The sequence below is a fragment of the Pongo abelii genome, chromosome 21, assembly GCF_028885655.2.
Source record: "Pongo abelii isolate AG06213 chromosome 21, NHGRI_mPonAbe1-v2.0_pri, whole genome shotgun sequence".
In the NCBI taxonomy this organism is placed as follows: Eukaryota; Metazoa; Chordata; class Mammalia; order Primates; family Hominidae; genus Pongo; species Pongo abelii.
Genome location: NC_072006.2, coordinates 49557464 through 49622104, shown reverse-complemented (window position 1 = coordinate 49622104; position 64641 = coordinate 49557464). Strand labels below are relative to the sequence as shown.

Here is a 64641-nt window from a genome sequence, read left to right as displayed (position 1 = left end):
TTAACTCTTTGGGGGTCAGGATCACCCAAAAGGAGGATCCCCCAAACATCCTCTTTTTGTGGATATAAAGAAAGAATCTGAAGTTTCTTGCCCCAAAATAATGTATGCAGAGACACATAACCTAGAGGAGTACTGACCATTCATGTGTCCTCTGCCCCCAGTCATGGAGCCCAGGTTAAAGACCCATACATCCACAAATAATTATATTCAAACATGTTGCATCCCTTTAGAGATTCTCAGAACTTGGGGAAGGGGAAATTATTTCCTTAATTCCAGGAGGTTAAGATAGTTTTATAGAAGAACTTCCATTAACTCTCTAAAGGAGTTGTTTTCAGTTTTTGTTTTTGTTTTTGTTTTTTTGCTAGTGTACTCTCTAAATAATTATTTTAAGACTATGTACTCCTTGACACAATTTTTAGTTGATAGCTTAACATTTTTCATCAAAAGTTTAAATAGTTGCAAAGGTTGTAATTTCTGGCATATTGTAAATTTATGCAGTTAAAAGTAAAACAATTACACCACTCTTTTAAATGTATCCAGTTAAATTAAATGCCCTAGCAATTCGATACCTACAATCATCCATTTAAAAAATACATGAATAAGCTCTTTTCTAAGAGTCAGACATTTTGCATCATTTTTCTATTTGAACTCAAATTTCTACTCCATGTTCCACCACAAAATTTTATCATAATGTGTTTTTTTTTAAATGCATCAGAGGCTTACTGATGACTCTTTTAAAAAGTCCTACAATAATTTAAACAGCTTCATTAAGGTACAACTGGCATAAAATAAGCTATACATATTTAAAGTATACAATTTGACATAAATATATGCTTGCTGTGTTAGGCTGTTTGCGTTACTATAAATGCATGAGATCGGGTAATTTATAAAGAAAAGAGGTTTAATTGGCTCACAGTTCTGCAGGCTATACAAGCATGGCTCCAGCATTTGCTTCTGGCGAGGGGCTCAGGAAACTTCCAATCATGGCGGAAGGTAACAGGGTAGCAGGCATCTCACACGGCATCAGCAGGACCAAGAGACAGGGAAGGTGGAGGTCCCAGACTCTTAAACAACCAGATCCAGTGTAAACTGAGAGTGAGAATTCATTTATCACCAAGTGGATAATGCTAAACTATTCATGAGGGATCTGCCCCAGGATCCAATCACCTCCAGGCCACACCTCCAACATTAGGAATCACATTTCAACATGAGATTTGGAGGGGACAAACATCCAAATCACACCACTCTCTAAACCAGTCCTACAAACTTTGATAAATAATTATTAAGTAGAAAAAGTAAAATTGTTTTAGAAATACCTGTCTTAATTAGGTGGCTGGGGCAATTTTTTCTCTCCAATTAGCTCACTAAAACCTCCATGAGGTCAGGTATAGTGGCTCATGCCTGTAAACCAGCACTTTGGAAGGCTGAGGCAGGCGGGTCACTTGAAGTCAGGAGTTTGAGACAAGCCTGGCCAATGTGGCGAAACCCCATCTCTACTAAAAATACTAAAATTAGCTGGGCATGGTGATGTGCACCTGTAATTCCAGCTACTTGGGAGGCTGAGGCACAAGAATCACTTGAACTCAGGAGGCTGAGGTTGCAGTGAGCAGAGATTGTGCCACTGCACTCCAGCCTGGGTGATGGAGTGAGACTTTGTCACAAACAAACAAACAAATACCTCAATGAATATTGCTAGAATGAAATAGGTTTTAGCAATAATTTTATTCCTATTTTTCATTTTTTGTAGCTGTCAAACTGTGGTATGCTAAAGCCATCTTGTAGTGGTTCATGAAAGTCAATTTTTAGAAATTTTGTGGCTTGGTGCCATGGCTCACACCTGTAATCCCAGCACTTTGGGAAGCTAAGTTAAGAGGACTGCTTGAGCCCAGGCATTCAAACCCAGCCTGGGCAACATAGTAAGACTCTGCCTCTACCAAAATAATAATAATAATAATAATAATAATAATAATAATAATAATTAGCTGTGTGCGGTGGCGTATGTCTAGTCCCAACTACTCAAGGGGCTGAGGTGGGAGGATCTCGTGAGCCTGGGAGGTCGAGGCTGCAATCAGCCATAATTTTGCCACTGTACTCCAGCCTAGTCTACAGAGAGAGATCCTGCTTTTTTTTAAATGTCATTAGCCAGTTGTTAAACATAACTATTACTAAAAATTAAATTATATGAACATACAATTATATTAAAAACAAAGGAGGCCGGGTGCAGTTGCTCACGCCTGTAATCCCAGTACTCTGGGAGGCCGAGGCGGGTGGATCACGAGGTCAGGATATGGAGACCATCCTGGCCAACATGGTGAAATCCTGTCTCTGCTAAAAATACAAAAATTAGCCAGGCATGGTGGTGTGTGCCTGTAGTCCCAGCTACTCAGGAGGCTGAGGAGAATCGCTTGAACTCGGGAGGCAGAGGTTGCAGTGAGCTGAGATTGCGTCACTGCACTCCAGCCTGGGTGACAAAGTGAGACTCCGTCTGAAAAAAACAAAAACAAAAACAAAACCATAAAGGAAATAAATACTCAAAACTCATCACTTACTAATTTTCTCACTACATTTTACTGTTATCTATGCTTTTGAGATTATTTGCACCTATTGTATCTGTGTGGTAGAAATATATCTTCCTAGCTCCATGTTCAGTGACATCTCATTGGTAGCTTGAAATCAGCCATGCTGTTAAGTATTTACACTACAGAAATTGGCAAATTAGCACTCGCCACTTCCCCTAGCCAATTGTCAAGCATTTACCAGCACACTACTGGCTGTAAGTGCTGAGAAACTTATAAAAGTTGGTAGGAACAGAAGAACTCTTGTTATAACAATGTGACAATAGATAACTAAAATCACATAGTTATCTATTCTATATTTAATGATCTATCTACTGACAACTAGATTAGGCCCCCCTGCAATTTTGCGAAAAGCAAAGATTGCAAACCATTTAACTTGCAAAAGGATTTCTTATTCTGGCATGAGATTTCTTCATTTTCTCAGTTTTGTTCCAAATCCTACGGTAGCATGTTAAAAACCACTGAAAGTCATTGCTTACCTTTAAATCTGTGGAAACCCCATGGTCAGCATTTGAAACTTGCTTTACTGCCAAGGTTCTCTGCCACAGAGACTTTTATTCTTTGATAATAATCAAGGAGTGGAAAAAGGGAAGTCACTACCAATTCTCCACTCCACAAAGTGTATGAATTCATAATATGCCAACAGAGGCCAAAATGTCCTACTTCTAAGGCTACGTTACACCCTTAGAAAGATTTATACGTAAGTCAGGGAGAGACAGGGTTAGGCTTCTTTTGTACTTCGATCATCATAGGATGCCCACCTTCACACCCTGCAATAATTCCAACAGTACCTGTGCTTGGGGCCCCAGAGAATTTTAGTCTCCATATAGCACCCCCCTCCACTTATTCCCCCAACTTGCTCCCACCAATGCACTGTTAGGAGGATGAGGGGTAAGGAAGACACACAACTTTCTCTTATAAAGGGTGGGAGCTGACCTAAGAATGGAAATAAACTTGCAGACCAGTTCTCAGAGAGATCAAACTTTTGAGAAAGTTCAAAATCTGGAAGATGAAGCCCTTAGAACAGACGTCAGCCACTCTGAGACCAGCGTCAGAGTGGTCTCAGAGTGGCTGAGGCTCACTGCCTATTTTTCTTCAGCCCCACTGCTAAGAATGGTTTTTGCATTTTTATTTTTTATTTTTTTTAAGACGGAATCTTGCTCTGTTGCCCAGGCTGGAGTGCAGTAGGGAGATCTCAGCTCACTGCAACCTCCGCCCCTCGGGTTCAAACGATTCTCCTGCCTCAGCCTCCAGAGCAGTTGGGATTACAGGCGCAGGCAACCATGCCTGGATAATTTTTGTATTTTGTAGAGACGGGGTTTCAGCATGTTGGCCAGGCTGGTCTCAAACTCCTGAGCTCAAGCGATCCGCCGCCTCAGCCTCCCAAAGTGCTGGGATTACAGGCATGACTCACTGCATCCGGCCTGCATTTTTATTTTAAAATGTCATTTATTTATTTATTTATTTTTAAGACAGGGTCTCACTTGGTCACCCAGGCTGGAGTGCAGTGAGCGATCATGGCTCACTGCAGCTTTCACCTCTCTGGCTCAAGCAGTCCTCCCACCTCAGCCTCCAGAGTAGCTGGGGTCACAGGGGTGCACCACAATGCCTGGTTAATTTCTTTAAAAACTTTTTGTAGAGATGGGGTCTCATTATGTTGCCCAGGCTGGTCTCCAATTCCTGGGCTCAAGGGATCCTCCTATTCCTCGGCCTCCCAAAGTGCTGGATTACAGGCGTGAGCCATAGAGCCCAGCCGATTTTTGCATGTTTAAATGGTTGGAAATAAAGTCAAAAGAATAATAATATTTCGTGACACATGAAAATTATATGAAATTCAAATGTCGGTGTCTATAAATAATGTTTCATTAGGACCTAGCCGCGCTCATTCCTTTAGTATTTATGGCTGCTTTTGAGCTACGACGCTGGAGTTTGAATAGTTGCCACAGGGATCGTATGGCCCGCAAAACCTAAAATATTTAGCCCTTTACAGAATAGTTTGCTGTCCCGTGTCTTAACACTGTTCACATCCCAGTTGGGAAGTTCTGTATCTTCAGAGGGGAGCACACCCGGTTTGAAGGCTGGTCTAAACTCAACAACCCTAGGCAAGTCCTTCCCGTCCCTGGGCCTTAGTTTCCCCAACTATAAAATGGGGTTAGCCGCAGTGATCTCTGGAGACTTGCCTGGCAGTGGGTCAAATAAATAAAGGGGGTTGGAGCTCCTGGAGGGTAGGACTAGGGGTTGACTAGGAGCTGGCGGGCTCGGGCAGGGCGGGTCCCTTGGGGTTTCCAACTCCGCGGGCGGGCGCAGTGCTCCCCAGGCCTCGCTTCCACTGGGGAATTCCGGGCGGGGTGCGGGCGGCGGGGCGGGGGCGGGGGCGGGCCGGGGCGGGGCCGGTAGACCGCCTATAAGATGGGTGGCGCGCCCGCCCCGGGCCACTCGCTGCAGCCTGCGCGCCCTCTCCAGTCCGCTGTGCCATGGCCCCCGCCCGTCTGTTCGCGCTGCTGCTGCTCTTCGTAGGCGGAGTCGCCGAGTCGGTGGGTGCTTGGAAGTCCCCGGGCGGGGGGCGAGGCGGGGGGCGCAGGCCGGTGCCTCCTTTGTTCGTCGGAGCGTGGGATGGGGGGGCAGATCAGGGGGTACGCCACCCCCAACCGGACACCGAGGGCCAGGAAACTTTGCTGGAAACTTTGCTCCGGGGTCACGGGCCAGCTCCGGGATGGCTTCACGCGCCGTGCGCCCCTCGGCCTGTTGCTCTTCCCGCCTCCCCTGGCCTCAGCCCCGCCGCGGGCTACGGGCTCGTTAGTGAGTAAGCCGGTGTCAACTCTTCAACTCCCACACCCTCGTCCCTTCCCTGGTGACCCTAGGGCAGGCTTGGAGCGCTAAATCCCCTCCTCGCTCTCTAGGCGCCCAGAGCGGACAGCTTTAGGATCCGAGATGGCCCTGGGGGTCGGGGGGCTGCGTGTACTCGGAAGCGGGAGGGGTTTAGGGTTGTGCGAGGCCCTCTTTCACACACCAGGGAGAACTGAGCCCTGACCTCAGTCTGGCCCCAGCTCTGTCACTGACTTGTGACTTAGGGCAAAGTCCTGCCCTTCTGAATCTCTTCCCAATACTGCACCAAGGGTCTGAGGGAATGGGGCAAGAGCGGACTGCTACTGCGTTAGGGTTTCTAGAAAGTTGGGGACTCTGCTCTTTTCGAGGACAGAGGAGAGGAATGGTTTAGACTCAACACTTAGCCAGGAGCTGAGCCTCTGCTTTCTGCAAGAAGTATGTTCATTTTTTCTCAATTGCAGATAAGAAAATTGAAGCATCCACGTTGAGTGAGGTGAAGGGGGTGGGGGGAGAGAAGGCCTCAATCAGCCCAGAGAAACCTTTCCTTCTCACTGTCCACTGGTCTCCGTCATAGCTGTCCCTGGGCCAGCAGAAGCTCTATCCATCCCTGCAGCCGGCTTAGGAGGAGGGGGGCAATCTCATCTGGGAAGTTGCGGGGCATGGGAATTACTGGTGAAGGCAATCTGTCCCCCACAGCCTGAGCTTTGTGCCCCCTTTGTGCCCTTTAGCCTCAGTTTTCAGAGCGAGTGAGTCCTTGCAGTGTAACCATTAATGTTAATTTCTTTGAAAGCCTTGGGGCTCCTATTCCTCTGAATTTACTTAGGGGAAGGTTGATTCTGCCTGCAGGCTCTTCTTGAGGAATGAATGAGACCCTAGGCAATACTTCCAGCACAATTCCAGGCATGCCATGATGATTGCAAACATTTAGCGCCTTTGTGGGGGGGCCAGACATTGCTCTAATAACTTTCTAATGGATATATCAAGGAGCTTAATTCCAACAACAATCTTACTGTGTACTGTTCTTAAACTGGTCCTGAGGCTAGAGAGGTTAAGTAACTTGCCCAGGGTCACACAGTTAATACACAATAAATGGGTGAGTCAGATTGAAATTTAGGCAGCCAGGCTTTCAAGTTTCTGCTTTAGCTTAACTTCTACTCTTTGTGCTACTCCAAGTGTCCCATCGTTGGTAACTCAAGACGGGTTTAGAATAGGTTGAGATTTTAGGCTGGAAGGCAAAGGAATTCTGAGGTGGAAGGAAACAAGGCCAGAGTGAGGTGATGACTTAACCTAAACCAAAGGCTACCTTGCCTAAAATGTTAGTGGCTGAGGACCCAAGCCTTCTGCCTCTAGCGCAGTGCTCTAAACTAGGCCCTGAAGGATGTGTCGGGGTCAAGAAACTGGGGAAGCATCCGAAGGGATACCACCTGGGCGCTACAGGGAAAAAGAGGAAAGGACCCAGGAGGTTGCTGAGGTCACCATGCGCCCAGTCATATGCCAGTTTCCTCCCAGGGGCTGCTAAGCCTGCAGGTGCTTCAGGGTGCTGAGCAGTCAGCTGTGTCCTGGGGGCATTCTGAAGGATGTGGTCTGGGGGAAGGGAACTGTGTCAGTCCTGCCTGGGTGACCCATCAGCTGCAGGAGACATCAGCCCTGGGCAGCTGCTTCCTGAGATAGGTGTCAAGTCTCATCCTGACCTCAGCTCTCCTCTTCCTGGCTAATGTCACAGACCTCCTGCCTGTAACTGGGGCACAGGGCTTCCCCTTTGGCCTATCCCCTCCCTCTTTTCTAGGTTGTGGTTGGAAAAATCAGACCTAGTCACAGTTGGCTCGGACCGAAGAGATGATCCATGGTGTCCTTTTCTTTTTGCAGGTAGAGAAAAGTGAGGCCCAGGGAGAAGGACTTTGCTAAAAGCAGTCAGGATTGATAGAGTACTTTTTATATGACAGATCTGGTGCATTTTATCCTCACAAAAAGACCTACCACATGGGGATTCTATTATGTCCACTTTCCAAACGTGAGAGGTAAAATGGTACTACTTTGGGTTAGCAGAGAGCATCCAGGACCCCAGGATCTCTGACTAGTAGTCCTCCCATTGTGGGTGGTGTTCCCCCAACTGTTCCATCATTCCCCTTACCACCCCCATGTTTTGGAAGGAAACCCAGGCTCAGTACCCAGCTGTCCTCTCCTCTGTTTGGCTGGGCTTGCTATACTAAACCAGTTCTTCCTGTCCAGCTGGGAGCATTCCCTGATCTGCCTTCCTGCCACTCCCTCTCAGGCCAATTAAAGGCAGCCTTGTTTTGGGAGTCCCCTCCACCCAGAGGTGTTCCTACCCAGGGGCACAGCCTACTGACTTGGCCCCAGGCCCAGGCAGTTCTGGGGAAGTGTCCCCCACCTATCAAGTGTACTTTAGCTTAAGGACATTGCTGGTCTTCTACAGCGTCCTCTTCTTGATTACATGGGAGTGGAGGTGGGGGCGGAAGCCTAGGGGCTTCTAGGACCCTTGAGTGAACAGTGAGAGCTCTTGGGACTTCTCGAGCCCAGGGAGTTATCAAACACCAAGGAAAATATTTGGGCCATGATTTGGAGGGTTCCATGAGGTTGTGGGGAGGCCTCTTTCCCCGCTGGGCTGACATCCCCCACCTTAAAATGAAAGGTTTGAACAGGGTGGCCTCCAGAGTCCTTTCCATCTCTGAATTTGATAACTTAAGTACCTACTATTCAAAAGAGGTCTCTCTCTTGAAGGAATTAACTTGAGGAAATTAACATACTCCACCAAATTCTGAATCCCTGCCTCTCTCCCCCCACACACCAAGGGCAGGAATTCTGCTCTATTTGTTTTTGTGAAATACCTGTCCCCTAGTTAGTACTCAGGAAATGCTTGTATGAATGAATAAATTCGTGCATGTAACTTTATTCTAAATGGTTAATTAATGTTACTTATTGCTAGTATGAATATCTCCCAGAACTGCGAGGTACCATTTTCTCTATTTTTACAGGAAATGGATGCTCGGAACAATGCAGTGGCTTGCTAAGGTCAGAACCAGGTCCGACTGATAGGGCAAGGTGTCTGCTTTGAGTGTCCTCAGAATATTCCAGATGAGGAAATTTGCTGGGTTTGAAGGTAGATACCTTAGGTCCTACTTCTGCGTTGCTGGGTGACCTTGAGCAAACATGCCCTGTCTCTGGGTCTCAGTGTCCCCAACTCTAAAATAAGGAGGCTGGACCATTGCCTTCTAAGGGTCCTTCCTGCCCGGAGGGCCCATTGATGAGGGGGGCGGCCCTTTCCTGGCCTCCTTAGTAAAGAGTCTAAACAAATCCCAGTCTCAGAAGAGAAGTGGGGGTGGGGGGACATTCAGCTCCTGCCATCCCCAGCCTCCTAGAAACAGAGGGCTTTTCCAAGGACTTGGAGTGCTGAGCCTGCCTGAATGAGGAGCTGGGGAAGCCAGGCTGGGCTCCCAGCCCCTGCTCCCTGTTGGGAGAAGTTGGCTCCTAGCTGTCCTTCAACCTCCCGGACTGGACAGGCGAGTGTGATTTCCAAATGAACGCTTAAAATTGGGGTAAGGGGCTGGACCGAGCGCTGTGAGTCACTGCATGCTAGCGTAGCCTGCCTGAGTCACTCATTTCCTTTCAAACTCTTGGCTAATAGGACAGCTCTGTGGTGGGGGTGTTGGAATGCGCTCAGAGTTTTACCTCGTCCTTTGGGAGTCATTGTTTCAGTGTCCGGGGCCTTGAGGGGACATACAGGAAATGTTTGTACTAGGTCCCACACTTTCACAGCCTCTTGCCTGCGTGTGGACTTGGACATTGTACATTGTGCAGCCAGTCCTCATAATTGGGCTTTAGACCTCTGCAGAGCAGGTAGTACTTTTTTCCTCTTTAAGGCAAAACTGAGGCTGCAACTGGCCTGCATTTTTTTCATAGAGCAAAAGCTGGTACCATTCAGGTTTGGTGTGACCCCAGGATTTTCTGATGTTTGTGAGGACCTCTCTTTGCTTCCTGGGGCTGGCCAGAGAGCATTGAAACATTGGCTTGGTGTTACGCAGACCTAACTCCAGACGTGCGAAGTCCACCTCTTACTGGCTACATGAACTCAAGTCATGCTACTCCACCTCTGAGCCCCAGCCTCCTGGTCTGTTAAGAAGATCATGATACCGGTGTGGCAAAGCTTAAAGGAGACGACAGGGCTGTAAATAAACGCACCTAGTACCATGCCTGGTAGGGAGGAGGTGTTACTTAGTGACAGTTCCCTTCCTTGCCCAGGCCACCTTCATGCCAGGCGGTCCTATCTCTGAAGATTCTGAGCCCAGGTCTCCTGGAAAGCTTTCTCCATCCCCCTTATCCCCCTTATCTGCCCCCACAGCTGGGAGGTGGGAAGGGAGAAGTCTAGGGTGGGGCTTTTGGAGTCCAAATCTCCTATTTGTTTATCTTAGAAGTGGGCTGTTTGCTAATTATCGAATGGGTTTATGTTTAAACAAGAACCAGTTCTGGGCAGCCCCACCTCTCCTGCTGGGATTTGCTGGAGCCTCGTGCTGAACAGTTTGCAGCCTGGAGGGAGAGGGGTCAGGGGGTTTGCTAAGGGTACCAGACCACTCTGGACACTGTCCAGGACTTGGAGTCACCCTCCTGTGCTGGAGGGGCAGAGTTTCTACCCTTAAGGAGGCTGAGTGATTTGCAAATAGCACTTTGAGGGGTGGGGTGTTGGTGGACAGAAAAGGTACAGTGTTCTGAAAAGCCAGTTTCTCGCATGTTTTCACTGCATGGTGCCCTAGAGAGGGAGGAGAGGGAACACATATGTCAACAGTTGGGGTCTCATTTAACCTTAGAAGAACAAGCCTGACTTCTTGGGCTGGTTTGCCATTAACTAACACAGAGGTGACCTTTGGGCGCATTCTTGCACCTCACTGGGGCCTCTCTGGTCCTGTCTGCTGAAGGCTGGGTGACTGAAAAAGAGGGTACAGAAAACTCCAGCCCCCATCCTAGCTCTGCTGCTCACCCAGGGACACAAACAGTTAATACGTCACTTTGTTGATGTGAACCCCAGTGTCCTCTATAAAACACCTGTGGCACTCAAAGGTCATAATCGGTGTTTGGCAAACTTGTAAAGTTCTGGCTTTATTAGCACCTAGACAAGGGTTCTTAACCCGGCCAGAGTTTGGCTTTGGGGAGGTGGTGTCTGTGCATATGTTGAAAATGTAAACTAAGAGTTACAGTTATTGGGGTTTAGACCTTTTTATCCTTTTCAGGGGGCTGCAGTACTCCCTAAAAGGTCACTCTGATCTCAGCAGTTCTGGCTTTGACCTTTCTACAGCCATCCTTCCTCCCTCCTCCACTTCCCAGCCTTGTTCTTGCCTCCTGCTTCCCCCAACCCCCACCTTCAGCCCAGACCTTCCTATTCAGCGGCCCCCACCCCTTCAGGCTGCGTCTCACTCCTCCCCCATCCTCCAGGCCCGGGAGCTCGGCTGCTCCAGTTTTCTCTGGCACAGTAGAAGAGGCTGCTGGTCAGGTGACACCTGGGGTAATGGAAAGGGGAGGCAGGGAGAGGCTGGTATGTGTGGAAACAGTGACTTGGTGAAGCTCAGCAGTCAGTGGCCAGGCCTGCAGGGACTGGCGGTGTCACTCCAGCCTCTGGGCGTGGGGGCAGATGTGGCACATGGCTGGCCCGGCTACCCAGAGTGGGGATACTCCTTGCCTTGGAGAAGCCCTGCTGGAGCTGTCTGTGGGACAGACTGACCTGGTCTGGAGGATGGCTTCCTTGCAGGGTGGTGAGGGAGGCTGGGAAGAGGCAGGAAGCCAGCACCCAGGGCTGATCTAATCAGCCGAGATAAGGCTGCAGCGTGGGCTCTCTACTCTGCTTTGAGAATACAGGAGGTTTGTTTACATCCCGAGAGCCTCCCTAGCCCTTGGATCCATCAGGGATTTCGGATCTGCTGCCTAGATTACAAGCTCCAGCTTCAATGCACCTCTGTCTGTGAGGCCCTGAGGGAGCCAGCCCCCTCCTGGCTGTCTCCACCGGTAATCGGAGCAATGCCCAGCTTGATTACTGGGCTGCGACAGAGGGAGGCTTGTCTCTTTGAGACCTGTCTTTTACAGATTGGGAAACTGAGGCTCAGAGAAGGGAATTGTCCATGATCATCCAGGGAATTAGTAACAAGGGTGCTGGGTCAGCTCCTGGCAGGGAGACGTCCAGAGGCTCCTGAACCCTTCCCCCATTTCTAGCTGGCACCCTAGGATCCTGGAGTTCTTGCTGTGGGAATGGGCTGCCCTGGGGCTTGGTGAAAAGCTGGTTGCTGGCAGTGCCAGGCCTGGCTGTCTCCTGAGTGATCGTGTTCAGAGTAACCCGACCTTGAAAGCGACATTTGAACCCTCATTCCACCCCCACCCCTAGACCTGGTTTAATCATTCAGGCACCAGAGCACCAGACCATGGATTGGTGTGTAGTTTCTTTTTACCTTCTAGATTTTTATTTTTATTTTTTTGTCTCTGGGGACCCAGGTCCCCAAGTAGAATTTCAGGTGTTTCTGGTCACTGTCATTTGCACCTTCGGGGAAAATAAAAATGGTCTTTACCTCTGTCTGCTTAGGACAGGTGGTCAAAGCTGTGTGACCTTGGGCAGGTCTCTGACTATCTCTGCGTCTTTTTTTTCACAGTCTGAAGGGACCTGATTGGTTGTTGAAAAGTCTCTGGGCTCAGAAGCAAAATGATAACCTATTATAGGTTATATTCCTTTACAGTTTGCAAAGCACGATCTCCCTGTCCCCAGGCTAGCTTCCTTCCAGCAATAGAACTGCCTCTGCAAGTTTTCCCAGGCCTCTGATCCTTTGAACACTAATCCCACTGGCCAGGAGGAAGGGAGGTGGGGGTTAATCACAGCCACTATTCATTGATCACCTGCTGTGTACCAGGCCACGTGCTGGGTCCCTTGCACACACAAATGCATTCCACTTAATCCTCATCACCCTGCAAGGTGCTACCAGCCCTAGTCACAAAAGAAGGAACTGAGGATTTCAGAGATGAAATAAACTCCCAGGCTCATATAGTTAGGAAGTGGCAGAACTCACACTTGTGAATCTGCCTTGATGCACAACCACTCTGGGTGGTAGAGTCACAGTTGTGGGCCCCAGGTTTTAGCCATTCTGGGGAATGTCTGGCCCTTAAGAAGTGGGTGGGGTGGGGAAGAACAGTTACTACTAGTGTGTGCTGCTGGGGGTCTCCTGCCAGAAATCATTCTGGTGGGTCCAGGTGTTGGAGCCCCAGATACTCAACCATCCCTTCTCGCCACTAAATTTGGCTTGCCCAGTTATTACCCTTCTGGTCTTGCCTCCTGAAAGAAGGGTCAGATGTGTCCCCGACCCTACCTCCCCTGGGGAGGAGCCAGGTGGGGGGAGGCTCTCATTAGTTCACAGTTATCCAAGCCCTGACCCTGAACTCCAAGTTTCTGTTCCTTTGTTTAAGCGATATCACTTTCACCTTTGTTTACTCCTAGGCAGGGACAGGGGTGCCCTGGAGCCCTGGCCCAGCCAGTGTGCTGTGGACTGGCGGGTTAGGCTGGAGAGAAGTGAAGAGTGGGTGGCAGTGAGAAGCCTAGTTGTGGTTGGGACGTGTTCTTGAGAAAGATCTGGATTTGAATCCCAGCTCTTGCTTTCTAGTTGCATGACGTTGGATAAGTGACTCAGCAGAACCTCAGTTTTCTTATCTGCAAAATGGGTAGAGCACCTTGCAAGGCTGTTTTGCCAATTAAATGAATTTGTATAAACAAAGTACCCAGCATGGTGCTTGGCATGTAGTGGATACTCCTTTTAGTCACTCATGCTTTTCCTGGGGTGATGGAAGCCATAGGATTTGGGGATAGGGTTGGGATAGGACCTTTTCGTAGCTTCATGCCTATAGCCAAAAGACTAGATGGGGAGTATAACTGTAATGACAGCTGCTGCCTGTGGATTTGCTGAGACCCTTAGGGGCAGCCAACACGCTGGAAGGGGAGAGAAGATAATTCCAGTCTGGGAGCCAGGAGACCTGGGTTCTAAGTCCATCTCCGCTGCCAGCTGCTTGGATGACCTTGGCAAAGTCCCTTGTCTTGTCTGTTTGCTAGGTTATAAAATCAGATACCTTCTGTTGGCAGGTGTTAGTTTCAGTAGAACAAAAGAGCACTTCCCCTCCCTTCTTTCTCCCCAACAGTCTGGGGAAGAATGTAGGATCTCTAAACCCCCAGGCACTAATCCTAGATCCCCACCAGCCACAGGGCCAGCAGAATATATGGGACCTAGGCCCATTGCCCTATTTTTTAGTTTTTGGAGACAGGGTCTTCCTCTGTCACCCAGGCTGGAGTGCAGTGGCACGATCGTAGCTCACGGCAGCCTCGACCTCCTGGGCTCAAGTGATCCTCCCACTTCAGCCTCCCGAGTAGCTGGGACCACAGACGTGCACAGCCACATTTGGCTAATTTTTGTAGAGATGGAGTTTCACCATGTTGCCCAGGCTGATCTCAAACTCTTGGGCTCAAGTGATCCTCCCACCTTGGCCTCCCAAAATGTTGGGATTAAGTCACTGTGCCTAGCCACCACTGTCTTATTTAGTTGGTAATTTCTGTTGTGTGTTCATGAAAGGGACAAAGATACAAGGAGACTTGAGAGCCCAGAGAGGGTGCCTGTGCATGTACACACACGAACAAACATGCCTGGGCAAAGGTGGGGGTGAGCTGAGGAGAACAGACCACATTCTTAGCCAGGAGCAGGGCGGGGTCCATATCTGGTCAGGGCTGGGCCTGGCTGCTGGGTGGCCTGGTTCTTCAAAGTCACCCCAGACTTAATGGGCTTTATCTGAAAAGAGGGCGGAGGAGAGGAGGACCGTTGGTGCCTTCCCAAACTTTACACAAAAAAGAGCGATTGCCCACAATCCCACGGGGCTTGGTCCTGTCTTGCTGGCCTAGTCCTAAATGGCTCTTACCCACTTGGGAGTTTCCTTCCCTTTTGTCAGAGGTCATGAGTGGAGAAGGGACTAAAACAGGACAGAGAGGGGGCTTCCAGAGTTCAAGGAGAGATTTAATTCCCTGTGTCCTCCCATCACCACTGGGAGCTGGAAGAAGTTTCTTCCCAGCCCCTTGACTTGCTATAGGAGGGAAATCCTGGGCTCATCTAAATGCAGCCTTTGAAAACTCGAGCTTTGGAATAGGATCGAATCCTGGCCGTGCCACAGAGCCCCAGGGTGACTTTAGACTAGACTAGTTTCTTTTTTGGAAACTGAGTATAAAAATGAAGGGTTAAGGATGAACCGGTGCCCACAAAGAGGGCTGAACTGGGAATAAATCTTGGTTTCAGCCTTGGTTTTGCTGCTGACTTGGCTGCAAGATCTTCATGCTCCACTTTCGCTCATAGCCTTCATTTCTCTAATGTAAAACGGAGGTAATTCCTAACAGCCAATGGGCATGCTAATCCCATGGGTTGTTTTGAAATACCTCTTAGCACTTTCACGTACTGAAAGAGAGGCTGGTTGCATAAACAACCTTCCATGGCTCCTGGGGGCAGTGAGGGGTGGGAAAAGGTCTCTCAGCCTGAGACAAGTCTCCTGATGGAACTACAGCCCCTGTTGAGGACTTTGACCTGGTCAACAGTTGGCCAAAGTGTACCATTCTTTCTTTCTCCCAGCTGGATTTGACCCCCCACTTAACAGGCTCCCTTGGAGCCTGGGGCAGGCTGGTGACCCCGTGTACATATGTGTTCATGCATGTGTTTATGTGTTTGTAGTTAAAGGTCCAGGTGAATGACGCCTGGGTTCTGGCCCAGTGTGGCTACTTTCTGCTTGTGTGGCCTTGGACAAGTGACTTTACTTTTCTGAGCCCTTGTTTCCATCTCTGCAAAAAGGGACATTAAAAGGACCTAGACAGGCTGTGTGCTTGGTTAAGGCCTGTCACTTGGGTTCTTGGGGGATTTGCCGCAGGAGATGGAGGTAGGAGCACAGGGACCCTGCCCTTAGGTGTAGGCACTTGGGCAGCCACGAGGAGCCTTACTCCTGCTCTGCCAAACCAAAGCCACAGGCACGGGCTATGTGCGGGGGCTTGAATTCCAGCACCAGCAGCCCAGCAGCTCCTGATTCCCGAGTCATGAAGTCATCTCTGACCAGGACTTAACCTCTCTGGCTTTCCACCCCCACGGGTGCCAAGCGTTCAGCAGAGATTCTCCCCACTCCCCGGGGAGAGAGTGATTCCTGGCCACTGCCTTCCTTGCGGCCTGACCCCGCTCCCTTCCGGGAATCCAGCATCCTCCCTCTGTGGGGGTGGAAGAGGGGGCATGAGGGTCAGGTTCCACCTGCCTCTCCCCGGAAGCCCAGTGGGGAGAGTACAGGAGTGGCTCTGAAGCAGCTTTCCTGGGCCTCTCCTGCAATGCCAATAACCTTATCTTAGGGACAGATGTTCCTTCTCAGACACCCTCTTTTGTCAATGGCAGTCTCAGCTGAGTGAAGGACAGCCTGAGGTGTCCGAAACAGAGACCTGACCTCTTTCTATCCTGAGTTATGTAGTGAACGCTCTGTGTGACCTTGGGCAAGTCCCTGCCCTGTTCCGGGCTCAGATTCAAGTTGTGTGAAACGGGAGGACAGGAGCTCCTTGGGTCCCGGCATTCTGTGATTCTAAGCAGACCCCCAGCTCCTGCAGTTATGGCATCTGCAGAAGATGGGAATGTCTTGCAGCGGGAGGGGCATGGTGTATTGAACTTAATGAAAAACCCCAACTCTCCTGGCAAATACTAGGCACTTTAATATTTGAATTAATTAGTAGAATAATGAACTTTGCTCAGAGCTGCTGTTCTCTGGGCAAACAGAAGCCTGAGCCCAGAAGCTGGAGGAAGGGTGATGGGCATCCAAATGTTTCCTGTGCTCTTGAGGGTGCATTGTTCCCACTCCGTGGAGCTACAGGATGGGAGCAGGGTAACTGATGTACTGTAGGGCTGCCCGGGACCTTTGACACTTTCCTTTGGCAAGCGGTTTGGTGGGAGTGGACCTGAGACTCTGTCCTGATCAGCTGTGTCTCCACAGGGTAGTGGCTGAGTGACCCTTATGGGTACTGGAGTGGATGGTCTCTGAGGGTAGGGATTGTGCCTCTCGGTGTCTGCATGGTGCTGGCAGCAGAATAGATCTGTGGGAGATGTTTGGAAGGCAAGACTGAATCCAGGAGTGCACTCCTGAGTCATCAGGTCTGGGCAGCGCCCTGACCTGAGGCTGTCTTAGGGTGTGCATGAGGCAGCCCTGTCTGTCCCGGCCCAGAGTGAGTCAGCTGGGAAAAGTATCCTGGACTGGGCAAGACCAGAACCAGCAGCCTGCTCCCTGTCCTGTGTGAATCAGCTGCCATTGCATCACAGAGCCCTGGAGTGTAGCATCCCAGGGCCCTGTGCATGGAGACTCCTGGCTCTGAAGTCAGGCAGCCCTGCGCGTGCAATCCTCGCTCTTCCATCTGCCAGCTGTGTCACCAAAAGAAAATGACTCCCTCGTCTGTAAAAATAAGTGAATAACATGCCTCCAGAGTTATTAAAACAGGGCCCGGCACATAGCAAGTGCTGGGTAAAGGATACCTAGCCATATTAATAATTTGATTATTACCTCATTTACTATTTTTATTTTTTTTGAGACGGGGGTCTCACTCTGTAGCTGAGGCTAGAGTGCAACGGCGCGATCCTGGCTTATTGCAACCTATGCCTCCTGGGTTCAAGCAATTCTTGTGTCTCAGCCTCCCGAGTAGCTGGGACTACAGGCGCAAGCCACCACACCCAGCTAATTTTTGTATTTTTAGTAGAGATGGGGTTTCACCATGTTGGCCAGGCTGGTCTTGAACTCCTGACCTCAGGTGATCTGCCTGCCTCGGCCTCCCAAAGTGTTGGGATTACAGGTGTGAGCCTCTGTGCCCAGCCTCATGTACTATTTTTATTTGTCCAGAATGGGAAAGAGACTTGCCTAAGGACACGCGGCGAGTTAGAGGTAGAGTGGGATCCAGGACGCAGGTCTCCAGGCCCTGGCCTGGTCTCTTTCTAGTTTCTGAATGCCCACTTCACTAGCTTTCGGGCATCGGCTGTCATGGAGCACTGGGGATGTTGGCTGATGTGTCTCCTTTCTTTATCTTAGATCCGAGAGACTGAGGTCATCGACCCCCAGGACCTCCTAGAAGGCCGATACTTCTCCGGAGCCCTACCAGACGATGAGGATGTAGTGGGCCCCGGGCAGGAATCTGATGACTTTGAACTGTCTGGCTCTGGAGATCTGGGTACGGAAGGTGTGGTGGGCAGGCATAGGCACAAAGCTGGAGGGAGTGGTGGCCTCACCAGCCAGGAGGGTGACCATGCTTTGAGACTTGGATTTTTTTGGGGCTTTTCCTAGAGTGCCCTTCTTCCTTCTCAAAAAAAGGGGAGACAAAAGTAATGGATTAAACTTTTCCATCCCTGAGAGCCCCTGGGGACAAGCTGTTTGTTGCTTTGAAGTCATTGGTAGCTCTGGGTTTTCTGAGCTCCAGCCTGAACCTGTCCTCATAGGCGCTTCTCTTTTCTGCAGGGCATGGTGGGGGTGGGGTGAGGGTAGGATGGGTGGCAAGACAGGGTGGGAGTGGGGAAGGAGGACCCATAGAGTGTTTTCCTTTTTTTGAAAGGAAAAGTTCCAGCCTGGGCCACATGATGAGAACTTGTCTCTACAAAAACACAAAAATTAGCTGGACGTGGTGGCATGCACCTGTAGGAGTCCCAGCTACTTGGGAGGCTGAGGTGGGAGGATCCCTTGAGCCTAGGAGATTGGGGCTGCAGTGAGCCAAGATCATGCTACTGCACTCCAGCCTGGGTGACAGAGTGAGACCCTGTCTCAAAACAAAAAAAGGAAAAGTAGCAGCCTAGAAGTGGGGATGGGGTGGGAGGGGGCATGAGTGGGCAGAGACGTAGTTGGGAAACCAAGAACAAGTCCCTGCTTCAGTGGGGGTGGGGGTGGGTGAAGGGCCCAAGGCCTCTAGGCCAGACAGCTAATAAGTGGCCCTCCTATGTGCAGAGAGGTGTTAATGATTGCAGGTTTTAGCTTTGGAGTCACATGGTCCTGAGTTCAAGCCTCCATCCTGTGTGAACTGAGCTTCAGTTTTCTAATCTGTAAAATGGGAATAATAAAGATAGTACATCAGTGTTGTGGGGACTGAACTGACTTAAAGCTTTTGGCACCTACCAAGCACTCAGTACGTGTAGGTTTGGTTTAAAAAAAAAATAAATTTTATGGCTGGGCGCGGTGACTCATGCCTGTAATCCCAGCACTTTGGGAGGCCAAGGCAGGCAGATCACGAGGTCAGGAGTTTGAGACCAGCCTGGCCAACATGGTGAAACCCCGTCTCTACTAAAAATACAAAAATTAGCTAGGTGTGGTGTCGAGTGCCTGTAATCCCAGCTACTTGGGAGGCTGAGGCAGGAGAATTGCTTGAACCCTGGAGGCAGAGGTTGCAGTGAGCTGAGATCGCGCCACTTACACTCCAGCCTGGTGACGGAGCAAGACTCTGTCTTGAAAAAAAATAAAAATAAAAAAATAAATTTCATTATGTGCATACAACATGGTGTTATGGGATACATATAGATAGTAAAAACGTTACTACAGTGGAGTTAATTAATATATCCATCATCTCACATAGTCACCCAGGAAATGTTTTAATATTGCAGTTAGAATTTTCTTTCTTAAAAGTTAATTCCCTGGGGATCTTGTTAAAATGTAGATTTTGGCCGGGCGCGGTGGCTTACACCTGTAATTGAAGCACTTTGGGAGGCCAAGGCAGGCGGATCACAAGGTCAAGAGATCGAGACCATCCTGGCCAACCAACATGATGAAACCCCATTTCTACTAAAAATACAAAAATCAGCTGGGTGTCATGGCGCACCCCTGTAGTCCCAGCTACTCAGGGGCTGAGGCAGGAGAATCGCTTGAACCCAGGGGGCAGAGGTTGCAGTGAGCCGAGATGACACCACGGTACTCCAGCCCAGGCGACAGAGAGAGACTCTGTCTCAAAAAAAAAAGTAGATTTTAATTCAGTCAGCCCTGAAATTCTACATTTCTTCTTCTTTTTTAAACCAATGAATTATTTTTATTCTTTTTAAATAAGTGAAATATTAGCTTTAATGTTTTCTGATCATGACAGTATTTTTAGATAAGAACATTTTAAACATTCAACAGTAAGAGACTATTGAAAATAAATGAAATTCATTGAATAGAAGTAATTAAAATAATAATGTAACTCTTTAAGCATTGTAATGGAAAGATGTTAATGATATATTGTTATGAGCCCATTATTGGGAAAAATGTATTTAGGAATACGCATGGAGGGAATTTTCTTTTTTTTTTTTTTTTTTTGAGACGGAGTCTTGTTCTGTTGCCCAGGCTGGAGTGCAGTGGCACCATCTTGGCTCACTGCAACTTCTGCCAACCGGGTTCAAGTGATTCTCCTGCTTCAGCCTCCCAAGTAGCTGGAATTACAGGCGCCTGCCATCACGCGCAGATAATTTTTGTATTTTCAGCAGGGACGGGGTTTCACTATGTTGGCCAGGCTGGTCTCGATCTCCTGACCTCAAGTGATCTGCCCGCTTTGGCCTCCCAAAATGCTGGGATTACAGGCATGAGCCACCTCGCCTGGCCTTGAAATTCTACATTTCTAACCAGCTCTCAGGTGTTGCTATTGGTTTTTGGATTCACACTTTGCAGAGCAAGGGTTTAGAGCTGATGAAGCCTCTGTCCAGCTGCCAGCTCACACATTCCTGTGAAAGAGCCAGGGGGTGGGTCTGAGGAGCCCCATTTTACAGATGAGATGACTGAGGTAGGAGTGGGGAAGCTCGCTTGCTGGACATTGAGCATTTGGAAGCTGGTTGTAAGATGGAGCTCCCACCAGCCCTGGCTGAAGAGGTCATTTTCCTGGGGTAATGGACCTCACACTCACACAGCTATTCTGACCTTACAGATGACTTGGAAGACTCCATGATCGGCCCTGAAGTTATCCATCCCTTGGTAAGTAGCTACATGCTTTACATGCTTCTGCCTCTTCCACTTTGCTCCTCTATAGCAGACCTATTGGGAGAGGCAGAAAATACAGCCCCCATAGGCAAAATAAGTGAGGGGTCTTACCCCACTATGCGGGAAGGCTTTTTAAAAATCTGGCCCTGGGCTGGGCATGGTGGCTCAGGCTTGTAATCCCAGCACTTTGGGAGGCTTGAGGTCAGGAGTTCAAGACCAGCCTGGGCAACGTGATGAAACCTGTCTCTACATAAAATACAAAAATTAGCCAGGTGTGGTGGCATGTGCCTGTAGTCCCAGCTGCTTGAAAGGCTGAGGTGGGAGAATGGCTTAAGTCCAGGAGGCAGAGGTTGCAGTGAGCCAAGATTGTGCCAGTGCACTCCAGCCTGGGTGACAGAGCCAGACTGTGTTAAAACAAACAAACAAACAAATCTGGCCCCAGGCTCATTTTGTAGGTTGCTGGTAGGCCATCCTCCCTGCAGGGATAGTCACCGTCAGCACCAACTCCTTTTCTCTACATTTATAGCTATTTCCTAGCATTGATAGAAAAGTATATATATAGGCCGGGCGCAGTGGCTAATGCCTGTAATCCCAGCACTTTGGGAGGCTAAGGTGGGCAGATCACCTGAGGTCAGGAGTTCGAGACCAGCCTGGCCAACATGGTGAAACCCTATCTCTACTAAAAATACAAAAAATTAGTGGGGCATGGTGGCGTGCGCCTGTAGTCCCAGCTACTTGATTGGGAGGCTGAGGTAGGAGAATAGCTTGAACCCGAGAGGCAGAGGTTGCAGTGGGCAGAGATTGCACCATTGCACCCCAGCCTGGGCGACAGAGTGAGACTCCCTCTCAAAAAAAAAAAAAAAAAGTATATATATAATTCTATGAACTGCGTTTTTCACTTAGACTGGTCATGAGTATTTCCCTGCATAATTTAATGCTCTTATCATTTTTATAGGCTTCATAATAGTTTACCTGATTCCCTTTATTGATGGAAAAATGGCTTATAATTTGTTAACATTTTAAAATTATAACACTGCAGCAAACATCTTTTTTATTTTTGCAAAGCGATAACAAGTTTATTAAGAAAGTAAAGGAATAAAAGAATGGCTACTCCATAGGTAGAGCAGTGGCATTGGCTGCTGGTTGCCCATTTTCATGGTTATTTCTTGATTATATGCTAAGCAAGGGGTAGATTATTCATGAGTTTTCCAAGAAAGGGGTGGGCAATTCCCAGAACTAGGGGGCCCTCCCCTTTTTAGACCATATAGAGTAACTTCCTGACTTTGCCAGGGCATTTGTAAATTGCCATGGCACTGATGGGAGTGTCTCTTAGCATGCTAATGTAGTATAATTAGCATATAATGAGCAGTGAGGCCAACAGTTTCATTGCCATCCTGGTTTTGGTGGTTTTTGGCCAGGTTCTTTATTGCAACCTGTTTTATCAGCAAGGTCTTTATGACCTGTATCTTGTGCAGACCTCCTATCTCATTCTGTTACGTAGGATGCTTAACTTACTGGGAATGCGGCCCAGCAGGTCTCAGCCTTATTTTACCCAGCCCCTATTCAAGATGTAGGCACTCCGGTTCAAACACCTGACATTTCCCCCCTCCCTTTTGTAAGAAAACCCTTAATCCTAAGGGTTGCAGAGGGACAAAGATCCATCTTGTGTAACTTCTTCATGCTGAATAGGGTGATGATATTCCTGCTTAACTATTAGGGCCTCTTGTATCCATGGTAGAGAGGGGCTCAGTCAGAAAGGGCCAGTATGGTGAGGGCCATTCATAACTCTTAGTTCTGACAAAAGGTGATATCCAAAGTCCTTCAATCAGTGCTGCAGTCCATTTCCTTTGATTCGGGGGTCTCCTCCGTCTCATCCCTTCTGTGGTTCTCCAGAAAGATGTTACCAGAAAGGGGTCCCAATCCAGACCCCAAGGGAGAGGGTTCTTGGATCTTGCACAAGGTAGAATTCAGGGTGAGTCCATAAAGTGAAAGCAAGTTTATTAAGAAAGTAAAGGAATAAAAGAATGGCTACTTCATAGGCAGAGGAGCTGCAGCAAGCATCTTTTACACGTAGTCTCTGAAGAGCCCCTTACAATAGAGTTTCCAGGGCAAAACTGCCACCTTAAAGGGCAAGCGTTGTCTAAGGTTTTGCCAAATTGCTTCCAGAGTGGTTGCTCTAGAATAACCAGTGGCCAGCAGTGCAGGAGAGCACCTGCTTCCCTGTTTCCTTGGTCGCTTCATTTTTCATTTGGGACAGATATACTAGAAAAGTTGGGGATAAGGATTTTGGCAGCATAATTGTGGAGACGTTGTTGCCAATTCCCGCTCCAGGACCATATGGTTCAGCTGAATATGGCAGAACCAGATTCTCTGCCTGGCTGAATGTCCCTGTCCCCTGCCCTGAGTCTCTTCCAAAATACACTGAGTGTCTCTTCTCCTTTCCCCCCATCCAGGTGCCTCTAGATAACCACATCCCTGAGAGGGCAGGGTCTGGGAGCCAAGTCCCCACCGAACCCAAGAAACTGGAGGAGAATGAGGTTATCCCCAAGAGAATCTCACCCATTGAAGAGAGTGAGGATGTGTCCAACAAGGTGTCAATGTCCAGCACTGTGCAGGGCAGCAACATCTTTGAAAGAACGGAGGTCCTGGCAGGTAAGTCCCCATGCTGCTTATAAGATGCCTTGAAGGTGGAATGGGGCTCAGCGGGAGAGAGCACCTGCAGGCAGGGATGCCTCCAGTCATGAGCCTCTTTGGTGCCCCTTCCTTTTGCCCACTCAGGTTGCCCTAGAACATTGAAAGACTACACCTTCCTTATGGGGTGGCTCTGACTGTGCAGCCTGGTGGAGGGAGAGGAAAAAGCGCCTATCAAAGGCTTTTGGAAAATAGGCATTGAGTCATTCTTTTGCCTTAAGTCCTTCTCATTTATTTTGCAAAGGACTTTCACTGTATAGGTTTGGCATCTGGGAGTTAATCATTAAAAGTTAATTTCCCTTGTAAGTCTGGAGGCTCCTTTGAATTGAGTTAGCTTCCCCTCCCCCTACTCTATCACTTGGCAGCCTTGTGACCTTGGCTGAGAAGCTTTCAAACTTGATGAGCCTCAGTTTCCTTATCTGTAAAATGGGTACGGTGATACCTGCTGGGGTTGATATGATGAGTCCATGAAAAATACAATATGAAATAACTTTGCACACCATAAAGGGCTATTCCGATTTGGCCTCAGTTGAGAGTTCTTTACTGGAATGTGCATGGTGAGGAATGCTTCGTCCCAGGTGTTGACAAGAGGGATGGAAGGAACTCCCCAAGGTCATGGCCGAGGGCCAGACTGGATGAATCGGCCTGGCAAGTGGGCACCCTGGGCCCGTGCTGGGTAACTCCTGTCTCCTGGGAATCAACAGGGCCAGCAGCTCCAAGGAGGCTTGAGCTATAGGGACAGAACCTGGCTTCATCCAGGACAGATGGAAGGTCTCACCTGCCTCTTGTAAAGAGGGTTCCTGGGAGCACAGCCCCAGGTGACTGGGCCCACCTCAGCCCTGACCCTGGCTTCCTGGTATCTGAGCCAAAGTTCTTTTTACTTTTCTTTCAGAAGTAAAAAGATTTGCATAAGATTTTGGATTTGCATAAGGTTTTGCTCTAATTAACTAAAGGTACTATTGCTTCTAAAGAAAAATTTGAAAACCACTGATTAATCCAAGCACCTGCTTCTTATACATGGGAAGACCGAGGCCCAGGCTTTGGGCCACATAGTAAGAAAAGAACTGAAGCCAGGTTATCTCTTTAATCTTCCATTTGAGAATTATAAAGCCTAAGAGCCTTATGTGAAAGGTTACATTGTTAGCTGGTGTGGTGGAATCCCCCATTCCAGAAGCTTTAATCAGCACCCAGGAGCTTTATTAAATGCTTGCTGTATGCTATATGATTCCTGCGCCCCTCATTGAGTCCCTACAACACTGAACTCCATCTAAAGAACTTATCCAAAGTCACAAAGCTGGGAAGTGGCAGACCTGGCATTTGGACCGAGGACCACAGTCAGCTTCTGAGCCTGCACTTGAAACTTGACCCTGTGGGGTGTCCCAGTGCAGTCCCAGGGCCTCGTGGAGGAACTGGGGTCATCAGAGGGAAAGGTGATAGAGATAAGAATGGGGTTGATGCCTGATATTCCATGTGCTTTCTCTGGCACCTCCTGGGGGTACTTTTTTGTTGCTTTTTCATAGGATTTTACCTAAGAAAGAACCTTGCTTGACTTCTCTGTGCCACTGTGTCCCCATTGTGTACATAGATTTGTAGTGTGTGCAGGGATGGAAAATTAATCTTCTTAGCCAGAGTAAGACCGAATTAGGGGACTCAATCTGCCACAGAAGGGATTCTATGAGGCATCCCTGCCCCTAGCAAGCAGAAATGAGTCATTCAGGCCACCTGGCAGAGTGGACAGGCCAGACCCACTCACCGTTAGAAGCCCGTCTCTGCCCGACACTAGGCAGGTTCTCCTCTCGGAGCCTGAAAGTGTCATTTATTAAGCACCTCCTGTTGTGCACACCTGATTCAGGGAGTTCGGGACACAGATATAAACCTTAAACCTTTACAGTTAATGAATCTTGAGAATATGCTATGCACTAGGCATTGTTCTAAGCACTTTGAGTGGATTACTTTATTTAATCCTTAGGACAAATGTATGAGAAAGGTATGGCTATTCCCATTTTGCAGTAGGGAGATGAAGGAAACTTGCCCCAAATCACACAGCCAGAAGTAGGAGAGGCAGGAGTGGAAACTAGGCCTTAGCTACTGAGTTCTGTATGTAATCGTAACATAAGAGCTTGGAATTAGTATGTTTTGCATGTGTGCACTTTGAATGTACATACCTGTCTATGAAGTGTAGGCTGTATAGGTAAATATGCACACAGGTAGAGCTAGAGAGTGCCCTGTGCTAAGGACTGCAGGATAAATATGTCTACAGGGATTTCCATAGCCTACCGTTTTCTCCTGTTCCTGGTTCAGTTAGTGCTAGACTGTTGCAGGGGAGTCTGCTTGGTGTTTGGAAAGAGCCTGGGCTTTAGATTCAGGCAGATGTGGGTTAAAGTAGTGGCCTTGGCCGAGTGCCGTGGCTCACGCCTGTAATCCCAGCACTTTGGGAGGCTGAGGTGGGTGAGGTCAGGAGTTCAAGACCAGCCTGGCCAACATAGTGAAACCCCATCTCTACTAAAAATACAAAAATTAGCCGGGCATGGTGGCGTGTGCCTGTAGTCCCAGCTACTCAGGAGGCTGAGGCAGGAGAATTGCTTGAACCTGGGAGGTGGAGGTTGCAGTGAGCCGAGATCACGCCACTGCACTCCAGCTTGGGCAACAGAGTGAGACTTCATCTCAAAAAAAAAAAAAAAAAAAGAGTAGTGGCCTTGCCACTAGCCCTGTGGTCTTCAGTGACTTAAAATGCCAGTGACCCATTTCTTGTAACTGGGGTCATGAGGTCAACTTAAATAAGGCATCAGCTTGCCTGGCATAGGCAGTGGTGATGGTGAGGATGTCTCGTTGTAAGAGAACTGATAGTGGGGGAAAGAGGGGTTCATCCTCAGGTCCTGATGAGGAGCTCTCACCCCCGCCTCTTCTCTCTCTCCTCTCCAGCTCTGATTGTGGGTGGCATCGTGGGCATCCTCTTTGCCGTCTTCCTGATCCTACTGCTCATGTACCGTATGAAGAAGAAGGATGAAGGCAGCTATGACCTGGGCAAGAAACCCATCTACAAGAAAGCCCCCACCAATGAGTTCTACGCGTGAAGCTTGCTTGTGGGCACTGGCTTGGACCTTAGCGGGGAGGGAAGCCAGGGGATTTTGAAGGGTGGACATTAGGGTAGGGTGAGGTCAACCTAATACTGACTTGTCAGTATCTCCAGCTCTGATTACCTTTGAAGTGTTCAGAAGAGACATTGTCTTCTACTGTTCTGCCAGGTTCTTCTTGATCTTTGGGCCTCAGTTGCCCTGGCAGAAAAATGGATTCAACTTGGCCTTTCTGAAAGCAAGCCTGGGATTGGATCACGTCTTAAACTTCCAGTTAGGAATCTAGGTCCACCCTCAAGCCCATACTGACCGTGCCTCATCCAGAGCCGCTCTGAAGCCAGGGGGCTAACGGATGTTGTGTGGAGTCCTGGCTGGAGGTCCTGCCCCAGTGGCCTTCCTCCCTTCCTTTCACAGCTGGTCTCTCTGCCAGCAAATGGGGGAAGGAACTAGAACCACCTGCACCTTGAGATGTTTCTGTAAATGGGTACTTGTGATTACACTACGGGAGTCTCTGTGGTATATACCTGGGGCCATTCTAGGCTCTTTCGAGTGACTTTTGGAAATCAACCTTTTTTATTTGGGGGGGGGAGGATGGGGAAAAGAGCTGAGAGTTTATGCTGAAATGGATTTATAGAATATTTGTAAATCTATTTTTAGTGTTTGTTCGTTTTTTTACCTGTTCATTCCTTTGTGCAGAGTGTATATCTCTGCCTGGGCAAGAGTGTGGAGGTGCCGAGGTATCTTCATTCTCTCGCACATTTCCACAGCACCTGCTAAGTTTGTATTTAATGGTTTTTGTTTTTGTTTTTGTTTGTTTCTTGAAAATGAGAGAAGAGCTGGAGAGATGATTTTTATTAATTTTTTTTTTTTTTTTTTTTTACTATTTATAGCTTTAGATAGGGCCTCCCTTCTCCCTCTTCTCTCTTTGTTCTCTTTCATTAAACCCCTTCCCCAGCTTTTTTTTTTATACTTTAAACTCTTTCTCATGGCTTTGGCCCTTTCTGAAGCTGCTTCCTCTTATAAAATAGCTTTTGCCGAAACATAGTTTTTTTTTTTTTAGCAGATCCCAAAATATAATGAAGGGGATGGTGGGATATTTGTGTCTGTGTTCTTATAATATATTATTCTTCTTCCTCGGTTCTAGAAAAATAGATAAATATATTTTTTTCAGGAAATAGTGTGGTGTTTCCAGTTTGATGTTGCTGGGTGGCTGAGTGAGTGAATTTTCATGTGGCTGGGTGGGTTTTTGCCTTTTTCTCTTGCCCTGTTCCTGGTGCCTTCTGATGGGGGCTGGAATAGTTGAGGTGGACGGTTCTACCTTTTCTGCCTTCTGTTTAGGATCCAGCTGGTGTTCTTTGGTTTGCTTTCTTCAGGCTCTAGGGCTGTGCTATCCAATACAGTAACCACATGCGGCTGTTTAAAGTTAAGCCAATTAAAATCACATAAGATTAAAAATTCCTTCCTCAGTTGCACTAACCACGTTTCTAGAGGCATCACTGTATGTGGCTCATGGCTACTGTATTGACAGCAGAGAGCATGTCCATCTATTGGACCAGCACTGTTCTAGAGAACTAAACTGGCTTAACGAGTCACAGCCTCAGCTGTGCTGGGACGACCCTTGTCTCCCTAGGTAAGGGGAGGGGGAATGGGGGAGGACTGATGAGGCCCCAGCTGGGGCTTGTCATCTGGGTCCCTCCCTCTCCTGAGAGGGGAGGCCTGGTGGCTTAGCCTGGGCAGGTCATGTCTCCTCCTGACCCCAGTGGCTGCAGTGAAGGAAACCACCCTCCCTTGCTGCACCAGTGGCCATTAGCTCCCGTCACCACTGCAACCCAGGGTCCCAGCTGGCTGGGTCCTCTTCTGCCCCCAGTGCCCTTCCCCTCGGGCTGTGTTGGAGTGAGCACCTCCTCTGTAGGCACCTCTCACACTGTTGTCTGTTACTGATTTTTTTTGATAAAAAGATAATAAAACCTGGTACTTTCTAAACTGCCTGCCTCTGTCATTTTAGTTCATAACAAGTCATCCTTTTTGGGCTCTGTATCCCCTTGATCTCAGTGGAGCATGAAGAAACTCCCCGGACCAAATCCCCTATGGGGTGCCAGACATGCCAGGGGGTGGGCAGAGGGTGGGGGCAGAGATGTAAGAAGGCAGGAAGGGGGCCTAGAGAGGAGGGAAGACATCAGAACATGCACCCTGATGGCCTATGCAGCATATCACCCCTACTTCAAGGTTTTGTTTAGGTGGCACTGTGTTTAAATAGCAAACACAAAAATCTTTGCATCAGTTGCCATCCATAGAAATCAGGAGGTTTCTCATAAAAATCCAGATTTCTCACTTTTCTTGGGAAAAAGAAATTAAAAAATTGGCAACTATCAGCCTGCATGGCAACAAGAGAGAGCCGCTGAGTGGCAGGCACCCATCTAGATGTGGGCTCTCCACACTACCGTCTCCGCCTGCTTCACTCAGGCCACCGCTGCAGCCAGGCTGGCTGGCAGGCTCCGGAAATAGCATGGGCCATCTTTCTTGACCACTATAACAACCCTGTGAGGTGGGTAAGATCCTTGTTATCAAGAGGGCAACCTGCCCCTAGTGTGTCTGGAGAGTCGAACCTTAATTTCAGGTCCTTGGACATTGGTGATCTTCCTTTGGTGCCATGTTGCCCAGTACTTTGCTGGGGTTGGGGAAAGGACGCAAACAGGAATTGGTGGTAGTTGGAGCAAACCCTCGCATACACACCATGTGGCCAGGAACCCATTCTTAGGGCTTTATACCAGATCCCATTTAATTGTCAGACCTCCACAGAGTAGGTGCTGTTAGTAACCCCATTTGACAGATGGGGAAACTGCATCTAAGAGGTTAAATACCTTGCTTAAAGCTACACAGCTTACCAATTGTAGAGGTGAGATTTGAACACTGGCAGTCAGGCTCTAGAGTGCTAACAACCGCACTGCCTATTAAGGGGTTTATATCACCCAAGGCTCCCTCACTGGGGGCTGTTCGTGCCCGCACAAACCCCCTCTGAACCAGTGAGTCTGGTCTCAAATCTCGTGTCAGCTTAAATCTCTCCTGAGACTTTGCCACACTGTTTTTCTGAGTCCCATGAGGTTGAGTGGGTCTCTGTTCTCCTAACTTGTGTCTTGTAGAAGGCCCTCACATCTGTTAGAACTGTGCTGACCACTATGGTAGTCACTGGGCACTGTGGCTTTATTATACATTTAAATTAATTGTAATTGTAAAAATAAAAATTCTGCTTCTTAGTTGTACTAGCCTTGTTTTAAGTGCTCAATAGCCACATGTGGCTAGTGGCTACTGTATCAGGTGGTGCAGACACAGAACATTTCCAGTTGCAGAAATTCCTGTTAGGGCTGCTTTGGATGGTGTGAGACTGAGTCAGGACCTCTGGGTTTGGGTTTCAGCTTTTACCAGCTGTTACCTGTGCTCCAACAGCCTATAGGGAGGCAAGTCAGAGCTTAGCACACAGTAAGTGCTCAATATATGGTGTTCTCATCATCAGTGCCATCTTTTTGGGTAAAATATTAGTTTAAGAAGACCCCCCAGGAGATTGAGACCATCCTGGCTAACACGGTGAAACCCTATCTCTACTAAAAATACAAAAAAAATTAGCCGGGCGTGGTGGCGGGCGTCTGCAGTCCCAGCTACTCGGGAGGCTGAGGCAGGAGAATGGCGTGAAGCTTGGAGGTGGAGCTTGCAGTGAGCCGAGATCGTGCCACTGCACTCCAACCTGGGCGACAGAGCGAGACTCCATCTCAAAAAAAAAAAAAAAAAAAAAAAAAGAAGACCCCCATATTATCTATTGATATTTAAAATTACCCCCAAACTTAGGGGCTTATAACAACATAAATATTATCTCACATTGTTTCTGTGAGTCAGAATTCAGGAGCATTAGCTGGGTGATTCTGGCTCCATCTTGTGAGGTTGCAGTCAATGTTGGCCAGGTCTTGCTGTCATCTGAAAGTTTGACTGGACTGGAGGATCCACTTCCAAGATGGCTCAGTTACATTTCTGACAACTGGGTGCTAGCTATTGGCAGGAGGCCTCAGTTCCTCATTGCGTGGACCCACATAGGGCTGATTGACAGTCCTTGTGATGCGGCAGCTGGTTTCTCTCAGAGCAAGTGATCCAAGAGAGCCACCAAGTGGAAGCTGCAGTGACTTTTAGGACTTAGCTTGGAAGTCACCCACTATCTCTTCCATAATATTGCATGGGCCACATGGGTCAGCCCTATTCATTGTGAGAGGAGACCACCCAGGGGCAGGAGCACCTGGATACAAGACTCATTGGAAGCCATCTTAAATGCTGGCTGACATAGCCCCATCAGTGGTCAACCTCGAATAGGGCTTTATCTGTCTGGAGAGCCAACTCTGGTTATTTCTGATAATATATAATATTTCTGAGAATTGGGCAGTGGATGCAAAATGGATTTTGGACACTATTGGTCCACTTTTTGTTTTTTAATTTTTTGAGGTGGAGTCTCACTCTGTCGCCCAGGCTGGAGTGCCGTGGTATGATCTCAGCTCACTGCTATCTCTGCCTCCCAGGTTCAAGTGATTCTCCTGCCTCAGCCTCCCAAGTAGCTGAGATTACAGGCATGTGCCACATTGCCCGGCTAATTTTTGTATTTTTAGTAGAGACAGGGTTTTACCATGTTGTCTAGCCTGGTCTCAAACTCCTGATCTCATGCGATCTGCCCACCTCGGCCTCCCAAAGTGTTGGGATTACAGGCATGAGCCACCACACCTGGCCAAAATGTAGGCACAGGTTTAACTAGTTTTCTATTTGTTTCCAACCTCGATTAAACTCACTAAATTTACGGGGGAAATCTCGTGTTTTGGCCCGGTCTCAAACCGGCGACCTTTCGTGTGTGAGGCGAATGTGATAACCACTACATTACAGAAGCCAGGCATGGGCCCACTTTTTGTTCATGATCTTGCCAATCTTCAGAGGCAGCAAAACCACGGGACAATGCCTGCATGGGGTGTGGGAAGGCCTACAAGCGAAACACATCTCCCCTACCTATGATTTGCTATGTTGTTTGGGGAGTAGACAGAATTCTAAGATGGCCTGCAAGATTTCTGCCCTGTGTATACAACCTGTATAATTCTCTCTCCTTGAGGACCTGTAAATATGATGGGATGCCACAAGGTTTACGATTAGTTTACATTAGATAGCAAAGGTGAAAGTGCCCACCTGGTGGCAAGCAGCCAGCTGTAGTGGGGGTTTATCACTTTGCCCTCTAAATGCATTATTGTGCCACTGCTACCCTGCCTGCCTTTGTCCCTTAGGGTCTGGAACAGGGCCAAGCCTGTCTAGGAGGCTGTTTTGAGCTGGTCTGTGGCAAAACTTTACAGATGGTTTTGTTTGTTTGTTTGTTTGTTTGTTTTTCTTTTTTTAGACAGTCTCGCTCTGTTGCCCAGGCTGGAGTGCAGTGGCACAATCTCAGCTCACTGCAACCTCTGCCTCCTAGGTGCAAGCGATTCTTGTGCCTCGGCCACCCAAGTAGCTGGGACTACAGGTGCACACCACCATGTCCGGCTACATTTTGTATTTTTTATTTTTTGAGACAGAGTCTAGTTGTCACCCAAGCTGGAGTGCAGTGGCGTGATCTCAGCTCACTGCAACCTTCGCCTCCTGGATTCAAGCGATTCTTCTGTCCCAGTCTCCCGAGTAGCTGGGATTACAGGTGTGAGCCACCGCGCCCAGCCTATTTTTGTATTTTTAGTAGAGACGGGGTTTTACCATGTTGGCCAGGCTGGTCTAGAACTCCTGACCTCAAGTGATCTGAAGTGATCTGCCCGGCTCGGCCTCCCAAAGTGCTAGGATTACAAGCGTGAGCCACCATGCCTGGCCACAACCTTGTAGATGTATTATGGGTTTCACTTCCCTTAAAACCACTTCCTCTCTCCCTTGCCATCTTCACAGGTCTGTGCCCTACCCAAGGGGAAGCTGCCAGAGAATTTTACCTATGCTGTGGTTATAACTTAATAGAACTTAAAAAAAAAAAAAAGAAAGAGAGAGAAACCCCAAGGTCAGTACTTAAACTGGGGAACTAGCTTGTTAATAATGGTGGAACACCAGGCAGCATGAGAGCTGGTAAATTGGAGATTTGGGCCTTATCCTCCCTACATGCCCCATCCTCACCGTCTGCAACACACATGTCACCCACACACAGCAGTACGGTACAATGAGAATGAAGAGAAACTCAGAGACCCAGATTTAGAGGTAGGAGTGCAGGATTCGAATCAATTGTAGGCTTTGCCATGTGCTGTGACCTTAGCCTCCTGTCTTGGAGCCTCAGTTTCCCCATCTATAAAATGAGGAGGAAATACTGACTAGGGCCATGATTCTTAACCCTGGCTGCTCACTAGATTCACATGGGAGGGTTTCAAACAATACAGATGCCTGAGCTCCACACTCAGAGATGTTAATAGAATTGTTCCATGGCATGGCTGGTATATTAATTTTTTTTTTTTTTTTTTGAGATGGAGTTTCACTCTGCTGGAGAGACCCTAGGCTGGAGTGCAGTGGCGTGATCTCAGCTCACTGCAGCCTCCGCCTCCTGGGTTCAAGCAATTCTCCTGCCTCAGCCTCCTGAGTAGCTGGGATTACAGGCACACGCCACCACACCTGGCTACTGTTTTGAATTTTTAGTAGAGACAGGGTTTCACCATGTTGGCCAGGCTGGTCTCAAACTCCTGACCTCGGGTGATCCACTCACCTCGACCTCCCAAAGTGCTGGGATTACAGGCGTGAGCCACTGCACCCGGCCCGGTATATTAATTTTTATAGCTTGGTAAATGATTCTAATATAAAGAGGACTAAATTAACTCATAAATAGGTTTTAGTGTTTGGAAATTCCCTGGAAGAATGTAGAATTCTGTGCATAAACCCCCAAAGGGTCTCCCTCTGTCACCCAGGCTGGAGTGTAGTGGTGCAATCACAGCTCACTGCAGCTTCCACTACCTGGGCTCCAGTGATCCTCCCACTTCAGTATCCCCCCTGCCCCCACCCCATAGCTGGGACTACAGGCGTGCACCACCACACCTGCTAATTTTTTTTTTTTTTTTTTTTTTGAGACGGAGTCTCACTCTGTCCCCCAGGCTGGAGTGCAGTGGCACGATCTCGGCTCACTGCAAGCTCCGCCTCCCAGGTTCACGCCGTTCTCCTGCATCAGCCTCCTGAGTAGCTGGAACTACAGGCGCCCGCCACCACGCCTGGCTAATTTTTTGTATTTTTTGGTAGGGACGGGGTTTCACCGTGTTAGCCAGGTTGGTCTCTATCTCCTGACCTCGTGATCCGCCCGCCTCGGCCTCCCAAAGTGCTGGAATTACAGGCGTGAGCCACTGCGCCCAGCCCTATTTTTACATTTTTTTGTAGAGATGGGGGGGGGGGGGTCTTGTTATGTTGCCCAGGGTGGTCTCGAACTCCTGGGCTTAAGTGATCCTTGCGCCTCGGCCTACCAAAGCGCTGGGATTAAGGCCCGTTTTTTAAATATAAATAAAATGAGAACTTAATGCTCGGGTGGAGAACAGTGCCACCTGCTGGTTTCACTTTGCATTAGCAATATCTAAATATCTGCCAATGCCATATAATGCAATTCACTGTTTATTGAGCGCCAACTCAACATGCGAGGCATTGTGATGCACCCTTTAGGACATGCAGAGATAAGAGCTCCTTTCCCCATGAAGCTGACAGCCTAGAGGGGACAATGGGCATGTAGGTAAAACCTTTGATCCAAAGCATGCAGTCGATATGGTCCCACTGAGGGTCTGTGGGAATACAAGAAAAAAGCGTGGGGCCAGGGCTGGCTTCATGGTTGTGCAGCCCGTGCTTGGAAGGCCCCTGCACTTGGTTTCATCATTTCCTGTGGCTGTCTTGAAATTCTTTTTTTTTTTTATCCCGTGTTCAGTGGAATTAAAATTCTTTAATAATTTTTGAACAACGGGCCATTTTGCACTGGGGCCCACAAATTATATAGCTAGTTCTACCTGGAGTAGTTTGGGAAATTTTGGAAGAGGCGACATAGGACCTGGCAGGGCAGTAGTGGAGGGAGAGGAAAACAGGAGGCATATGGTAGTGTGGAAGGAGGGGTGGGATCCTTAGGCCTGGGTGACTGGGTGGTGTGGGGGAAGGAGCTAGAGCTGGTGCTGCAAGGCAGGTGGAGAGGGAAAGGAGTTTGATGTTAAATGGCTTCAGACTCAGTGCAAGGAAGACCTCCAAGGACAGTTTCAGCAGCTGGAACTCAGAAGCTAGGCCAGGGCTGGAGCTTTGGTCACAGACTTCCAGATGGATACCTTGGTGACACCAAAGGTTATAGGATCCCCTGAGATGGGTGAGGACTAAGACAGAGCTGTATGGCTGGGTCTGGGCTTTTGGTCCAACCTAGATTCTTGGCTTCTGGGACTCCTGCCTTGAGGAGTGGTGGAGGAAGACTTTGGGGGCAGGGCTGGACGATGAGCGCTTGAGCCCCAATTCCCCATGTGGTGCGCTATGACACTCTTCTCAGCCTCCTCCCTCCCGGCTGCCTGCTTCAACACCACCATAGACGGTGAGTCAGGCGCTCATTTCAGGGACATTTCCCATTCAACTCATTTGCTGCCTTCCTCAGCCAAGATTCACCTTCAGGGGCCACAGGCTTCTTCCTCACCCCTCACAGTGGGTTGCAGCCTGCTGATGGCAGATGACAGAACTTAGTTAAGACTTTGGGAAGGCTAAAGAACATACCCCATTTCCTCTCCTCTGGGTATTGTTAGTTTCTTTTTTCTCATGGGACTTTCCATACCCTGGGGGAGGAGTTTTACAAGAAATGAGCTCTTCCTTAGGAGGGCAAGCTCTTCCCCAGAGGGTTAGAACCTGGAACCCACATTTCAGACCAGTTTTCCCATCAGGCACCACCAGAGGCTGGTACAGGTAGCTGGCACCCATGATACTTATCTGTGTCCTTGATTCCAATAGCCCAAGCCAGTGTTCTGCCTGTTTTTTTTCCTTCCCTATAAAGCACAGACTAGGTAGAGGGTGGGTAAGCTGGTCAGGAATAGATTGTGATTCTGTCCGTCAGCCCCATGCAGAGAGGCCCCCCCTCTCAACTACATTATCGCCCAGTCAATCCCAGGAGTTCTGCCCAGGGCTATCCTGGGAAAGCTTTGTTTTGAAAGGGTCCCGTGGTCACCTCTGGGCCTGGGATGCACCCTTGCTTGGGATGGAGAGATAGCCAGTAGGGTAACATCCCCAGGGCAGGGACAGGGACTCAGGATGCCAGCTGCCTCTGCACGCTGTTCCTCCTCTAGAAAACGTCAAAAAGGTAGGCTCTCTGCTCCATCAGACTTGTGGTTCTTTTCTTTCTGTGCAGGTCCCGTTTTTTGTGTGTGGGTGTGAGGGTTGGGGGAGGCACACTTGGGGAGGTGGCTCATACAGACCAAACTCTGCCTTGGATAGGATTGATTTTAATGCAGCTATAGAATCCCTGATCCTCAGGACTGCGTCCTGCTGGACCTGTGGGAGAAGTGACTGGGGGGACAGTTAAGGCAGCAAGACCTTATCACTGTCCAGGCACCTGCCCAGCCACCAAAGCTGTGGGCCAGGGAGCAAACACAGGCAAGGGTACTATGCCTGGCTGCAGTCAGAGAGAGTCTCAGGAGGAGCAGGTCTTTGTGTTCCAGGGCAGGACACAGTGCTCTAGGTGGGAACTGGTGTTCCAGGTGGGACCAAATGCCCCAGCTGAGACTCAGAGAGACCCGGCATTTCAGGTGGATCTAATATTCCAGGCAGGACCTGGTGCTCCAGGGTCCTGATGCTCCAAGAGCTTGCCCCCCATGCCTGGGTGTGTGAAGCTGTGTGTTTTCTCTTCAAGAGGGGACACAGATGCCTGGAGGGTAAATGTCCCAGACTTGGCTCCTCAGGGCATGTGAAATTGTATGTGAGAAGCAGGGAGAGCTGAAGAGAGAAAAGGACAGAGGGATAGGGCCACGCACATAGGTCTACAGACTAAATACTGAGGGGGAAGGGAGAGAGAGAGGTTTAGAGACAGAGTGAGAAGAGATGAAGACAGGGAGAGCCACACATGATGGACACAAAGACAGCACCACTCAGGTCTTGTCTTCCTGTATGTGTAAGGACGAGGGAGGGAGTGAGCAGGGTAAGAGCCACCAGGCCCGGTTTCTAGGGTGAGCCTTCAGCTGCCCTTCTGCAGCAAAGGGGCAAGGAAGCAGGGCCTAGAACCCAGAAACACGTCCCCGCCCCTGGCGCGGGCGCAGCCCTCCACGGTGGGCAGCCGGGGCTACCCGGCGCGCCTAAGTCTGGATGAAGAGGTGGAAGTTGGTGCGCGTGAACTCCTGATGGATGCTCTCCAGGAGCGCGTCAGCGTCGGTGGCGGGCTCGGGGACGCCGGGGTGACCCAGCCGCGCGCTGTATTCCGGGGTGTAGGTAAAGGAGAAGGCACTAGGGTAGAAGAGCCCGTCGGCGCGCACCAGGCTCATGGGGATTGTGATGGGAGCGCGCAGCCAGCGCCAGTCGCTGCAGAAGGCCGCCACGTCCGGCACCACGCACACCAGGGACCGCGGGCTCCTGGGGGTGGAGCACCAGGGTGAGGGCTGCGGCGAATCTGACTACGCGTGCGCCCCCGACTACGCGTGCGCCCCCTTCCCCTGCTCCCCGGGGCCCAAGGGAGGCTGCTTCCCCACCCCGTACCTGTACATGGTTTCTGCCTCCACGTCCCCAAACCACACCTTGAGCCCCGCGTGGAAGTTCTCTCCGTGGAGCTCCAGCGTGGCCACGTCGCCCCCGCCGCTCAGCTGGGGGAGGGTGGGACCAGGTGAGGTGAGAGAACCAAGCAGGGCGGGAACCTGCTGCCCCCCACTCACTAGCACCCCCACTGCCCAGTGCAGGCAGGGTCCACTGCCCAACGCCCCTAGCGCCCGGCTTCACCTCTAGGGTGCTGATGAGAGGCACCGGAGTGACCGGCTCCAGGGTACACGCCAGGCTGGTGCTGAAGGAAAATTCCACCGACTCGGTGCCGATGATGGTCCAGCAAGAGCTGTCGTTAAGCAGAGCCCTGTTCGCCTCTTTGGGGCAGGGAGAGGCCTGGGAGGAGACCCAAGGGGACGAGGCCGAAGCTTCTCATGGTGGCCACCAGCGTAGGGAGCCAGTATGGTGCGTGGGCTTCTGCATTAGACCGAACTGGATACTAATCCTAGGCTCTGGAGTTCACTTGTCCCCTCAGCTTGGACAGTGCCCTTAAGTTCTCTCACTTAGAGTTAAGTAAGCTTCTTGGGCTAGCTGATTTTTTCTTTCTTTCTTTCTTTCTTTCTTTCTTTCTTTCTTTCTTTCTTTCTTTCTTTCTTTCTTTCTTTCTTTCTTTCTTTCTTCCTTTCTTTCTTTCTTTCTCTTTCTTTCTTTCCTTCCTTCCTTCTTTTTCTTTCTTTCCCTTTTTCTTTTCTTTTCTTTCTTTCCTTTCTCTCTCTCTCTCTCTCTCTCTCCCTCTCCCTCTCCCTCTCCCTCTCCCTCTCTCTCTCCCTCTCTCCCTCCCTCTCTCCCTCTCTCCCTCCCTCCCTCCCTCTCTCTCTCTCTCTCTTCTTCCTTCCTTCCTTTCTTCCTTTTTTTTTGAGACTGAATCTCGCTCTGTCGCCCAGGCTGGAGTGCAATGGCCTGATCTTGGCTCACTGCAACCTCCGCCTCCCGGGTTCAAACGATTCTCCTGCCTCAGCCGCCTGGGTAGCTGGGATTACAGGTGCTGGCCACCTAGCCCAAATAATTTTTTTGTATTTTTAGTAGAGACAGGGTTTCACCATGTTGGCCAGGCTGGTCTCAAACTCCTGGCCTTGTGATCCTCCTACCTCAGCCTCCCAAAGTGTTGGGATTACAGGCGTGAGCCATTGGCCCGGCCTGGGATAGCTGATTTCTAAGGGTCTTTTTTCTTGGGATTCCAGAATTTTTTTTTTAACATTGTGCAATTCTATGCTTTAATAATCTACAATTTTAATATTCTTTGGGAAGGCATATTCTTGGGGAAGGAATAATACTTGCTATTTTCCACATATTATAATTCTATCTCCTAACATTCTATGATAATGTTCTTTTGGGAGTACTGCTGCTTAATGATAATTATTATTTTCCACATTTTATAATTTCCCACATTCTGTGTCTTTGTCTGTGCTTTGAATAGTCTTTGCTCATTAATTACCTATCATGATTTTTATTTACATCCTACAATTTTATATCCCAATTTATTTCCTTATTTTTTTTGAGATGGAGTCTCGCTCTTGTCACCCAGGCTAGAGTGCAATGGTGTGATCCTGGCTCACTGCAACTTCCACCTCTCGGGTTCAAGCAATTCTCCTGCCTCAGCCTCCTGAGTAGCTGAGATTACAGGCGCCCACCGCCATGCCCAGCTAATTTTTGTATTTTTAGTAGAGATGGGATTTCACCATGTTGACCAGTCTAGTCTCGAACTCCTGACCTCAGGTGTTCTGCCCACTTCAGCCTCCCATAGTGCTGGGATTACAGGCATGAGCCACCGCACCTGGCTATATCCCAATATTTTATGACCCTAAAATTCTTTGGGAAGGAATATTGCTTCATACTATTACTTATTACTATTTTTCTACATCCTATGATTCTGTCCTGGGAGTCTATGATTTTAATGTTCCATGGGAGGCTGCTCGGGAAGTAGCAACCATGGTGAGGGTGATGATGTTACATTCTGTGCTTCTCTGCATTCTCACTTTCCAGGACACTTGGTGCTGGTATTCTCTGCTTCTTACCTGAAATTGCACCACCTTCTCTGTGGCAAGGCATAAGTAGGTGCCACCCCCTCCTGGGGGACTGCCTGGAAACTGGAATGCACACTTGTGCAGCTGGGAGATGGGCTCATCCACATCAAGGAGCGCACACTGTTTGGCTACTTTACGGATGATCTGCAAAGGAAGGGTGGTAAGAACAGTGGTGGCAAGGAGCCCGGGCGTCCAGAGGCTGCCCTCCTAGCTGGCTGTCTGCTACTCCAGTAGCCACACAGGCACTAGCAGATTCCCCCTGCCCTTTGACTTCTGTCTGGTCCTATGCGACACTGGGTGAGAACAGGTGTCTCCATGCCTTGGGGCCTCACTCTCCAGCCCTGCCCGTGTGTGCCACATTCTCTGCATGGATCTGAGGGGACCCCTCCAGGCATGCCCTCCCTTCCTATACCATGGGAGGTAGTGTGATGCCGGTGACCGTGCAGACGAGCTGCACCAGGGAACCATAGCGAACGTAGCCCTCTCGCGGTGGGAAGTCTCCTTGGGAAGAGTGCCCATCAGCTGGGGGTCAAAAAAAGCAAGGGACAAGGTTTTCAGCGGCCCCCAAGCTTCTGCCTTAAACCCTGCCTTCTTGCCTCTGGCTTTTCCTCACATCACACATGGGCCCTGCGGGAAGGGGTGGTACTCAGGGGAGCCGACTGAAGGTTCTAATTCTGGAGAGGCCATTTGAGGCCATCCTCACAAATGTCTGCCCTGGGGGCAGGGGTTGGGGGCAGGCAGCTTAGTTGATATAAGGGGAAAGGGCATGGATAAGGGAGTCAGAATAGCTTGGAACAGTCACCAGCTCACTGGGACTGTAGTCAAGTCTTTTTGTGTTTCTGAGCCTTAATCACATGGGGAAGAGTTTACCTTCCTTAAGGAGTTGTGGTGGAGGTTAAATAAGCTAATGCATGCGAAGTGCCCAGCCCCAGGGCCTGCAGATGTCATTACCCAGGTGGAGCGTGAAGGCAGCCCACTGTCGTGCACTGGCCACAAAGGCCCCATTCTCCACAGAGAGGTAGCGTGTGGAGACTGTCTGAGAGCGCAGGCGGTTGAAGAGGGAGACCTTTGAGCCGGAGGATATGCACACTGTGACGGTGAGGATCAGGGTTAGGGTGAGGGGATAGGGTTAGGGTTAGGATTAGGGGTTAGGGTTAGGGTGAGCGTTAGGGTTAGGGTTGGGGTTAGGGTGAGGGTGAGGGTTAGGATTAGGGTGAGGGTTAGAGTGAGGGTGAGGGTAAGGATTAGGATTAGGGTGAGGGTTAGGGTGAATAAGGGGGTCAGGGTGAGGGTTAAGGTTAGTTGGTGTTATCAGTTCCCTGGCCTGGCTCGGTCCCTTGGACTTTCCAGACAGTTTCCAATCTTCTGTCCCTGTGCCGGCCTGGCTAATGTGCCCACAGGCCTAGATACACTGGACATTCCCAGTTCACAGCTGTTTTTCCAGGACCTGCTGTAGTCCTGCTTTGGAACCTTTTCCTGCTCCTTTGCTGCCTGGACATCTTTCAGTTCAACAAACAAAAGTAAACCTTTTTTTTTTTTGAGAAAGCATCTCACCCTGTCACCCAGGCTGGACTGCCGTGGTGGTATCACAGCTCACTGCAGCCTCGACCTCTTGGGTTCAAGTGATCTTCTGATCTCAGCCTCCCAAGTAGCTGGGACAACAGGTGCAGGCCACCATGCCAGGCTAATTTTTTTTTTTTTTTTTTTTTTTTTTTTGGTAGAGACAAAGTTTCGCTATGTTGCCCCAGCTAGTCTTGAACTCCTGGGATCAAGTGATCTGCCCACCTTGGCCTGTTGGGATTACAGGCATGAGCCACCGTGCCTCGCCTATGTCACTTTTAGTCTGTCCCCAGTTCAACCACTGCCTAGTTCAACTTTTGTCTGCTCTGGGACCCCAACTCCCAACCTGGAGTTTGGTATCTGTCCCTTTCCTCTCTGCTTTTCATCCTCCAACTCTTCTCATCCCCAGGCCTGGGCTGCACCCACTCATCCAGACTCCTTCCCCTCTCAGCTCCGACTCCACCTTTTCCACTCTGATCCCTTATAGCCCAGCCTACCCCCACCTCCGCGCCCCAATTTAGCCGCTCTGGGCTTGGTTGCACCTCCCCGCCCGGGCCCGCGGTCAGGCCCCGCCCTGCTCACGATCGGTGTTTTTCAGTGACTGCTTCTTCTGCGAGGGCTTCGAGATGACCTTGATGAGGCGGCTGTGGAAGGTACCCAGCTCCCGGCCCCCGCGCAGCACCAGCCGCAGCACCAGCCGAAAGTGCTTCCTCTTGTCTGCATCTGAGATGTACAGGGTCTTGGCGCAGCCGAATTCCTAGGGGGCTCGCAGGGACAGGGCCATCTCATCCCAGCCCTCCCCCGTCGGATGAACCAACCTCTCCCAGATATCGGACGTCCGCCCCGTTGGAGGTGACCAGAAGCTCCACCATCCAGGCTCTCAGGCTCGGCCTTAAGGCAGGACCCCGGCCTCCCGGTCTCCCCACCTATCTCTTGGCTTTCGGAGGGGAGTAAAGGAGCCCTCCTTTCCCAGGAGAGGCAGGGATGGGAGCAGGAATCGGACCCCTTCCCGTGCGCTCTCACCCTGGAGTCCGGCTGCTGCTCGAAATTCAACTTCTGCGTCTCAGCGGCGCTGCCGGACGCGCTGTCCAGTCCCATGTAACCGCAGACCGTGGGTCCCGCATCCCCAGCCTGGTGAGCTGGAAAGGGACGCGAACTGGCTCTGCAAGGACTCGGGAGGACGCAGGTGCCAGGCAAGCTTAGAGCTCGCCGCCAGAGGGCGCGGGGAGACTGCGCCTGCGAACCGCCCCCTCTCGGGCCCAATCTCGTGGTCCTCCCTACAGAGCAGGAGGTAGGCAGCCCTTGAGTCCGCCCTCACCTTCGTCCTGCCCTGGCTTCACCCTCCAGCCAGGCCCCGAGAGGTAGACACAGGGCGGGGGGCAGAAGAACCTGCGGAGATAAGTGAGTGTTGGATTCGTGCATCCATCTCCACTTGGCTCTCCTGTAAGCACGGCAAGGTAGTAGCATAAACCCAGCAGAACCTTCATTTCCTCCTCCCGCTCCCCGCAACGCTTTTTCATGACTGTAAACCCCATTCATAGCCAAACTTTATTGTTTTTATACCCCTCATTCAACTCATCAGAAGGTCCTGTCCACTCCACCTTCAAAATATAATATATCCAGAATCCACTGGCTTTTTACCACCTCGCCCTTCATCCCAGCCACCATTACTTTTTGCCTGGACCACAGCATCAGCCTTCAAACTGGTCTATTTCCAGAAAGTTATGTTTCTATCTCCTCCCCATTTCGAACAGCAGCCAGAGTGCTCCTTCCTTCCTTTCTCTCTGTTTCTTTTTTTTTCTTCTTTCCTTCCTTCCTTCCTTCTTTCCTTCCTTCTTTCTTTTTCTTTCTTTTTTTTTTTTTTTTTTGAGACAAGGTCTTGCTCTATTGCCCAGGCTAGAAAGCAGTAACTTGATCTCGGCTGTCTTGGCTCACTGCAACCTCTGCCTCCCCAACTGATCCTCCCACCTCAGCCTCCTGAGTAGGTGAGACTACAGACACAAGCCACCACACCCATCTAACTTTTGTATTTTTTGTACAGACATGGTTTTGTCATGTTGCCCATGCAGGTCTGGAACTTCTGGGCTCAAGCAATCTGCCCCACCTGGGCCTGCCGAAGTGCTGGGATTACAGGCATGAGCCACCAGGCTGGCCAGAGTGTTTTGTTAAAAACATGAGTCAAATCATGTTAACTCCTTAAAATCCTCCACTGGTTTAAAATTCAAAGTCCTCCTGAGATCTGACCCCTGCTTACCTCTCTGACTTGTTTCCTACAACTCCTCCCTCTGATTTCAGCCACTGTCATTTCTTTTGTACCTCAAACAGGCCTAATTGGTACAGCTTCAAGGTCTTCCCATTTTCTGTTGCCCTTTTTTTTTTGAGACTGAGTCTTGCTCTGTCACCAGGCTGGAGTACAGTGGCATGATCTCGGCCCACTGCAACCTCTGCCTCCCGGGTTCAACCAATTATCCTGCCTCAGCCTCCTGAGCAGCTGGAATTACAGGTGCCCGCCACCATGCCCAGCTGATTTTGTATTTTTTGGTAGAGAGGGGGTTTCACCATATTGGCCAGGCTGGTCTCGAACTCCTGACCTCAGGTGATCCGCCCACCTCGGCCTCCCAAAGTGCTGGGATTACAGGTGTGAGCCATCGCGCCCAGCCCTTCTGTTCCTTCTAATTGTAGCACGCTTTCCCCAGATATTCTCCTGTCTGGCTCCATTTCAGCATTCAAGTTTCAGTTCCAATGTTACCTCCCAAAAGGTCTCTCAACCTCCTTGACCTTTCTAGCTAATGTCCCCCCTGCCTTCAGTTTCCGTCAAATGGCGTCGTTCAGTTTTCCTTCTAGTGCTCATCATAATCTGCAAGTATCTTGTTTCCTGATTTGTGGGGAGTTTACTGTCTGTCTCTTCCACACTTGAGTGAGAGTGTGGGCTACAGAGCAGGGGCTGTTTCTGTCTTGTTCAGCTGTATGCCCAGTGCCCAGCAGTACCCAAAGAGCCTGGTGCATACATGATAAACACTCAGTAAGTAGTTGTTGAATGAATGAATAAGTGAATCAATGGGAGAATGAGTGAATGAATGGAGACAGGAGATTCACAGGGAATCTCCTGCTATAGAACTATAGACCAAAGTAGGGGCTAATGGTGGCTGAGGGTCAAGGCCCTGGTCAACCAATAGCTGAGATCTCAGCCCTGAGGCCTGCTCTGGGTCTAAAAGAGGCCCAGCAGGTGAATGGAGGAGGTGCATAGGGCTGACAGTTGCAGAGACCTGGGAGGGGCTGCGGAGGCACCTACCGCTTCTCATTTCCGTACGATTTCTGGGCCACCTTGGCATGCAGGATCCGCACAGTCTGTTCACACTGTTGCTGCAGGCACCTGCGCACGCCTCCCCTCAGAATGGTCGTGTGCTCTGGGGATGACCTGGGAGTGGGGCAGGCAGGTCAACCGGCCACAGGAGGGAGAAGAATCAAGGTGGCACAGGGTCCAAGCACTCAGGTTGAGTAAAATGAAGTAGGCAAGGGGTCAGAGTGAGTGGGAGGGTGGGGCTGCTCTATATCCTGCCCCTGTGGGATCAGGAAGAGGAAGCATTAGGTAAGGAGGAGACTTGGCTGCAAATTGTAGGCTAAATATTTAGGCTGCGAGGTGCTCAATGAAGCCTGCATGGAGCCCATGGGACCACCCAGGTTCCACTCTGTGGGTCTGGCGTCATGCCCATTGGAGCCCAGGGCCATAGGGAAATGTGGCTGTGACACAAAGGCTGCACTTATACTGGCTTTGGGATGGAGAAGAGTATTTTAGGGCTGATGGAACTGATAGAGATGAAGCTTCCCCACCCTAGGGAAGGCAGGGTGGGGGAGGAGGGGGGAGGGGAAGGGGGAGCCTTTCCTGGGCTCCTGGCCTGGAGCGCTCTCTAGCCTCCTGCCTACAAACAGAAAAGGGCCCAAAACCTTGTCCTCAGGATGGGGGATGGCCTGGGGGAATCTGAGCCTTTCTGGGGCCAAAGCCATATTCTTCCCTTTCTCCCATGAGAAGTGGCCTGTTGCTGTGTGGGCTTTCCTTCCCTTGATTACAGGAGTCAAGGCAGATGACATTGGTCCTGCAGAGTGAGCCAGGTTAGAGCCTAGAGGTCTGGTGGCTTCTTAACCTGGGGGTCTTGAGTGGTATGGGTGGGTGGGCCCGAGCAATTGCAGGGAGCAAGTAGAGGAGGGGAGGTGGGAGAGATTTGGGGGGTTAGCAGGTTGAGGCCCAAGGAGAGCCATGAAAACCGAGGCTGTCCTTCCGAGCCCTTATTCCTCTTGGCAGGACCGGAGTCTCTCCTCACTCCTGGAGGGGACAGCGTAGGACCGCACCCTCGAAAGCCAGGCCAGACAGGCAGCAGCCACAGCCAGGACTGCTCCACCCCTTGGGGCTCTCCTCAGGGAAGTGCCTTCTAAGCTTCCAATGAATTCCGGCTGCAGAGTGTGGCTGCCCCAGTCTCCCCAGTCTCCCGCTGTAGCCGAATTCCAGCCTGGCCCGCAGCTAGCCCTGTCTGCAGCTCCAAGGGTGGTAGGAGCAGGGGGTGCTGGGTTTGCCCCGCCTCAGGAGGAAGGGGGGATCCCTCCCTGCCAGTGGGAGGGGTTGCAGCCTGCGCTTCCCCACCCCACCCGCCAGCCCTGGGTTAAATGCAGCCGCTGCCTCTGCGTGCTCCAGCTGCCTGGCAGTCCCCACCTAGGGCACGCTGCCACGCTGCCGTTACCTGGTCCAAGTGCCCGGGAGGCTCCGCCTGTCGGCTTCGCTCTGCAGCTGCATCTCTGATCTGTCCTGCAGGCTCAGGTGAGTCAAAGGATTGGGAGGCACTGAGGGGTCTGCAGGGGAGTAGGCATCAAGCCAGATCAGGCGACTGTATTTTAGCAGAGGCACTGCCTAGGGTGCCCTATCTGATTTGCAGTGCCCTTCCCCACTTCTGCAGGGTCCTTTCCAAATCGAGCCCCCACCATCAAAGCCATGAAAATAGGGTCATCCCTTTTCTACTCTCATCCCTCCAGGAACCCCCTGAAATGTCCCTAAGGGACTTTTGAGAAATTATTTACAGGCCTCTCCTCTCTTGCTGCTCCACTCCCTCAACCTCACCTCAGGGCATCTCCGAATCTTTCTTTTTTAATGCAAGGATTAACTCCTCAGAGGAATCCCAGGTTCTAGTATTAATCCTGCCACGACATCGCCATGTACCCTTCAGCAAGACACTACCCTCTCTGGACCTAGTTCCTTTCTTTGTAGAATGAGGGGTTTGGAAAGGTGATGAACTTTGAGGCAGTCACTATTTTGGCTTTCTAGGATTCCTGGGGTGGAGGCAGGGTGCCAGGTGAGAAGTTGGCTCAGACCAAGAATGGGATGAGGGGAACCTTAACCAAGATTTAGGGGCCCAGAGGCGTCTCCGGGTGGGAAAGTATGGGAGGTGGCAGAGGCCCCTTGTGCCTTAGCCCTCATGCTGCCCAGGGATGTTGGCCTCGCCTGTGGCCCAAGCTTGAGAAGGGTTCTCCGCCCTCCCACTTCCACCAGCGCTGCCACATCTTGCTTGGTCACCCTCCCACGACGGGCCCTGACAGAGGATTTATGTTCTACCAGGCCTGGGAGGGGAAAGGGGAGAAGAATCCGGGACGAGAAGGTCGCCTGGAGCGAGAAGCAGGCACTGGCCTCGCTCAGAATAGGCGCATTCACGGAATTGGGGGGCGGGGGCGGAGCTGCGGTTGGGTTAGGGGCGGCTGGCCCTCTCTACCAAGAAACAGCAACAGAAAAATGGCTAACACAGCTTCAGCATGGGGCGCGGGGGTGGGGTAGGAGCTGGAAGGAAATGAGGTTTAGTGACTTCTAGGCGCCAGGGGGCCTCAAGAGAGAGAAGGGGAACCAGGAGCCCTAGGTTCTAATCCTGCTTTTGCAGTTCGGCAGGCTGCCTCCTTGGGGCTTAGTTTTCCTATTTGTATAGTGGGGAGGGGGTGGGGGTGGTGGTCCTTCGTAGTTCTCACGGGGCGTCTCCGGGGCCTCGGGAGGGTAAGCGCTCACCTGTTGCCCCTGCAGGGTCCATGGTGGCTCCACCGGGCCCCAGCCGCTCACCCGCCGCCCTCTGGAAGAGTCCAGTGCTGCTGTCGCTGGAACCCTGCACACCCCTGCTCCTCGGCTCTTGCGCGGGATATATCCTGTCCAGGCCTTATCTCCAAGGCCCCGGGCCCGGGCCCCCTGTTTGCTTGGGGTGGGCGCACCTGCTGGGCAGATGTGGGCTTCCCACGCCCCCTGCCATCTCGGGCGCCCCCTGGCGGTCGCTCCTGAGAGCAGGCGGGAAACAGGCGCCAAGCCGCGCGTTCTCGTGCGCAGCGGGTTTTGGTCCACTCGCTGCCGCACCACCACGCTCGGCCCCGCAACAGGGCGCAGCCCGTCCCTGCCGCCTGCGGTTGGGCAGTGCATGTCTGTGTTTGTGTGTGTGGAGGGGTCTGGGGGGGTTGGCGAGTTGCAAAGACAGCCACACAGAAGCTTGTGTGCGTAGGGGAGTGGGCCGAGGTGGGGAAGGGCTTCTGTCTGCAGAGGTTCGCCTGGCGGGAGGAGAGGCACCAAACGCCCAGGCTGGCTCACAGAAACTAGCAGGCGTGGGATTCTATCCTGCCGCAGCCACTTTTTGGCCGAATGACTTTAGTTACCAGCGCTTAACTTTTCTGAGCCTCAATTTCCTTGTCTGTATGATGGGGACAGTCACAGCCTTATTGCAGAGAGGATTAAATGCCACAATGCGTGAAGAGCATTTAACACTGTGCCTGACATTTAAGAAAGACCTGGGTTTTTTTTCAGTTTAAATTTTGCATATTTGTATCTACGTATCTATTCTTATTTACTATTCTGCAGTTCCACAAAGAATCTCTTGTCGGCCAAGCGCGGTGGCTCACGCCTGTAATCCCAGCACTTTGGGAGGCCGAGGTGGGAGGATCACCTGAGGTCAGGAGTTTGAGACCAGCCTGACCAACATGGCAAAACCCTCTCTCTACTAAAAATACAAAAAATTAGCCAGGTGTGGTGGCAGGAGCCTGTAATCCCAGCTACTCGGGAGGCTGAGGCAGGAGAATCGCTTGAACCTGGGAGGCAGAGGTTGCAGTGAGCTGAGATCATGCCACTGCACTCCAGCCAGGACGACAGAGCAAGACTCTATCTCAAAAAAAAAAAAATAAATAAATAAAATAAATAAATAAATAAAAGAATCTCTTGTGTTTCCGAGCAATCCCACTGTGATGAGAATTTTTACATTCTGAAACATTTCAAACATACACAAAAATAGAGAGATTAGTAAAATAAACCTGTAACTGTCTTCCCCCTCCAAGTGCCTATCACCCAGAATAAGAGCAGTGTAAATACTGTTGCTTTTCTATTTTCCTTCCTCCCTCCAGGCTCTGACACCTCCATTCTCTGTCCCCAAGCGCCATGAGAGGCCTTCTTTGCTGGCCCCTGTTGCTGCTCCTTCTTCAGCCCTGGGAAACCCAGCTCCAGTTGGCAGGTGAACTGGGGCCTAGCCCTCACCAGTGGGAGGAGGGGAGCGGAAGCAGGTCCTCCCTCTGCAGCCAGCTCCTCCTGCTGGGGAGAGGGAAGCAAGGGCTTTGGAACATATGGGACTGGGTTTAAATTCCCCACTTCACCTTTCTGGGCCTCAGTTTCTTCATCTGTAGGATGTGGCTTAGTTTTGGGCGCATGCAGAACTGCCCATGGGGTGTTTAATTTGGAAAAATTATTTGAAAACATGGAAAAACCAGGAAATTTTACATAAAAATCCCTGTTTAGTACTTCCCTTGAAAAACCAGGGATCTGCTAACCTCCAATTCGCAGGGGCATGGCAGCATTTGGATGGAGCTGCCTGCCCAATTTAGGAGTGATAGGGGCTCTTTGGGTCTCCGCTGTCCTAACCCAACCGGTTCATCCATGTTCCCTGCCTGGTCCCTGCAGGCTTTGAGTTTGCGACGCTTCCTTGCCCCCTCGTCAATGGGTAATACCGCCTCAGAATAGCCCTCAGAGCTGTAAGATGAGGGAATTTGTGAAATCTCCTAGCCCAAGTGCTAGGCACATGCCGGGCGAGTGCATCTGTCTAATCTGCGTTTGCTGTGCTGGGCGCTATTATGTCGGCATAGCGGCATTTCCCCTGGGTTTCCCTGGGGTCTCCTCGGAGGTGAGGCTTTGCTGACCTAGGAGAGTCCTCCCTGATCTCCCCGCAGGTCCCAGGTGTCACACTGGGCCCCTGGATCTGGTGTTCGTGATTGACAGCTCCCGCAGCGTGCGCCCTTTCGAGTTCGAGACCATGCGGCAGTTCCTCATGGGCCTCCTCCGAGGCCTGAACGTGGGTCCCAACGCTACGCGCGTTGGCGTGATCCAGTATTCGAGTCAAGTGCAGAGCGTCTTCCCTCTCCGCGCGTTCTCGCGCCGCGAGGACATGGAGCGCGCCATCCGCGACCTGGTGCCGCTGGCGCAAGGCACCATGACGGGACTGGCAATCCAGTACGCCATGAACGTGGCCTTCAGCGTGGCCGAGGGCGCGCGACCCCCGGAGGAGCGCGTGCCGCGTGTCGCTGTCATCGTGACAGACGGGCGGCCCCAGGACCGCGTGGCCGAGGTGGCGGCACAGGCGCGCGCCCGCGGCATTGAAATTTACGCGGTGGGGGTGCAGCGCGCGGACGTGGGCTCCCTGCGCGCCATGGCATCGCCCCCGCTAGACGAGCACGTCTTCCTCGTAGAGTCCTTCGACCTCATCCAGGAGTTCGGCCTGCAGTTCCAGAGCCGGCTGTGTGGTGAGTTAGGAGGGTGCTGGAGTGAAGCTCGAACTCTCAATCCAAATACTTGGATTCCTTTCCCACCATAGTAAATCCCATCCCGTGGGGTGGCCCAGCGATTTCCAGGTAGAGTTGCCCTGACCTACCACAGGCTGTGTCAGATTTCAGCTCTGACCACTTCTGCTCAGGCTCTATCAACAAGGAGCAACCTATAGTTTCTTGCCCTGCCCGCCACAGCTTACCACAGGCTTAATGTCAAACTCCAGCACCAACCCCCTGCACACAAGGAACCAGTGATTCTCAAAGCTAAGAGGGATCGGCTGCTCCAAAGAGTCGTGGCCCTCCCACATGGGGATGGCTTCTTCCATTATCATCTTAGCTCCTCCCACAAATGCTGCAAGATCTGTTCTAGTGACCGTTTTGAGTTTATTCTGCCCACCTCAACTTAGCACCTCTCCGCCTCCCTACCCACTCCTGCCCCTGTGTAGTCCTGTCCTAGCCCACTGACGTGTCTAATTGGGTGCCTCCTCTTCTGAGCCTACTCACAGGGGCTCCTTAAGCCTTATTCTTTCCCTAAGCCCTCTCCCTTGGTACAGCCCCTCTCAAATTAGTGATTTCCTTCTGAAAGCCATTTGAGGGTAATGCCTGCCTCTGACCCCATCCCCATCCAGCTCTCTCTTGTTGGAGGCTTCTGCCCATCTGTTCCCTACTGATTCTAGTCCTGTGTGTCCTCAGGGAAGGACCAGTGTGCTGAGGGGGGACATGGTTGCCAGCACCAATGTGTCAATGCCCGGGGCATGTTCCACTGCGCCTGCAACCTGGGCTACAAACTCGCAGCCGATAACAAGAGCTGTTTGGGTGAGAGCTACCCCTGTCCTGCAGTCTCACTGCTCCTGAACCTTCTTTGGCTCTCCATTGCCCCAACATCAGACCAATGAGTCTGGAAGGGCCTTTGGCAGTAACAGCACACCTCCATCACTTTACAGGCCTAAGAAAGAAAGGTATTGCCTGGGGTCACACAAGTCCCTGGTGGGAGCCTACAGTTCAGTGTGCTTTCTGCCCTCTTTCTCCCTGTTTTCAGGCTAGTCTCCAATCCACCTCCCAAACTTGTTTCTGTTTTCTTTTTCTTTTCTTTTGTCTCCCTCTCTTTTTTTTTTTTGGAGACAGAGTCTTGCTCTGTTGCCCAAGCTGGAGTGCAATGGTGCAATCTTGGCTCACTGCAACCTCTGCCTCCCGGGTTCAAGTGATTCTTGTGCCTCAGCCTCCCAAGTAGCTGGGATTACAGGCGCCCACCACCACACCCAGCTATTTTTTGTATTTTTTGTAGAGATGGGGTTTCACCATGTTGGCTAGGCTGATCTCGAACTCCTCCTGACCTCAAGTGATCTGCCTGCCTTGGCCTCCCAAAGTGCTGGGATTACAGGTGTGAGCCACTGTGCCCGGTCATTTCTGTCTTCTTATAGGCACATCCTTACAGTTTTTCTTCTTAGATACTGTTGGGGGGTCTTCAGTTAGGTGGGTCTCCCCCCTCATGCCACCCATTCTTGACTCTGCACCTCAGCTCTTTGTGTGCTGCTCACCTGAGCTGCCCTTGCCGCTCCCCTCTGCCTTTGCAAATCTTTCAAGACTCTCTCTTTTTAAGAGAAAGGGCCTTGCTATGTCGCCTAGGCTGGTCTCCCACTCCTGGGCTCAAGAGATCCTCCTGCCTTGGCCCCTCAAAGTGTTGGGATTACAGGTGTGAGCTGGTTCTTCATTTGTGTCTTCTGAAAAGCTATGGCATAGAATACCTTGCTTATTCAATTGGGTTTTTTACTGAGTACCAAGTTAGCATTAGACATTGTGCTAGGAGCATTACACACATTATTATATCTCAGCCTCACAACAACCTGGAAAAAGAAATAATGTAATCCCAATAACCCAGATGTCAGCTGGGGTCTTCTTGTTTCTAGAAACTAAAAGTTGGCTTGAACTCTGATTTGAATGTTTAACATTCAAATCCCTCTCCAAGACCTCTGGAAATCCTCCAAGTGCTTACATTCTGGTGGTCACCTCTTGCTGTGAGCCTCTGCTAAATTCATTTGATTTATGGATCCTCTCTCATTTCTCAACCCTGCACATGCTGTTCTTGTTCCATGCATGTTAATTAACCTCTTCTTTGGTTTACACACTTGTGTATGCAGGGGCATACACAAGTGTGTATGTGCTAAGTAACTCACAGCGCGCACACACACACACGAAAAACTCATTATAATTGAATATTAGATAGCTTTGTTTCTAAAAGTCCTCAGTCAGCCTAGTACAAGGGATTTTTCACGGGCAGCCTCAACCCACAGAGTTACTCATCTTCATACTGGCTCTCTTGTTCTTTTTAAATTTTTTTTTCTCTCTCCACTCTCATCTCCTTTCCAGGAACCTCAAATACTCACTTTTTTATACAGGGTAATTATCTTCTCTCCAGTCCAGCTCTCGGCCATCTTTGCCTATCCAGACCATCAATATGCTCAACAGGGCAATAGTTCCCCATCTTCCACAGAAGGAAGCTGTGAATAGCAATCACTCTCTTCCATTATATTCCCATTTTGCAAATAGAAAAATGGAGGCTCAAGTAGGTAAAGTGGCCAAACCTGTGCTCTGTAAGTCAGAGAGCAACTTGAGGACAGGGGCCCTGACTAATTAGGTCAGGATTTTTGGGGTTGGGGCCCAGGTGTAGGTATTCTTAAAAATTTCCTCAGGTGGTTGTGCTACCAGAGCTGAGAAGGGCAGCCCTGGGCATAGACTGACCCCATCTCTTCCTCAGCCATTGATCTGTGTGCTGAAGGGACCCATGGATGTGAGCACCACTGTGTCAATTCCCCAGGCTCCTATTTCTGTCGCTGCCAAGTTGGCTTTGTACTCCAGCAGGACCAGAGGAGCTGCAGAGGTGAGCAACACCCCCGCCCTCCCACCACACCCTGGACTGTGGCCTCCAAGGGCTCCAATCAGAGGCAATATCTTGCTGTTTCTTCCCTCCTGCCAGCCATTGACTACTGCAGCTTTGGGAACCATAGCTGTCAGCATGAGTGTGTTAGCACCCCTGGTGGGCCACAGTGCCACTGCAGAGAGGGCCATGACTTGCAGCCTGATGGGAGGAGCTGTCAGGGTGAGGAGGGCTCTCCTACATTTGTGGGAGGGGTAAGAGATCTTAGCTGGTGGGGTCCATCCTGACTCATCCTGACCTGTCTCTCCTTTCAGTCCGGGACCTTTGCAATGGTGTGGATCATGGCTGTGAGTTCCAGTGTGTGAGTGAGGGCCTCTCCTACCGCTGCCTGTGCCCCGAGGGGCGGCAACTTCAGGCAGATGGCAAGAGCTGCAACCGTGAGTGATGGGCGAGAGGGTGTTCTGTTGGCTTCTGCCCCATTGCCCACATTCGGACTGTCCTTGACTTTGCCATTGCTGTGGCCCCTAGGCTGTGGTGTGAATGTGTGTGTGTGTTATGGGGGTGACATTGGAGGGTATGCCATTCCCTGCCTCTATCTCTTTCCTACAATCCTCTACTCTGCTGTCAATGTTAATTTAAAAAATACATATTTGATCACATTCCTCCTTTGTGCGCAAGCTTTCTGTGGCTCACCAATGCCTACAGAAGAAAGATCAAATGACTTACCCCTAAGTATTTCAAATGGTGAGCAGAACCACATTAATGAATAATGAAATCAAATTACTGGGTTACAACCAACATTAAAAAAAAATAAAGAGTGGAAGACAATATAGAGTTTACTGCCTGTAGAAAGAGTTATATTATTTCTGAAACTTTAGTTCTATGTGAAATGTCTCATGATGTATTGTCATTATTATTATTTTTACTGTGGGCTGTGATAAAAATTTTGAAACCACTGCCTTAGGTCATCACGATCTAGCTTCAGCCAACTCCATCTCCCCATCTCCTGCCACACTTGAACATTTCCGTCTTACTGGCCTGCTCCTCCCTGGATGTGTCAGGAACTCCCCAGATCCGAAGCCTCTGCACGTGCTGCATCCTACCTTCTAGACTGTCCCTTACTTCCTTGGCAAACTCCTACTGATGTTTCAAGACTGTCTTAGTTCATTCAGGCTGCTATATCAAAGTACCGTAGACTAGGTGGCTTAAACAACATTTACTTTTCACAATTCTGGAGGCTGAGGAGTCCAAGACCAAGGTGCCAGCAGATATGGTGTCTAATGAAGGCTGTTTTCTGATTCTTAGATGGCACACCTTTCAAAGCCTCCCCACGCCAACACACACACACACCTACACACACACACACACACACACACACACACACACACACACACTAATCTTCTTGCTGTGTCCTCACATGGCAAAGACAGGAAGCAAGCCCTCTTCAGACTTTTTTTTTTTTTTTTGAGACCGAGTCTCCCTCTGTTTCTTGGGCTGGAGTGCAGTGGCACGATGTCGGCTCACTGCAACCTCTGCCTCTGGGGCTCAACTGATTCTCCTGTTACAGCCTCCGGAGTAGCTGAGACTACAGGTGTGCCCCACCATGCCTGGCTAATTTTTGTATTTTTAGTGGAGATGGGGTTTTGCCATCTCAGCCAGGCTGGTCTTGAACTCCTAACCTCAAGTGATCTGCCCGCCTCAGCCTCCCAAAGTGCTGGGAGCCACCATGCCTGACCTCTTCAGACTCTTATAAGGAAAGTAATTTTACTCATAAGCGCTGTACCGTCATGTCCTCATCTAATCCTAATTACCTCCAAAGATCTCACCTCCCAAGACTACCACATTAAGGCGTAGGGTTTCAACAAATGAATTTTGGGAAACACACTCATTCAGTTCATAACAAAGATCAGAAAGAATGCCATCACCTCCATGCAGCCTTCCTTAACAACTCCAGGAAGAACACACTATTCCTACCTTGGGGTCCTTGTATGTTCTTCTCTTCTAGCACTTTCCTTGACCAGAGCATATGGCATGTCTGACTTGCTCTGCTCTGTCCTCATGGATCAGGATTATGTTTTAATTCTTTCAAAACCTTTGAAAACCTCCCCATGCCAACACACACCACATTTTGGTTCTAGCAACTTCCCCGGCTCAGAATAGGGGAGGTGACATTGTAGAGTCATTCAGGAGCATGGGTTTTGGAGTCAGATGGACCTGGCTTCATGTCTTGGCTCAGTCAGTACTAGCTATGAAATCTGGGGCAATCACTTTATCCATCAGAACCTCAGGTCATAGAAAATGGGGACAATACTCAAGCTTATTGGGAGAATTGAGAATATATATAAGCACTTCACCCAGTACCTGGCACATGGTAAACTGTCGGTAAATAATGTTTTTGTTATTATTGTTAATACTGGTACAGTGCTTAAAAGTGTGCCTGATACATAGTAGATGATCAATAAATGGTAGTTATTGTGGTCATTATATGATTGTTGTTTAAAAAGATGCTTTTAGCACAGTGGTTTGTTCTAAGCACTGAGTAAATGTCAAGGGCGATGATGATGATGATGGTGACGATGGTGATGATGATGGTGATAATTATTATCATTTAGCACACTGCCTGGCACAGGAAGGACTCAGGAAATGTTGTCTGTTATATAATACATGTTTACGAATGAACTACTAGATGGATAGACAGCTGCTGCCAGTCCAGAATCTGGTCCCTCAATTCGAGCTTTTCTGGCTGCGCAGGGTGCCGGGAAGGCCACGTGGACCTTGTTCTGCTGGTTGATGGCTCCAAGAGCGTGCGCCCACAAAACTTCGAGCTAGTGAAGCGCTTCGTGAATCAGATTGTGGACTTCCTAGATGTGTCCCCCGAGGGCACGCGCGTGGGGCTGGTGCAGTTCTCGAGCCGCGTGCGCACCGAGTTCCCTCTGGGTCGCTACGGCACCGCAGCCGAGGTGAAGCAGGCGGTCCTGGCTGTGGAGTACATGGAACGCGGCACCATGACAGGGCTGGCGTTGCGGCACATGGTGGAGCACAGCTTCTCCGAGGCACAGGGTGCACGGCCCCGTGCCCTCAACGTGCCTCGCGTTGGCCTGGTCTTCACGGATGGCCGCTCCCAGGATGACATCTCGGTGTGGGCAGCGCGCGCCAAGGAGGAAGGTGGGCTTGGCATGGAACACAGTGGACTGGGGTTGGGTCATACGCTGGGAGGCAGCTTTCCCGAGGCCTGGGGCACCCTCTGAGACCCCGGCCTTGCAGGCATCGTCATGTACGCCGTGGGCGTGGGCAAGGCGGTGGAGGCGGAGCTGCGTGAGATCGCCTCGAAGCCAGCGGAACTGCACGTGTCCTACGCCCCAGACTTCGGCACCATGACGCACCTGCTGGAGAACCTCAGAGGCAGCATCTGTCCAGGTGAGCGCATCTCTCTCGGGGGTCCTCCTCTCTCTCATTGCCCGCCCTCTGATATCTCCCCTTCCTATTCACTCCCTACCCCCTTTGTAGTTATAGCCAGAGGTTGGGCTCACTAGACAGAGCTTTGCTACTCCAAATGTGGTCCGCAGGCTAGCGGCAGGGCGGTCACCCTGTAGCTTCTTAGAACTGAAGCATTTCTGGTGCTCTCCAGACCGAATGAATCAGAATTTGCACTTCGACAAGATTCTCAGGTGATTTGTAAGCATATTAAAGTCTAAGAAATCCTAGACTAGGCTACCTGTCCCCCAAATCAGTGGAGGTTCAGAATAATTTGGGAAATTTTTTTGAAGGCACACCAGACAGCATTTGCAAGTGGAGCCACAGCATATATCCCCTGAACTTGTTAGAATTCAACCTTATGAACTTGGCAAAGTGGCAGGACTGAATATATTTTAAGTATGCAAAGACTTTTTTTTTTTTTTTTTTAGTGGGGACAACATACCTCATAAGTGCAATCCCTCTACTTCATCATCTGGTGCTCAGCTGAGGAAAAAGAGACTAAATCTACCTGTGGAGGAGAAGGGGGCTCTTGAATCGTGTGTAGTGTACTGTGCTCTAGGTGATATAGGGAATGTCTCCAGGGTAACTTTTACCCTAGAGACTTTAGACACTAGCCCAGGCTTAAGATGTGACTCTTCTTCCAGTTTATCAGACTCCATCTCCAGAAACAGACTAAGTAGGGCTGGTCTGGGTCTGGAGAATCTGTCTTTTTTTTTTTTTTTTTTTTTTTTTTTTAATATATGCAGGGGGGCTGGGCACAGTGGCTCACACCTGTAATCCCAGCACTCTGGGAGGCTGAGGCGGGTGGATCACTTGAGATCAGGAGTTCGAGACCATCCTTGGCCACATGGTGAAACCCTGTCTTTACCAAAAAAATACAAAAATTATCCGGGCAAGGTAGTGGGCACTGAGGCAGGAGAATCGCTTGAACCTGGGAGGTGGAGGTTGCAGTGAGCCGAGATTGTACCACTGCACTCCAGCCTGGTGACAGAGTGAGACCCTGTCTCAAAAAAAGTATATATAATATACCATATATGCTATATTATATAATATATGTGTGTGTGTGCACGCACATGCATGTGCATGTATATACATATACACTCCTTCCCCCAACTCTCCTTCCCTCCCCGCTCCCAGCTAATTCTAATTATTGTGGCTCTTTCAGATTAGGGGCTCTTTCAGAGCTCTTCCTGTGTGACTCTTATGGGCCCTGCAGTGTGACTTTGGATGAGTCACTTACCCCCACACCTACCTTAACTTTTCTCTTCTGTAACAGGAGAGGCACTGGCTGCCCAAGGTTACCTCTAGCTCTAGAGTTCTAAGAGAAGTCTGGGTTTTGTTGCTGAAGCTCTTTACCAATTGGCGGTATGACTGTTCCTTGTCTCCAACCCTTTGTTTAGAGAAACAAATCTGTGAAGTTAGGGGTCTTTGCTGGATTCCAGCAGTTTGTTCATAGTACATATAAGACTAAGATGAAGAGACAACTTTTAAATCATTACGGCAGTGTTTTCAAAGTTTAAATGTCAGGCATTGTGCTTATTATTTCACCACCTATAATCCTTTTTCTTTTTTTTCCTAAGGTAATTTGTTGTAGCATTTTTTTTCTATGTCACTCCCTGTAATCTTTTTGTTTTGTTTTGTTTTTTTTTTGAGATGGAGTCTCGCTCTGTCACCCAGGCTAGAGTGCAGTGGTGCGATCTCGGCTTACTGCAACCTCTGCCTCCCAGGTTCAAGCGATTCTCCTGCCTCAGCCTCTTGAGTAGCTGGGACAACAGGCACATGCCACCACGCCCGGCTAATTTTTTCTAGTTTTAGTAGAGATGGGGTTTCACCGTGTTAGCCAGGATGGTCTTGATCTCCTGACCTCGTGATCCACCCACCTCGGCCTCCCAAAATGCTGGGATTACAGGTGTGAGCTACCGCGCCTGGCCTCCCTGTAATCTTAACAATGGCACATGCTTATAGAATTTCAGTGAATCTAAGATACCATTCATTTTAAGATTCACCACTATTTTATGTACTGCTAAGAAAAAATGTGCCAGTTTTAATTGTAAGGCCTCCCGCCCAACCCCCAAGATGTTGATGTGTGGGGAGATAGAGTTGGATCAGGATCAGTGGTTCCTAAAGATTAGGTCACACCAGAATCACCTGGTGGGACTTTAAAAACACAAATTGTGGCTGGGCACGATGGCTCACAGCTGTAATTCCAGCACTTTGGGAGGCCGAGGCAGGAGAATCACTTGAACCCAGGAGGCAGAGGTTGCAGTGAGCCAAGATCGAGACCATCCTGGCTAACACAGTGAAACCCCATCTCTACTAAAAATACAAAAAATTAGCAGGGCATGGTGGCACACACCTGTAATCCCAGCTACTCGGGAGGCTGAGGCAGGAGAATCACTTGAACCCAGGAGGCAGAGGTTGCAGGGAGCCGAGATTGTGCCACTGCACTCCAGCCTGGGCGACAGAGCTCAAAAAACAAAACAAAAACAAACACAAATTGCTGGGCTTCAACTCTAGATTTTCTAATTCAGCAAGTCTGGGGTGTTGTCTGATCATTAGCATTTTTGATAAATTCCTACATGATGCTGATGCTGCTGGTCCAAGGACCACTCTTTGAGAATCACTGGTCTAGTTGAAATCCACTAAAAAGCAGTGGTTCCCAACCTTTTTGGCACCAGGCAGTGGTTTTATGGAAGACAATTTTTCCACGATGGTGGTGGGGAGGATGGTTTTGGGATGATTCAAGCACATTACATTTATTGTGCACTTTATTTCTACTATTACATTGTAATATACAATGAAATAATTATACAACTCACCATAATGTATAATCAGTGGGAGCCCTCAGCTTGTTTTCCTGCAGCTAGATGGTCCCATCTGTGGGTGATAGGAGACACTGACAGATCATCAGGCATTAGATTTTCATAAGAAGCCTGCAACCTAGATCCCTCACATGCACAGTTTACAATAGGGTTTGTGCTCTCATGAGAATCTAACAATGCCACTGATCTGACAGGAAAGGAGCTCAGGTTGTAATAGGAGCAATGAGGAGCGGCTATAAATACAGATGAAGCTTCCTTGCATGCTGGCTGCTCACCTCCTGCTGTGTGGCCCAGTTCCTAACAGGCCATGGGCTGGTACTGGTCCATGTAATGTGCTGGTACTGGTCCATGACCTGGGGATTGGGGACCCCTGCTGTAAAGTATTTACTTAAACCAGGCAGTGTTCTAGATCTGTGCTTTTTCAAAAAGGTAGGCAGTACCTATTTAATTACAATTGATTAAAATAAAATACATTTTAGTCCTTTAGTAGCACCAGTCACATTTGAAGTGTTAAACAGCCACATGTGGCTTGTAGCTACTGCTTTGGACAGGGCAGATGTAGAACACTTTCATCATTGCATAAAATTTTATTTGGAGAGTGCTACACAAAGTGTGGTCCGCAGACCAGGAGCATCAGCATCATTTGGGAGCTTGTTAGAAATGTACCTTCTGAGCTCCTTCTCCATTCTGAATCAGAATCTATATTTTAACAAGCTCTCCTGATGATTCCAATGAGCATTAAGTTTTGAGAAACAGTCTTGTAAGTTGTGCGCGAGCGCACACACACGCACACGTACACACACACACACACACACACACATACACAGGTGAATGGATCCTCGAAGCCACTAATGCATACATTCTTTCATTATATCCATTTTATAGATGAGGAAACTGAGCTTAGAAAGGTTAGTGAGTTTTTCAGTATCTCACAGCTACTTAGCTTGGGACTCAGCCCAGGTCTCTCTAAATCCAAAGCCCATATACTCAACCATAGGCCCAGTGCAGGGAAATCAGAGGGCCAAAGCTAGCGCAATTTCTCATCCCCCTGACCCTCTGTGTCCGGCTTGCAGAGGAGGGTATCAGCGCAGGGACAGAGCTTCGGAGCCCATGCGAATGCGAAAGCCTCGTGGAGTTCCAGGGCCGCACGCTGGGGGCGCTCGAGAGCCTGACGCTGAACCATATCCTTTGGGGCTGGTGGCGCGGGCTGGAGGGAAAGTAAAGGGACCTCGGCGAACCCCAACGGCCTCCTTAACCGCTCACTGGCCCAGCTGACGGCGCGCCTGGAGGATCTGGAGAACCAGCTGGCCAACCAGAAGTGAGGGCCACGGGCGGCCCAGACGCGGGCTGGGGCGCGGCACCACGGACGGTGCCCCTTGCGCGCCATCGGTGCGCCGGGGCCAGGCAGAACCTGGGCCCGTCCGGCTTGGGCTGTCGGGGCAGAGGCGCTGGCGGGCTTCCGGCACTGAGCTGAGCTGGCCTCGCCCGGACCATTAGGCGGACTGAGGCGTCAGGGGGATAGCGGGTGGTGAGGGAAGGGGCACGTGCTAGACCGGCACGCCCTTGCCGCGTGCTGCGCTCAGTTCTTTGTTGGATTTCTTGTTTGTGTTCTTAAAAAAATTAAAAAACCTGATTTCCACGGGGTCCGTTTTTGGGTCTTGCTGCGCCGCCTTGGGGAGGGGAAGCCAGACGGAGCGCGCTCTTGCGGCGCCCGGGCGGCGTCTCCTTGGAGAAAGGCGCATTGTGCGGGGGTCGGGCTCGGGGGCAGGAGACCCGGCGCTGCTTCCCCCGCTTGTTTATTCAGCTGAGAACAGATGGCTCCTTATGCAGGCTGCGAGAAGGGAGGGGGCTCAACAGGAATCCTTGGGGTCTGAGCAAGTCTGCGCCACCCCATTCCCCAGTGGATTGAACGCTTCGCTCTCCGGCCAGGCCTATCCCATGGTGCCCCTAAATCTGGCTCAAAAGCTGCTGGGACTGAGCGCTGGTGAGGGGTGCGGGGCGGGGGTGGGGTTGGTGGGAAAGTGAGAGGCAGTAATTGAACCCCTAAATGGATGGGGTGGCAGTGGATAGATGAGCTTTGCCCGATTTTAACTCTCTCCTGCACTAGGTAGGAAGAGAAGGAGGTATCAGCTAGGACCCCTGTCTGCCCAGCCTGTGGCCTTCCTATCAACCCCTCCCAAAACACCTCTATCAGCAAAGAACACAAACCAGTACCATTTCCCAGGTGCATGTAAGAAACCACGAAGTTTAAAATGCTTCCAGTCCTAGAGTGATTTGGGGAAAATTATTTTGTGTTTGTTTCCTCATCTGCAAAGTGGAGACTGGAATTGTTACCCCCAAGCGTGATGGGGAGAATCAAGGACATTCTTCTAAGGCATGTGACGCTGTGCCTGGTACCTATCAGACCCTCAATTAATGGTAGCTATTAACTATTCTTATAGTAACAGCTAACATATTTAGTGTTGGGCATTATTGTAACTGATTTGCAGGTATTTTCATTTTATACTTGCAACCACCTTGTGAAATTAGAATCATTGCCTTTATCATCCCCATTTTACAGATGAGGACACTGAGGCATAGAAAGGTTAAGTTTCCAACAGTAACATAACCAGTACGAAGCTGAACCAGGATGTTTCCTATGGCTGCTCTAATAAGTTACCACAAGTTGAGTGGCTAAAAACACACATTTATTACCTTACAGTTTTTAGGTCAGAAGTCTAAGATGTGTTGGCAAGGCTTTATTCCTTCTAGAGGCTTTTGTTTCCTGGCCTTTTCCAGCTTCTAGAGGCTACCTGAATTCCTTGGGTCATGGCCCTACATCACTTCAGACTCAGTTTCCATCAGTACATCTCTTTCTCTGACTCTGACCTTCCCGTCTCTGTCTTATAAGGACCCTTCTGTTTATATTGGCATGACCTTGATAACCAAAGATAATCCCATCTCAAGCTATCTTTTTTTTTTTTTTTTTGAGACGGAGTTTTTGCTCTTGTTGCCCAGGCTGGAGTGCAATGGCGCGATCTCTTTTCACTGCAACCTCCGCCTCCTGGGTTCAAGCGATTCTCCTGCCTCAGCCTCCTGAGTAGCTGGGATTACAGGCGTGTGCCACCACTCCCAGCTAATTTTTTGTATTTTTAGTAGAAACAGAGTTTCTCTATGTTAGTCAGGCTGGTCTTGAACTTCCGACCTCAAATGATCCGCCTGCCTCAGCCTCCCAAAGCACTGGGATTACAGGCATGAGCCACCGTGCCCGGCCTCAAGCTCTCTATCTTAACCACATCTGCAAAGTCCCTTTTGTCATGTGACATGAAAACACAGGTGCTGGGGATTAAAATGTGTACATCTTTGTGGGGAAGGCCATTCTGCCTACCACATGGGGCTTGAAGCCAGGCTGACTGACTTCAGAGCAGCTGCTCTTAAGCACTCTGTGCCGGGCACCTTGCTAGGCTTAGTGAAGAGGGAGAAACTGACGATTGAGAAAAACTCTTGAGCTGAGGAAGCTCCGGGCTAGAAGGGCTGAGGTCCACCTGACTGTAGCAGAGAGAGGGAACTTCAGATGAAAGGAGGGAGAAATCCTGGAGAGGTGATCCTTAAACAGTGGCTGGAATTTCCGCAGGAAGCCATGGAGGAGTTTTCAGGTGAGTGAAGCATGAACTGTGCGTGGTCAGGAGGGACTGGAGTATGGAGGGATGGGAATGATCATCTTACCTGGCCATGAGGATCAGATGAGCTAAAGACCTATGGACTTGGCATGTGACCTCACCTTGCCTTACCATTCATTTTACAGTTGGGAAAACTGAGGCCTAGAGGCCAGAGTTGCCCGCCCAAGGTCACACAGAGAGAAAACATCAGTTGCACCAGGAAGAAGCCTGGTGGGGAGGTCAAACTGGAGCAGGGTAGTCAACTGATAGGGGGCACTGAGGGCAAAGGCCAGGTTCCTTCCGTTCCTCTTCCCTGGAGCTGGCGGGCACTGGCTTCTCTGGGGTTTCTTTTCTCGTGCTCTTTTCTCTTGCAGTCTCCTTAGTGGCCACTGGATGGCGCCTGGAGCTCTGATTTGGAGCTGGGTCCTAGAGCCTTTGCAGGCCCTTGGCATCTGGCACTTGGGCTGCAGAGCCTGTCCTTCTCCCTTAATTCCCCCACTCTGGCAGCCCCACCACCGAGGTCTACCAGCTGCTTCTGTTCCCATGCATTGGCCCCATAGTCCTGGATTTGAAGACCAGCCCTGCTACTTACCAGGTGTGTGTTGGTGTTCATAGGTACTGGTTCCCTTGCTCACTTCTTGATTCCTTTCTCTCATTTCCCTTTCCTCCTATCCGCTTAACCCTGCTGGATACAGGGAATTCCTGTTCCCTAACCATGCCCCACATAAGCTCAGCTAGCCGTTGCTTCTTTGTTTATACCCCCATCTTACGTTATGGGATAGAAGACTTACAAAGGACTCATGAATTCAGGAAAACAAACATCCATTAACCCAAGAACAGAAAGTGAGAACCCAAATAACAGTGTGAGGAGAGTAACACTGCCAAGAAAGCTTTAATGGAGAAGGCACCGAGCCCGAACAAAGACCCCTGGGCCCGGGTCTCTTGGTGCCCAGGCAAGCAGGGGTTTATGTGGCTTTCAGAGCCTGTTAAGATCAGGAACAAAGCATGTACATATTGCAGGAGTCCTGAGCCCAGGTGTGTGGAGGGAACTCAGCGCCCTCAGCCCTCTTGGTTCCCTGGAGAGTCTGAATCATTAAAAAACGACAGTATCTTCCCTAGTGGTTAGCAGAGATGCCACTTCTGGAGCTGTTTCTTAGACTTAGTAACATGAACTAGGCATGGCCTTGGGTGGGAAGGTGCAGGGCAGGAAGGGCCTGTAACTTCAGCCAAGTGTTGGACTCCCTTTCTGAATTTCACCTCTGTGTTGTCTGGCTCTGTTTCTCCGTGGTTTTTGGCCTTTCTCTTCTTCTATTCTAGCTCACAGCTCTCTCCATTTCTGTAGCTGGCACAGCTGCTGTCTCCAAGGACTGTCTACTCTTCTGGCTCTTTGGACCTAGGATAGTGAAACAGGAGAGAAAACTATCAATTACCAAACACCGGCCCGCATGCTGGGGGCCAGGCTGTGCCTTTCATCTGTGTTGTCTTGTTGAAACCTCTCAACCTACAGAAGGGAAAACCTAACTTGAAAGAAGCCAGTTAGTTGCCCAAGGCCCAGAGCTTCCAAGTTACGGTTTGAACCCAGGTGGTCTTGATCCCAGAGTAGGCCCATTTCACATTTCTACTCTTCAGTTATTAGGGACAAATTTGGACTTTTTCAAAGAAAACTTTTTCAGGAAGTTTACGGAGCAGACCAAAGCAAAGCCCAAGATATGGTGCAGGTGAATGGCAGGAGCCGCTCTGCCATTCGTCAGCAGCGCAGCCTCCATGGGACGCTTTTGCCTCAGTGTCCCCTCTTGTAAAACCTGTGAGCAGGCCAGGCATGGTGGCTCACACCTGTAATGCCAAGCACTTTGGGGGGTCGAGGCAGGTGGATCACAAGATCAGGAGTTCAAGATCAGCCTGACCAACATGGTGAACCCCCATCTCTATTAAAAATACAAAAATTAGCCGGGTATGGTGGCATGTGCCTGTAATCCCAGCTACTCAGGAGGCTGAGGCAGGAGAATCGCTTGAACCCAGGAGGTGGAGGTTGCAGTGAGCCAAGATTGCGCCACTGCACTCCAACCTGGGCGACAGAGGGAGACTCCATCTCAAAAACGAAAAACAAAGAAACAAAACCAAAAAACAAAGCAATAACAACAACAGCAAAAAACCTGTGGGCAACGCCAACCTCATAGGTTAAAAGGAAAGAGCGAAGTCATTGATGAACGTGAACATGCACAGTGGATGATCAGGAAGGGCCCCTTTCTTTTCAGGCCGTTACTTGCCCTTTTTCCACACCCTCCCACTCATTTGAAGTGGCGTGGCTTCAGATCCCCAGGCCCAGTGAAGAAGTTGGGGCACATCACACAATGAAAAGCAAATTGCTGTTAAATACACAGAGGATGGCATGAGCAGCTCAGCTTTATGGAGCCCAGGAAGGCTTCCTGGAGGAGGAGGCAAGTGAGCTGCACCAGCGAGGAAGGGTAGACATTCCCCAGATGATAAAGGAGGAGAGGGCTCCTGGGCACAG

At 50.1% G+C, this 64641-nt stretch overlaps 3 protein-coding genes and 1 long non-coding RNA gene across 6 annotated transcripts; 2 read left to right on the top strand and 2 right to left on the bottom strand.

Moving 5' to 3' along the window:
• The first annotated feature begins 4968 nt into the window (after nucleotides 1-4968).
• On the top strand, nucleotides 4969-28144 carry SDC4 (syndecan 4). Of its 2 annotated transcripts, NM_001133906.1 has the most exon segments (6): nucleotides 5011-5110; nucleotides 17505-17643; nucleotides 20344-20390; nucleotides 22850-23048; nucleotides 26010-26972; nucleotides 27020-28144. In NM_001133906.1, coding segments are annotated over 5 exon segments (597 nt in total). In that variant the 5' UTR covers nucleotides 5011-5050; the 3' UTR covers nucleotides 26162-26972; nucleotides 27020-28144.
• Nucleotides 28145-35605: 7461 nt separating this feature from the next.
• On the bottom strand, nucleotides 35606-46645 carry RBPJL (recombination signal binding protein for immunoglobulin kappa J region like). 2 transcript variants are annotated; one of them, NM_001168573.1, is given in 12 exon segments: nucleotides 35606-36739; nucleotides 36863-36966; nucleotides 37100-37255; nucleotides 38935-39087; nucleotides 39356-39465; nucleotides 39895-40032; nucleotides 41086-41260; nucleotides 41527-41642; nucleotides 41822-41892; nucleotides 43796-43921; nucleotides 45237-45345; nucleotides 46541-46634. In NM_001168573.1, coding segments are annotated over 12 exon segments (1554 nt in total). In that variant the 5' UTR covers nucleotides 46563-46634; the 3' UTR covers nucleotides 35606-36465.
• A 1287-nt stretch (nucleotides 46646-47932) lies between these two features.
• MATN4 (matrilin 4) lies at nucleotides 47933-60133 on the top strand. Its single transcript, NM_001168565.1, is given in 9 exon segments — nucleotides 47933-48014; nucleotides 48724-49293; nucleotides 52073-52195; nucleotides 52292-52414; nucleotides 52507-52629; nucleotides 54944-55357; nucleotides 55457-55609; nucleotides 59565-59672; nucleotides 59755-60133. Coding segments are annotated over 9 exon segments (1746 nt in total). The 5' UTR covers nucleotides 47933-47941; the 3' UTR covers nucleotides 59814-60133.
• Nucleotides 54839-58699, bottom strand: LOC129052131 (uncharacterized). Its single transcript, XR_008516956.2, has 4 exons — nucleotides 58489-58699; nucleotides 56922-57059; nucleotides 56112-56177; nucleotides 54839-55575 (listed from the first exon to the last, which is right to left on the bottom strand). It is a non-coding gene; the product is annotated as an uncharacterized LOC129052131 (long non-coding RNA).
• Nucleotides 60134-64641: the final 4508 nt, after the last annotated feature.

Excerpts from the sequence above, each read along its gene's own strand:
- SDC4 (XM_009233639.4), top strand. The coding sequence starts at position 5,051 with ATGGCCCCCGCCCGTCTGTTCGCGCTGCTGCTGCTCTTCGTAGGCGGA. Across the intron at positions 17,644-20,343 it reads GTCTGGCTCTGGAGATCTGG|ATGACTTGGAAGACTCCATG; the intron begins GTACGGAAGGTG and ends CTGACCTTACAG. Across the intron at positions 23,049-26,009 it reads AAGAACGGAGGTCCTGGCAG|CTCTGATTGTGGGTGGCATC; the intron begins GTAAGTCCCCAT and ends TCTCCTCTCCAG.
- RBPJL (XM_024238443.2), bottom strand. The coding sequence starts at position 46,562 with ATGGACCCTGCAGGGGCAACAG. Across the intron at positions 43,922-45,236 it reads CTCCCGGGCACTTGGACCAG|GTCATCCCCAGAGCACACGA; the intron begins GTAACGGCAGCG and ends CCCCACTCCCAG. Across the intron at positions 37,256-38,934 it reads AGAAGGTGGTGCAATTTCAG|GCCTCTCCCTGCCCCAAAGA; the intron begins GTAAGAAGCAGA and ends GTCTCCTCCCAG.